The sequence below is a fragment of the Lynx canadensis genome, chromosome D4, assembly GCF_007474595.2.
Source record: "Lynx canadensis isolate LIC74 chromosome D4, mLynCan4.pri.v2, whole genome shotgun sequence".
In the NCBI taxonomy this organism is placed as follows: Eukaryota; Metazoa; Chordata; class Mammalia; order Carnivora; family Felidae; genus Lynx; species Lynx canadensis.
In genome coordinates this window covers 3702292-3773383 of record NC_044315.2, presented here as the reverse complement: position 1 = coordinate 3773383, position 71092 = coordinate 3702292, and the positions used below count along the sequence as shown (strand labels likewise).

The window sequence follows — 71092 nt, the reverse complement described above, 5'->3', positions numbered from 1 at the left end:
ATATTTGTATAATTATACAAATATATATTATATATATGTATATATTATATTTGAATGACTCGCGAAAACTATAGAAGACATCAGACAAAATCACCCATCATTCTAAGTTATTTTTTGGCTGACAAATTTTGCAATACAGAGAACATGAACTCATTTGGCTAATAAACCAGGTAGAACAAAAAGGTGTGTGTATGCATAATACTCAAAGTTGATGAATCTAAGACATACATGCCTATTTCAATCAAACCAGTGACCTTAAATTAGCTTTAATACCAACTATGTCCCAGATCATGTGAACCTGGGATTCATTTGGATTAAATTCCTATTTTATTCTTGAGAATTTTTATTCTCAAGTGCCAAATTTGTAGAAACACTTGATTTTCTTTAAGCCCATGGAACGGAGCTCTTCTACACGTTAATTTTGGCAATAACCATCTGGGGGTAGAAAGTGCCACAGGTTACAATAAACGTACAAAAACGTGTAATCAGACTTACAGTTACTGTTTCAAACATTTCAGCGTTGAGATGGATGTGATAATGCAAAACTCACCAGTTCACAAAAAAACAGTTGAATCCAACCTATTTTCCTCGCAGATGGAGTAAGTTAAGGTTACCTGTGGAGGTGGCTAAATTTTTTCCAGTAATATTTGTGGAGAAGATATCAGATTTTTCGTTTGTCCCCATTTCAAATAAACTTTCCCCCTTCTGTTCAACTTCTGATAAGAATTACCTCCCTGAGATTGGTGCTTTTAATATTTTTATCTCCAAGGCACCGGGAAGGAATGTGAATTCCTCTGAGAAGGACTTTGGTTTCTTAAGGCCAATCATTGACAAGCTTTTTGAGACAAATAGGAGAGGTTTGGGGATGGGTAAAAGGGATACGTCAACTTTGAACGGCCTCTCCAGCGGCATTTCTAGTTTGGTAAAGATTTGTAAGATAAACTGCTTCTATTTCCTCTAAGAATTCGACTCTAGTGCAAACGTTACAGGACTGATATACATCCCCATCTCTGTTGGATTTGTTTTTGTGTCTTAATTTTAGTTTTCCCTTGGCTGCTAAAGGGAATAAATAGTAGTTTACTACTTGGGGCGCCTGGGTGGCTCAGTCGGTTAAGCGTCCGACTTCAGCTCAGGTCACGATCTCACCGTCCATGAGTTCGAGCCCCGCGTCGGGCTCTGGGCTGATGGCTCAGAGCCTGGAGCCTGCTTCCGATTCTGTCTCCCTCTCTCTCTGTGCCTCCCCCATTCATGCTCTGTCTCTCTCTGTCTCAAAAATAAATAAACGTTAAAAAAAAATAGTTTACTAGAGAATTCCTCAGAATCCTGTCAACTCCCGGAGGAGCTCACAGGGGCTTCCTTTAAAGGTAGATGTGGGCGTGTCTGCAAGGGCATTAACTTGGTGGACGATTGCTGGTGGTCCTGTAAAGGTAATTTAGACACAGGGTAAGTACAGCAGGTGTTCAAAGGGAGACGACAGAGGAAGCAGTAAGAGTGACACCTGTCTTACAGTCTCTTCTATCAGGTATCTGTTGTGTCTTTAAATTGTTTTTATTCTTTTCTTTTCTTTTTTAAGTTTTTAGGTTTATTTACTTATTTTGAGAGACAGAGAGAGAGAGAGAGTGTGTGTGGCCAGGGGAGGGGCAGAAAGCGCGAGAGAGAATCCCAAGCAGGCTCTGCACTGTCTGTGCAGAGCCCAACACAGGGCTCGAACTCACAAACTGTGAGATCATGACCTGAAATCTAAGCCTGGGGTCTCGGACAACACGACCCCACAGCAGTGAGCAAGGGTTGTGGGTCTGTGCAGGGACGGCCATTTGCAGTGACAGAAGCTGAGGGACGGTGGGTGGGGTGCGTTGAGTTCTCCCTCCAAACTTGGCATTGGACATGGGTCTCTCTCCCCTTTGGACTGAGTATGTCCAAAACCAACCCAACCTTGGGATTTTGAACTCAAGGGGAAACCACAGGAGGGAGCCCAAAAGGGAGCTACTGAATATCTTGCTACCAGCTACCTACGATGTTACACACGCAATTGTATGAATAAACCAAGAAATCTGTTATCCCGCCAAAGGTAGCTTTAGTCCAGCTCCCAGGAATCAGATTCATTCAGCCACTTACTGGTAACACACTTCGGTTGTTGTTGAGCATTTTCTATGAAAAGCAATTCGTGTCTGGTTTCCATGACTCTTGCCTACCGTGACCTTTCTCCTAACACCGTTATTGCAATGCTAAATGCGGGGGGGGGGGGTGGTGATTCAGAATCCAGACCTCAGGCTATGCTCGATCTCCTCAGAGGGCTCATCTCCCCCATCACCCCATGCATGACTTCAACTGGCACATGCACGATTTTGACTTCCAGATGTGGCCTCAGCCCTGACCTGTCTCCTGAGCATCTCTTCTGTATCACCAGATCCACTCTTGAGAGTTCCATCCGGACACCCCATGACCTTTAGAACACAAGAAGTCTGCAAGACCCAACTCCACAAAGACAAGCTGAACTAGTCGTTGGCAGATCCAGGTTGTGGTCAGAGGTCTAAGGCGAAGCTCCCTGGGGACTTCGAGAAAGGGGTTTATCCCTGGGGAAAGAGAAGACCTCGGTGGATTCATGGCCCTCGACTGCTGTGGGAGCACAGGTGTTCAGTGAGAGCACTGGCCCTGTGGGTGGAGGACACATTGTGCGAAGGACTGAGTTCCAGGCTGCTACACCTACTTCCACCAGAGCAACTGTGGGCTCATCGGCCTTCCTTCCTTCCTTCCTTCCTCGAAAATCCCAAGCAGGCTCTGCAAGACCAGTGCAGAACCAACACCGGTGCAGAACCTGACATGGGGCTCGAGCCCGCGAATCACGAGATCTTGACCTGAGCTGAAGTCCAATGCTTAACCAACAGAGCCACGCAGGCGCCCCCATCAGTCTTTCTTATTGGACTGTGCCCTAAGATTTACGTAAGCGATGCTCATGTTGTTGACATGTACACACACATATAGAGCTCACAACTTTGAAATGCAGATTTTCTTCAAATGTTCTGCCTTTGAAATACACACATGTCCCTCAAGAGCACATATCTTTGAAATCAAGACGTGTATTTGAAATACACCATTACGAACCGTGAGGATTGAAATAGGTTTTGGTTTTTTTCTTTAGATTATACAACAGACATTTGTTTTCCCACAATTCTGGAGGCTGGAAGTTCAAGGTTATGGTGTCGACAAGATTCATTTCTCCTAAGGTGTCAGCTCCTCTGGGCTTGCGGGTGGCCGTCTTCTCTCTGCGTCTTCGTGTGGTCTTCCCTCTGTCTGTGTCCTGACATCAGCCATGTTAGATTAGGGTTCACACACACAAGCTTCTTTTAACTTAATCACCTCTTTAAAAAAGGCCCCATCTCCAGTCACATTCTGAGATACCAGGGGGTTGGGACTTCTGTACAATTCAGCCCATAATATCTCCCCAACTACTTGGCTTGTGGAGTAGACAGGTAGTTGAATCGAATTACATTTAGCAAAGAGTTAGTTAACACATATTCTGTTCCCAAGGAATCCGAGCTGATCTTTTTTTAATTGAAGTACAGTTGGCCTACAATGTTGTGTTATTTTCAGGTGTATAATACAGTGATTTGACATTTGTATACATACTAAATGATTATCGCAATAATCCTACTTATCATCTGTCACCATGCAAAGTTATTACAGTGTGAATGACTGTTTTCCCTATGCTGTATTTTTCATCCCCAGAGCTTACAGACTTTATAATTGGGAATTCATCCTTTTTTTTTAAACAACGTTATTGGGAGTTGGTACTTCTTAATCCCCTTTACTTTTTTCACTCATCATTTCACCCCCCTCCCTTCTGGCAACTGCCAGTTTGTTCTCTGTTTTTATGAGGCTGCTTCTGTTTTGTTTTGTTTGTTCATTTGTTTTATTTTTTAGATTCACATATTGGTGAAATCATATGTTTGTCTTCCTCCATCCGACTTATTTCACTTAGCATCATACCCTCTAGATCCGCCCATGTGATTGCCGATGGCAAGATCTCATTCTTTTTTGTGGTTGAGTAATATTCCATTGCATGTGTTTATATATGTGCCACATTTTCTTTACCCGTTCATCCAATGATGAAACTTAGGTTGTTCCCATATCTTGGCGATTGCAAATAATGCTGCAGCAAACATGGTGAGCATATCTTTTGAGTTAGTATGTTTGTTTTCTTTGGGCAAATACCCCGAAGGAAAATTCCTGGGTTATACAGTAGCTCTATTTTTATGCTTTTGAGGAAACTCCATACTACTTTCCACAGTGGCTGCACCAGTTACCTTCCCACCAACAGGACTGGACGGTCCCCTTTTCTCCACGTCCTCCCCGACCCTCGTTATTTCTTGTCTTTCTGACCGTAGCCATTCTAACAGATGTGAGGTGATATCTCATTATAGTTTTGATTTGTGTTTCCCTGGTGGTTCGTGATGTTGAGTATCTTTTCATGTACCTGTTGGCCATCTCTATGTGTTTTCTGGGAAACAAAAAGTCTATTCAGATCTTCTACCCGTATTTTAATTGGATTTTTTTTTTTTTTTTTTTTTTGGCTATTGAGTTGTATGACTTCTTTATGTATTTTGGATACAAACTCCTTATTCGCTATATGATTGGCAATTATTTTCTCTTCTCATTTTGTCGATGATGGCCTTTGCTGTGAAGGAGGTTTTCAGTGTGATGTAGTTCCCTTATTTATTTTTGCTTTGTTGCCTCTGCTCTTCACATCAAATCAAAACTTCATCACCACGACCGATGTCAAAGAATTCATCAGCAGGGCTGATGTCAAAGAGCTTACCCCCTGCTTTCTTCCAGGAGTTTTCTGGTTTCAGGTCTTACATTCAAGTCTTTAATCCATTTTGTGTATGGTGGAAGACAAAGGTATAGTTTCATTCCTTTGCATATAGCTGCCCATTTTCTCAGCACCACTGATTAAAGAGAATTTCTTTTCCCCGTTGCGTGTTCTTGGCTTCTTTGCCATACATGAACTGATCATATATGTGTGGGTTCATCTGTGGGCAGCTCTCCATTCTGTTCCATTGACCCGTGTGTCTGTTTTTATACCAACACCACATTGGTTTGATTATTATAGCTTTGTAATATAATTTGCAATTAGGGAGCTTCATGCCTTCAGCTTTGTTTTTCTTTTAAGGTATTGTGTTTTAAATCTCTAATTCCAGTCGTTCACTGCTGATATATAAGAAAGCAGTCGACTTTTTATATGAACCTTGTATTCTGTAACCTTGCTGTCATTGCTTATTCGTTCCAGTTTTTAAAAGATCTTCTACAGAGATGATCACGTCACCAGTGAACAAAGACAGTTTTATTTCTACATTTCCAATCAGTATTCCTTTTATTTCCTTTTCTTATCTTATTGCATTAGCTGGAACTATTAGCATAGTTTTGAAAAGGAGTGATGAGAGAGCGTATCCTCGCCTTAGTGGGAAAGCTTCAAGTTTCTCACTGTCACGTATGACATTAGTTGTAAGATTTTGTAGATGTTCTTTATCAAGTTGAGGAAATTCCCTTAACTTTTTAACATTAAGGACTTTTGAAAAACCTCATGAAGCAGACAAGTAAGGATAGAAACAAGTAAGCAGAATCAGAAACATAGAGGAGGCTGGAAGTGAGGGCTATAATTCTGGCAGCTGGGGAGGGAAGGTGCTAGAGGGCCTTCCCTGATAGCACCTGTCCTCCAAGTGGACAGCATTCCCAGGACTGCATGGCACTGGTCTAATGGCAAAACTGAACGTAAGGAGGTACTTACTTAAGGCTACTTGAGATCAAGATCAGTTTTCCCTACGAAGTGGTCTGAATATATTCTTTCTGAACAACATTCTAGAGACTGTGAAGAGGAATCTTAGCTGTTGTGACAACGCTCAAGCATACCCTAGATTAAACTTAGCATCAACTTTAAAAAGAGTTCTAGAAACCAGGTGCTGTCTTCATGACTGTGCTTAGAAAAATGCCAGCATCGGCCATCCACCTTGTGTGACTCCAATGCCTGTATCGGTTGCTGAAATCAAGGTTCAGGGGTTTGCTAAGTGTCTGGAGATGCAGGTTGTATCCATCATGTGACCGACGGGCTGCCAATGTTTATTCCTAAGTTGGTGATGCCCCAGTCCAACTTGTCAATTTGTACCTGAGCGATGGCCCTCGCAGTTTAACGTATTTTACATAACGTGCTAGGGTTACAATCACAATGCTTATCAGGCTATTTCTAAGTGATAATACACCCAGAATTCTAGGATAGATTCCACAGAAAGGGTGCTTTGATAACCATACGTGACTGAATAATTTGAGTTGGTGCTATTGTTAGAATCAGCTTCCCCAGCTTTGGGAAGAAGAAGCCCTGGGAGAAAAACGGAGGATCTCTGTTCCATTTGGTCCTCTGTTACCCTGGGTCTGAGAACCCACTGGGCTGTGCCCGTGCGCACACGGGAGGTGGACAGGGAGGGTCCGTCTCTGCAGGATCAGTCCTTTCTCCACCAGAGAACTTCTCCTTCCAGATTCAGTTTCTCAGCCCATTGGCAGCTGCTCTGCACTGGACGGGGGTGAGAAAGCAGGACGGGACCTGGGCGGCACTGGGGCTGGGGCGACAGGGGGGAAGGGGAGGGGGAGCCGGGGCACAGTGGTGGATGCGATCTGAAGAGCTCGGGGTCCCCCTGTGGGTTACCGTACTCACTTTCTGTTGGTTTTCTTTCTCTTTCCACTGAAAGCACGTGCAGCAGTATAGACAGAAGAGGGCAAGTCTGGAAGACAGGCAAAGGAACGCCACCACGAGTGTAATCTTGTCCTAGAACAACTGAACAGAAAGCAACAACTATTAAAGATGCCGCGAGAACCATCTTCTCCAAAACCAAGAGTCTGAAGCAGCACAGTGTGTCCTGGGAAGGGCAGACACAGAATGGCTAGCCCACACCGTGAACTTTAACATTGACAGCCTTTTCAATACACGGAAAGAGTGTGATGACCGATTAGCACCTGGCTCTCCTCCCTCCTGAGGGATGGCATCACCTGGAGTGAAGCTCGGTCGGCTGCGAACTTTCTCCACAGTGACATCCGATAAGGAGATGGAAGCATTCTTGGCACGTTTTAGGAAAAGAAAAATTTGACCGAGAATATTACCTGTATCGTTACCCTGGTCGTTAACACACACACACACACACACACACACATAACCCAAACCAACTTTTTACACAGATGAAAATTCAAATACTAACAAGCAGGGGTGCCTGGGTGACTCAGCCGGTTAAATGTCCCACTCTTGGTTTCAGCTCTGGTCATGATCTCATGATCTCACGGTTTGTGAGTTTGAGCCCCACATCGGGCTTTGCACTGGCAGTGCAGAGCCTGCTTGAGATTCTCTCTCTCCCTCTCTCTCTGCCCCTCCCCTGCTCACTCTCTCTGTCCCTCTCTCAAAAATAAATAAATAAACTTAAAAAAAAATTTCAGGGGTGCCTGGGTGGTTCAGCCGGCTAAGCATCCAACTTCAGCTCAAGTCACGAACTCACAGTTCATGAGTTCGAGCCCCGCATCGGGCTCTGTGCTGACACCCCAAAGCCTGGAGTCTGCTTCAGATTCTGTGCCCTCCTCTCTCTCTGCCTCATCCCACCTGGCGGTCTGTCTCTGTATCTCTCTCTCTTTCAAAAAAAATAAAGATTAAATAATTTGTTTTTTTTAATTTCAAATACTAGCAAGCGTGAAATGTTGAGGTGGGGGTGGGGGGGGGGGAAGATAAGGGGAGCTCCAGGAAACCAAGGGATAAACAGGAAAGAGGAAAGACTGGCAAAAAGCCTGGGACAATAGACTGAGGCTACATTGTGTGGAAACTATGGTTACGGAATGAAAAGTAAATGTTATAAAAGAGCATCGTGCATAAACTGTCACAGAGTTAATGAAAATGCAGAAGTGAGGGGGAGAGAAAATGGCAGTGTTCTTAGAAACTTCATCTTTTACAGTCAGCAGACATATCTCGAGTGACCCCTCAAGAAACTGAGACATGGGTTTTGTGACCGTAGCCAGGGAACCAAGAGAAAGACGGCCGGCCGACCGATGACTCCAGTTCTCGGAAAGTCAGACCCAGGTAAACATCTTTGAAAAAAAAAATACAGATCAAACAGCAAAAACATAGAAGTGGAAGCTTGAAGACAAAAATCGTAGCACGAAACGGTGGGACTGACGTTAAGCATACTTGTCGCGTGAATAAATAAAAATAGATGCAATGAAATATAAAGATATAAAATATAAAGGGAACCTATTCCCTTTCAAAAATTGTTCAAACCGAGTAAGAAAGACAAAGCAACCGTGTGCCGTCTACGCCCCAGAGGCTAAGAGCACGAGGGTGAGCGGACACGCACAAGCCGGCCATGCTCAAGGTCGCAGGTGGCCAGCAAGGTGGCCGTCGAGGCAGGACGGCAAAGAAGGCAAAGCGGGAGGGCTCATCGCTCAGCGGATATTTGCGCGCAGAATACGGAGCATGGGATGAAAGCCGGACACGCGAAGGGTAAGCTAATGGCTGCTGCGGGGACTTGAAGTCCCCTCCCTGGGCCGGAGCTGCTGGCTCACGATGGAAGGAATCAAGTTGGTGGCTTGATGGAAGGAGTTGGGTTTGGTGGGGAGGGTTCCGGGGAAACTCCCGTATCTACTTCTCAGGGGTAGTGGTCTTTTATCAGGTAAAGCAAGACTTTACTGATGGATGTCTCTCCAGGCACTAAGCAGGCATGGTCCCCGGGCCACAACCTGTTCCAGAGCAGAGGCGTCGTCCAGGGACTGGCCGGGTCAGAAGGCCACGCCTACACCCTTTCCAGGGGAGAAAACTGAGGCCAGCTGCAGGGTGCCCGGCTCTGCCTTAAAACCGCCACCTGTGAGTTTGAGTCATCAGGCGCCCTGTTATCCAGGATCTAGCCTCAGTCACTTTTGCTCGTTACTTCCCCTCCTCGTTGAAACCTCAGTGACGGGATCCTTTGCTAAATTACATGAACACCCATGTCAGTTTGGGTGGGAAGCTTTGGCTGAGAGGAAACGCACTGCGAAGCTACGATTTTGATACAGAAACTGTTTCGGGGAGCCTGGGTGGCTTAGTCAGTAAGCATCCGACTTCGGCTCAGGTCATGATCTCATGTCCGTGGGTTCGAGCCCCGCGTCGGGCTCTGTGCTGACAGCTCGGAGCCTGGAGCCTGCTTCGGATTCTGTGTCTCCCCAGCTCTCTGTGCCCCTCCCCTGCTCACGCTCTGTCTCTCACTCTCAAAAAGGAATAATAAAACCATTAAAAACCCAGAAACCCTTTGGAGTGCAGACAGGCTTAGGATGGGGTGGCTCTCCCCAGTGGCTATGGGGCGTGGGTCTCAGCTTTCGTGCAATGTGTGGGCCTGAAGGAGGTTTTGCAAAGATAGGCTCGGGGGCTCCAGGGGCCTTAGAATCCACCCAATTCTTACTCTGCAAAGAGAAAACTGAGGCCAGGGAGGGGAAGAGACGCGGCTTGCCTGAAGGTGCCGCCCTGTAGGCTGGAGCACGCATCGCCAGCCGGGTGTGCAGAGATCTGTGTAAGAGGCACACGCAGAGTGGACACACACGCACGCACGCACGCACGCACAAGCCCCTGTGTTGCAAGCATGCACATTAGATTGCTTTTCCCTCATTTAGTCCTAATGGCCCACGACACCCATCCCCGTTTCCTTCCCGAGTTTCTGCATGGAGAACACGCGTAGCAGTCACGGAATAAACGGAGGTGAGGCCTCGTTTGTCGCCGGAGAGCCCACCCTGGTGGGTGAGCAGCAGTGACGGTGATCTGTGCTACTGCTTTAAAGACCAAAGGTCTGAGGGGCGCCTGGGTGGCGCAGTCGGTTAAGCGTCCGACTTCAGCCAGGTCACGATCTCGCGGTCCGTGAGTTCGAGCCCCGCGTCGGGCTCTGGGCTGATGGCTCGGAGCCTGGAGCCTGTTCCGATTCTGTGTCTCCCTCTCTCTCTGCCCCTCCCCCGTTCATGCTCTGTCTCTCTCTGTCCCAAAAATAAATAAAAAACGTTGAAAAAAAAAATTAAAAAAAGACCAAAGGTCTGAAACGAAAGAATGTCCACTGGCGGAAGCGGGGGGGACGCTGTCTTGGCCGGGGGCGGCCGACTCTGGGGTGCGACATGTTTGCCGGCTCTGAGTATTGGCGTTCTGGAGCCAGGTTCCCGTTCGCCTGCACACGTCCCAGCCACAGCCTGCTTGGGCTCACAAAGGTCAACACCGCTGCCCTTGACCCCTCGGACGAGAGCCCCACCCTTGGCATTCAGAGTTTCTCGGTTAACATTTTGTCGGCGGTTTTGCACAAGTAAGGAGCGCCTCATGACCGTCCTATTAATAGCCCAGATTTCACACTTTTTTTTCAACTCTGCTTTGAAAAACAAGAATTTTTTTTTTAACCTCATTAGCATGGAAACTCCGCATTCATGGAAACGCCTTGAATTACAGAAGCCAGCCGCCCTCTGACGAGTGGCAGGCAGTCGCCTTGGCAGAAAGCACGCACCAGCCAGCGGTCCCAGGTCCTGGAAAGGTGGGTTTCGTCCCAACGTTGGGTTTCGTCCACGTTTTCCTGCTCACGGGGGTCACTCGTGCGGCATCTGGCCTTTCCCTGTGGTGACCATTTTGTGTTCTGAGGCTTTTCAGGTCCCAAGTCGTCTCTGAATAGGTGGCCTTGCGAGCCTTCTCGGGCCTAAGGGAGCACGCAGTCAGGCCGTGGTGATGCCCTTCAGCAGTGCTCGGGGACGGAGGAGAGACGGCCGCCCCCCCACGGCCTCCCCCTCCTTCCCTGCACCCCAGAGGCATCCGGCCTCACTAGCGACCCTCTTAAGTACGCCGCGCCCCGGTCAGTAGACGAGGAGCCTGGAGAAAGGGCCCCGGGCTAACTGTCGCTGCTTCAGAAAATCCTTCCCGGGCGGCAGCGGGTGGGAGGCTGGTGGGAAGAGAAAAGCCATCTTGCCCACCCCTCCTCTGCAGGCACCTCGAGGTAAGCATTTGTGTCGCCGCATTTCGGGTTCTCCAGGGCCCTGGGAGGACCCTGTCACCCCGCTCCCGGGTGATTGACAAGGAAACCCGGTGCAGAGAAGTTGGGTAATTTGCCCAGAGCCACCAGGCTCTCCAGGGACAGAGCCTACCGCCGTGCGGAGATGTCCCCGAAGCACGTTTGATCTTCCTCCGGCACAAGTGGCCTTCAGAAACATCGGTTTCCCTAAGCTCCTCCGGCACCTGTGAGCTGCAGGGCAGGGGAAGAGACGAGGAAACTGTGGGCAGTTCGAAGGGTCCGGGAGCAGAGGCGAGCCTCTCAGGGAGGCCCGGTTAACAAGGGGGTCAAGACGTGCGCAGAAGACGCCAGAGATACAGGGGTTCATCTCGCAGTTGTTATGACTCTCCTATTAAGTCTATTTCCCCCGGGGCAGGGGTGCAGAGGGAAGGGACACGTAGCATCACAGAGCAGTCACCTGTGGAAAGCGTGAGCTAGTTTTGTTTATTAAGTGGCCTCACTCTTGCCCATCGGGAGGAGTCTCCCAGATATACCATAAACAAACCGAAAATGTCCCTCGCGTTGAAGAGATCGGGCCACGGTTGTCTATTTCTATATCCCCCACTCTGTAGAGCAAATCGGTCAGCGAGAAGATAGGTCGATTTTTATTGCTGAGAATGAGAATGTTACTTGAGAGTTAATGCCACCATGCGCCCTAACCTAAGCCCTGATGCGGACAGCACGCTCTTGTCCGGGCCGCAGCCGCATCTCTGGGCCATCGGCCGGCCCTCAGGACGGGGGCAGACACGAGCCTTTCTACTAACTGGACAGCAGACCAATAAGGAATACAGAACACCCACTGCCTTCCTTAGTGTCTTAACAACTAGGAAAATGCAATATATTTAAAAAATGTTTAATGTTTACTTATTCTTGAGAGAGAGAGAGAGAGAGAGAGAGCGCTAGCGGGGGAGGGGCAGAGAGAGGGAGACACAGAATCTGAAGCAGGCTCCAGGCTCTGAGCTGTCAGCACAGAGCCCGACGTGGGTCTCGAACCCATGAACCGTGAGATCATAACCTGAGCCGAAGTCGGACGCTCAACTGACTGAGCCCCTCAGGCGCCCCGAAGGTGCCATATATTACAAATGTCCACACAGTCCTTGTTTGAAATGGCAAAAAGTAACGATAGTAAACAGAAGCAATCCAAATGCTGGGAGAGGAGCGTTATTCGGAAGTAACCGTGAGCTGTCTGCGTGTGGTTGCAGGGGCGTCGCACAAATACGACAGTCAAAGAATGTACACGACGCAGCGCCCAGCCCGGCCGACGCTGAGGGCTTTCTGAGCTCTGGGCTGCAGCTCGGCCTCGACTGCCGAGGTTAGACTGGTGGGCTGGGCAGGAGACCTCTCCCTGCCTGAGAATCGCGTGGCCCAGGAGGCACAGGGAGCCCCGGGTGGCCCAGGCAGAGAGGGTGTGGAGGCACACCGGTGCCCCGGGGAAGGAGGATGAGGTGGGCCGACGGGATGGGTCAAGTGGAACAAAAAGCCCGAGGGACAGGGGCGGGAGGGACGGCCGTGGCCAAGGCCAGGATACAAAGGGGGGCTGCCCGGAAGCAGGACCAGGAGCCGGGTGGCTGCCCGGACGCTCACACCCCCCCCCTTCCCCCCCCCCCCCCCAGCAGACGGGAAACAAGCGAACTCTCAGGACGTGATGTGACGGCAGCCAGAGTCACCACGAAGCTCCGCCCTTGGGGCGCAGACGCGTGTGGGCGGCCATCTGTGCCTGGGACAGAGTTGGACAGTCACCAGGCGGGGACCCACCTCCCGACAGCGATCCCCCAGTGTCCCGTGCTCCTGGGCTGACGTCTAGACATGTTTCTGGCGGAGCCATCGTTCTGATTAGTGGGAGCCTTGGTCGATCAATGCGGGCACTTCCTGTGGTTTTCCAGGCTGTGTGGGCTTCCCCTGCGGAGCAGAGCTGGGCGCGGCTCCCGCACCCTGGGCCCACTCCAGGAGGAGGCTACCCTGGGGCACCTGCCCCCCGACTCCAGTCCCCTTCCAGGAACAGCGTTGCACCTCTTCAGCGGCTGTTTCTTCCGTTTCCTCCTGTGGTTCCACATTGCCTGAACGCGGGGCAGGTCTCCTCCCTCCGACCAGCGGCAGACAGCATTTCTCACTCTTGTAGTTCATCCTTTGGGTTTGGGGTTCTCTGCGCACCCACTCTCCCTCCATACCCAGGGGTCGGCTCGGGGCTGCAGCCACCCCCTTGGGTACCCCGTCTGCGCCGGGTCACCCAGGCCCGTCTCCCGGCCTGCCCTCTGGTCTCCCCCACTCTCTCTTTGTCCTTTCTTACTGCGGGTAATTTCATGGGCCCAGGCACTTGGTCAAGCATTGTTCTGGGCGTTTCGGTGAGGGTGTGTCTGAATGGGATTCACATCCGACTCAGTACACCGGGTAAAGCGGACCACTGAACCTGATCCGGGGGGCCTCCCATGGTCAATGACCCATCCCCCAGAGAAAGGGGATTTCTCTCACCTGACTGCCTTCCTATCAGGACGTCAGCTTTTTCCTGCCTTGGGACTCAAACAGAAACAATGTGTCCTTTTGGGTCTGGAGGCTGCTGGCCTTCAGGTCATCCTGGGCCTCATACTCGCACAGTGCAGACCTGGGACTTGTCAGCCTCTGTAATTCCGGGAGCCCGTGCCTTACAATAAACACACACACACACACACACACACACACACACACACACATCTTTGGTTCTAGTTCTCTGCAGAACCCTGACTAATAACGTAAGATTTTAGGAGAAAAACATGTTTGGGTAAAAGCTGTTTATTAGGTCAAAGCGTTACCCTGGGGCGCCTGGGCAGCTTAGCCGGTTGAGTGTTCGACTCTTGATTTCGTCTCGGGTCACGATCTCACGATGTGTGGGGTCGAGCCCCGAGTTGGGCTCTGTGCTGAGAGTGCGGAGCCTGCTTGGGATTCTCTCTCTCTCTCCCTCTCTCTCTCTGCCCCTCCTCTGCTCGTGCACATGCTCTTTCTCTCAAGACAAATAAAAATAAAAGGTTTATCTTTCACGTCACCCCAAATAAAAACCTAAATTAAAAAAAAATAAAAGAAGGTTTATCTTTCACATCACCCCAATTCCTACGTTTGGAACTAAAGAGGACGTGGAAATCATCAGGTATGTCCCTTTGCAGAAGGCACACGGCCCACTGGCACCATGGTGGTGGCTGGATGGGTTCAGCATAGGGAAGCGTCCCGCCCGCGTCCCACCCGAGGATCCCTTGCTTTTGCATGTTCTCCTGAGGAAGACGTTGCTGGAAGGGAGGATTCTTGGAATTGAACTTGGCAGTCATTCATCTTTGTCCTTAGGTTTGCTGGGAGCTGAGGGGAGGAAGTCACGTGCATGCGGGGAAGCCCCTCAGGACGGTGAGGACCGTGCCAGACTCCGGGAGAGGACGGGGCCAAGTGGGCCCCCGCGTCCGGGGCTGCGCAGCGGGGTTCTGACTTCAGGAGGTGCTTCGGGGTGCGGCCTGCAGCCTGTTTCTTGTGCAAGCAGCCAAGCGGGGGTGTGGGCTGGGGACATGAAGAGAGGGAGAAATCCTTGCCCTTGAATAATTAATCGCTTCATCTTCTCTCCCAAAAATTGCTTTATTATCTCAAATGGAACTCCTTTATTTTTCATTACCCGCTGCATAAGTGACATTTAAATAAATGTCTGGTGGCATTCTGCCCCACGGCTTTGTTCCTTAGAGACCTCTCCTGCATGCCAGATTCAGGAGTTTGTGGAAACCATCCTTTTCGCAGCGCACAGCCGGGTGGCAACTCATTAATCACCCCCTCGTCATCTTATTCCTGTGTTCGCGGCAGCCTGAACTTGGTTATCACGGCAGGAGCGACGTGGGCTGAAAAGTTCTTGCCCAATATTTTGCTATATCCAGACAAGTTAGAATATTTTCACGGTAGGTGAGAGAGTGAACAGAGAGAGCACTGATCCGTGCCTCTCCTGATATGTTCTTGAAACGAGTATTTAAAAAAAAAAATTATTTATTTGGCCAGGGAAGGGCCAGAGAGAGAGAGAGGGGGAGAGAATCCCAAGCAGGATCTGTGCTGTCGGCACAGAGCCCAACTTGGGGCCCGAACTCATGAACCACGAGATCATGATCTGAGCGAAACCGAGAGTCAGACGCTCCACTGACTGGAGCCCCAAAGCTCAGTATCGTTAATACAGCTATTTTTTGTAAGTCATGTATCACACAGCATTAATTCTCACATGATGTGGCCATCAGTCTATTTTTTCAAGTTACATAGAATGGAACAGTTGGGAGTATTTCTTCCTTAACTGCTAGGTGATGGGGTTAAAAAAACCCTGAGTTATCTTTAAAGAGTAAAAGGAATGCTTCTGAGGAAGGAGACAATGCAGGGAGTATACAAACGGGTCTCTTTTGGGAAAAATAGAGAAGGAACTAACTTTATATTTAATGGAGTCTTTACTTGAGTCAAAGAGGTAGCAGTCGCCAAGGTGTGCAAATATAAACGTACAGCGAATCTCCTATCGCACGTGTTTTCTGGAAGTTCTTTGACAGGCAGTCCCTGTGGACTGGCTTTTAGAGTGTTCTCTTCTGATATGATTTGCATAAGCTTGCAAGAGTGAGATTCAAAACTGTCTGAGTTTAGGGGCGCCTGGGTGTCTCAGTTGAGCATCTGACTCTTGGTTTCAGCTCAGATTGTGATCCCAGGGTCGTGGGTTCTGAGCGAAGTGTGGAGCGTGCTTGAGATCCTCTCCGTCTCTCCCTCCCTCTGTCCCTCCCTAGCTCATGCACGTACTCAAGAAAGAAAGAAAGAAAGAAAGAAAGAAAGTTAAAAAAAAAAGAAAACAACAATTCAAGGGAAATGGGTGAGTGTCTCTAAAATGCAGGGACCAAAACACATCAGCCCAAAACACATCCTTGCAGATGCTGCTGGTTCCTAAGGGTGTGTGTGACTCTCCCTCCTGGGTCCCTGCTGATGTGCAGGGATTTCCAAACGGGGATCCACAGTCCCGCAAGGAACCGAGGCTCCACAAAGACCAGAAAGCAATAAAAGGGGAAATTTTACATCAAAGTGTGTGAAAACTATACTCCAGGGAAAATGCATAATCTTACACACCTCCATTACTAAAAACAAAAGGTTAAACATAAAGGAAATCGGTACTTATCCAAAGAATATAAAAATCTGGACATAAAAAATTAGAGGAAAAATATGACTCAGGGGAGAGATTTCATAACAACAGAAGCTGAAATTAATAAATTTGAAATAAAAAAATGGTACCAGGAGAACTGAAAGTTGGGTGTTTGCCCTTTCCCCTCGTACAACACGCAGGCGATATTCCTTCAAAAAAATTTTTGGTTGTTTTTAATGAAAGATAGTTTCTTTAAAAAAAGAACAACAAATTCATGAAATTCTCATAAGCCTGATAAGTAAAAAGAAGGGGAACAAATATTACACGAGATCGGGAAAGGAGGGAGACGCAAACGCAAGGTGGTCAGTCGAATCAGGAGAGAACGCTGCTCACGATTCCACAGCGATGCACAGACAACTTCCTATCAAAATGCAAATCAGAAGAAGAAAATATAAGAATTTTCATAGAAGGATCAGAGTATGATTGACATTCATCACAGTTTTGAAAAGACAATGTTCAGATGGCTACCTGGTCTTTTTACAATTTTAATTTAATTTAATTTAATTTAATTTAACTTAATTTAATTTAATTTAATTTATTTTTGAGAAAGAGAGGGTTGGGGAAGGGAGAGTGGGAGAGAGAATGAGAATCCCACGCAGCCTCCACACCCAGCACGGAGCCCAACTTGGGGCTCGATCCCATGACCCTGGGATCATGACCTGAGCCAAAATCAAGAGTTGGATGCTCAACAGACTGAGACCTCAGGTGCCCCTCTACCTGATCTTTAAATAATTGGTTATTGGTGTGGTATTTAAAGTATTCTAGGACACAGGATTAAAAAAAAAACTTGTAAAGTCACTCAGTTTATCAGAGAATCTAGCGTTCTCAGTTATTTACATTAATACAATTTCAAAAAGAATCACGTTAATCCCGATCATGAACACAATGCTGCAAAACCGAGCCCAGAAATATCTTTAAAAGCGATTCAAGATAACTTCAGGAACAATCTATTATAGAAGGGTGGTTCAAAAATAGTAAAATTTTGGGGTACCTGAGTGGCTCAGTCAGTTAAGCATCAAACTCTTGACTCCGGCTCAGGTCATGATCTCATGGTTCCTGAGTTCGAGCTCTATGTTGGGCTCTGTGCTGACAGAGTGGAACCTGCTTGGGATTCTCTCTCTCTTTCTCTCTCTCTCTCTGCCTCTCCCCCTCACGCACGTTCTCTCTCTCATTCTCTCTCTCAATAAATAAATAAATAAACTTAAAAAATAGTAAACTTTTGGCATTCAATTAAGACAGAAAAATCATGTGATTATGTCGATGCTAAACGGTAAAATTTAGCAATCGTTCCTCACAAAAGTTACAGGCAACATGGGGATAATGATCCAGGGCTCACGTTAGATTGATCCAGTCTACTCCTGAAAAATAAAAGTAAGACAAAGCCAAACAGAAGAATATTTTACAGAACACCAACAAGTGCTCCTCAGAACTATCAAGTCCTTCAAAAGCAGCACAAGCTGAGAACTGTCATAGTGCGCGGAGGCTAAGCAGCCGCGAGGACAGGATGTCATATGAGCCACGGACAGGATGTGTTAATTAAGAGCAAAGTGGGAGTGGGGTTTATGCGGAACCTCTGAACTGTCACGGCACGTTTTTTTATGCATGTGCAACTGTTCGAAAGTAAAGCTCATTAAAAATTTTAAAAATTACGCGTGTGTTATGTGTATGCGTAGATCTGTATATCCTTGCTTGCAAATAACTATATGAGCAGAGGAAATCATGAAAAAATACTTAGGAGGTTATTAATTTAATGTCAGTTCAGGGAAAGGGTGAGAGGGAGGGGTAGATTGTGATGAGCAAGTAAATCTATGTGTTTCCAAACATTAGAAGTGACATGCTATTTGGGAGCCTTTTTTTTTCATTTATTATTATACCAACACAACTGATATTGTGTGAAGATATATATATATATATATATATATAGAGAGAGAGAGAGAGAGAGAGAGAATATAAAAATAGAGTTTACTATAATACTACATAGTATACTATGTATATATATAGTATAAAAACAGTATAAATATATAGCATAAATATATAGTATATATACTATAAATATACAGTATATATATACTATTTATAAATATATAGAGCAAATATATGTAGCATATATAGTGTAAATATATAAAATATATACACTATGTATAAATATATAGTATAGAGTATAAATACAGAGCATAAATATATAAATATACATAGAATATATGATGTAATGGTATATATATATATATACACACATATACACATATAAACACACACACAAACATCTCTATACATATATGATATAAATTATGTGTCCGGCAATGGTCCTGGGGCGGAGAAATTACAGAAGAGTATAACTTTCTTCCTTATACTTGCCTTGCTCACAATTGTGAGCTGGTTAGTGGTTTCTGATCATATTGTGAAAGAAAGAAAGGAAGAAAGAAAGAAAGAAAGAAAGAAAGAAAGAAAGAAAGAGAAAGAAAGAAGGAAAGAAAGAGAAGACAGACGAAGAAGAAAGAACAAAAGAAAGAACGCAGAAGAAGAGAAAAGAACGCAAGAAAAAAAGGAAACAAGCCAAGAAGCAGAAAGAATACTGAAACAAAAGAAAGAAATCACCACCTCACCCAGCGTAAACCACGCATCCAGCAATACCCAATACTCTCAACACGCGCGCGCTCTAGGTTGCTGTATTCGTCGTAGGTGTAAGTAATGGAAGGAAGAGGAAGGGAAGGACCTGCTTAGGTCGGAAGCAGGAGCCCGCTCACCTGGAAGATTCCATCACAGCAGCGCCTCTGAAGATGTCTCGTTTACGAACCTCCCTCGCGGTCACTGACACGTGTGCACAATCTATCCATGCCCCCGGGAGTGGGCTGGGCCAACATTCCGTTATTCCTTCCACGTCATTCCTGTCGTACACCCCGTTCTGGGCCCCCCATTCGTATGTTGTCTCAGTGAATAAGCAGTATTCACGCGGTAAGAACATGATCGTGAATATTTTACAGCCCCGTTGCACAGGTGGCTCCTTACGGGTGACCCCTGACTCCTGTGACTGCACGTGGCAGGGCGTGATGGTTAGTTTTCTGTCAGTGGGACTGAGCTAAGGGGTGCCCGGCCAGCTTCTACGACATCACCGGGCGTGTCCTTGAGGGTGTTTCAGGAGAGACGACGTTTGGACCAGCTGACTGAGTAAAGGGGGTCACGGCACCAAGGTGAGCGATCATCCATCGTGACCAGAACAAGAAGGCAGACGAAAGGCGAATTTGCTCCCCGCTTGGATAGGAGCCTCCACCTTCTCCTGCCCTTGGCACCCGCAGGAGTCACGGATTTGGGGACCGGGCAAACCGTCCTGAGGCCAGATTTCCGGGAGGGGGAATCAAGAGCTCCGAGGTCTCTGGCCTGAACGGCGGGGTGAGTGGTGGTTTCCTGCAAAGGGCAGGCCTGGGGGGGACGGGGTCCAAGGCGGGGGAGCCTGATACTTCTGACTTGTTCTCACAGCCAGGCTACGTGTGAGACGCATGACAGATGGAACTGGAGATCACACGCGGACAGGGAGTATGTGAGCCCGAGGCCCAGGAAGCGGTCAGCTCTGGGGCACTAATGCCATCAGAGGACAGGGGGCCTCGCACGCGGTGAGGGCAGGTGAGCTCACCCAGGGCTGATACGGGGGAGCCTGGGGCCTGGTGGGAGAGAAACACCCAGAGACTGGGAAGCGGCGTCCTGTGAGGCAGGTGTAGACCAGTGCCGGCAAGTGCACGCTCCCCGAGGAGGGGGTGGGTGTCAGCCTTCCACAGACGCTGGAAAGCAGGAAAGATGCAGGCTGGGAATTCAGCCCTGGCCTTGAGCACACCTGCCTGTCCTTCAGGCCACAAGCAGGCCCAGGAAGGTAAGACACTTAAGAAAACGTCGTGGGGGAACGGCAGGGTGGGACGTGAGCACTGACAGACTCCCCGGGTCCTTCCGTGGCCCTGAGTTTGCGCTCCGCGCTCCCCCCACCCTCGCTCCTCGTGGCGAAACCTCTTCCTGTGATGTCTCCCCTGCCTGCGTTCGGGCCCCGAGACTCCTCTGCCAAGGCTCCCGGGACATCACTCAGTTTCTCTAACTTCTCTCTCTATCTGTAAAATAGTGATCACAGTAACGCGATACCTGACATTCACATCTAACCCAATAAGCAAATGAAATTTTGTAATTATAATGCACTGTAACCGTGCAAGACTTCATGTAACTACTCACAGGCCTTGTATTTTTCCCTTTCTATTTCCTTCTTACCAGAATCTGAGAAACGCTTCTGACAGTAAATCAATATTAATTTGAGAACAGCTAGGGAAGATGTTCTAAGTTAGGAGAAATTTGAATTATTGAAGAATTTTATATAAATAGTGTGGGAATACCAAAAAAAAATGGATGTTAGAAAGATATAAGTTTTGGCTTTAGTTAAAAAAAAAATCCTTTTAACGTTTAGCTATATCCAAAAATAGAATGAACTGCCCCCTGCCCGCATGTTAGGTCAGGAGATCCCGAATTCAAGACAGACTGTCCTAACATTTGCGCCCCGTGGGCAAGACCACAAGCAGGGGCCCACAAGGCATATTTTTGTACTTAAATATTTAAAAGAAATAAATCGAGCTGACGAACTATTAAATAAAACATGTTCTGCGCCCCCACCTTGAAAAATAAACCATTATAAACTTCTAGATTCATATTTAGAGTATGAAATTCTTTTGGGGTTCCACTGAGCCATTTTTTGGCTGAAGGAAGGCCGCCACCCCTTACCCTCACCCGTGTCCCCTTCCTCGTCCCCCAGGGAAGGAGGAGGAGGAAGGAGGAGGGCTCTCACAGCCACCAGTCAGTCACAAGGAGGCTTCAGCCCGCTCATCCAAACTCTGCTCAGACGCCCTCAAAGAGCCACCCTTTGGCCACCGAAGGATCAGAGCCACTTGTGAAATGTCTCATAGACGAGCTGGGCTCAAAAGAAGGGGCTCAACTAATTGACCTTTTGAGGCCTCTTTAGAACTCTGTTACTTGCAAGCATTGCACAAAAGGTGAGCCAAAGTATATGTGGGAACATGAAGACAAAATGAATTATGTTTTCCATTTATAGTTCAGAGTAATCTACGTTATCCAGTAATGTATCAGAAACACAAGATAGGAATTTTAACATCTCCTGTCTGAATAGCCACACCTCCTGAATTCATAGGGTCTGAATCCTATTATATGTTAAGCGCTGTTGCAAAACCTCTAAAATACATAGCAATGTTGATCTTAAAGTAGGAAATAGAAACAAAAAATCATCATAAGTAGATCCAAGTTTACCCAGGACATTTCTGGGTTTTGCCTCCTGTCCAGGAATAGTCACCAACACTGCTCCTTTTCAGCCTCAAAAATGTCCCAGTTTGAGGGTAAATTATGTGACCGCTCACTCATGGACATCGAGTGACGTCTTCTCGATATCTCTTCACTGCAGTGAAGGCACGTGTAAGCCAGAAATAAAGATTCACATATAATCAAAGGATTTATTTGTTTATTTTTAAGTATTTATTTATTTATTTTGAGAGAGAGAGAGAAAGAGCGTGAGTGTGAGCTGGGGAGGGGCAGAGAGAGAGAGGGAGAGAGAGAGAGAGAGAATCCTAAGCAGACTCCATGCTGTCAGCATAGAGCCCGAAGTGGGGTTCCAACCCACCAACTGTGAGATCATGACCTGAGCTGAAACCGAGAGTCAGACGCTGAACCGACTGAGCCCCCCAGGTGCTCCTCGAAGGACTGTTCTAAGTGAGAACGTTTTCAGAGATCATCCTGTTGGAGCCTGTGGTCGACCAGGATGTGAGCACAGATTTCCAGTGAGCCTCCCAGGACCCCATAATTCTGAGGGTTGGATTCTCTTTTTCCCACTGGAGAAACCGTAGGCCAGGGGTCCCTCTCAGTCTGTCACTGTGCCCGCCTGCGTCGGGGGGGGAGGGATGCGGTCTGAGTGTGGCCGCTCCTTAGCCTCACGTTCTGGAATTTTCACAATAATTGCCTGGTTGCCAGGTGGTCTTCTTGGGAGGGCACTGTGATTGGGAATGTCCTATGTCACCATCTTGACGATGTCACTCTTTAGTCTCTGAATTTTACTCACTTCGCTCAGGGCAGAACGTGGCCTCCCGAGGGGGTGGTGTAGCCGTGAGTGGCGGACAGAAGCATGCTTGAACCCCACCTCCTGTTGTCCTGTGTGTCACGCTTGTGCCCCACCACCGCATGCGGTAGAGGAAAACGGCCCTGGGGATGAGGACTCCATGGGCTAAGAGAGCAGAGAGTGGGTGATCAAGCGGGCACTCAATCCACACGGACAGGAAGACCCCTAGACCCAAAGAGTGGCAAGGCGAAGGCCAGAGGCTGGAATCGTCCAAGAGGAGGCAAGATCCTTCAACCAGAGGGGAAGAGAGGGCTCAGGAGACACCGCACTGGGATGAAGGGGACAACGGGGCACGGAAGGAAAACCGGTCTCGGCCTGAGATGCCACCGGAGAGGCGGGGGCTGCTGAACTGTCAGCTTTCCATTTGACCAAAAGGCTGGCTGACTTGTACAGAGCGGTCTAGAATTTAGAGAAGCTTGACGGACAAGGCGTGCGGGTCCGAAAGGATACGGTGGAGGTTGTGGGGAGGAGAGGAAGAGAGGGTTTGTGTTGGCTGGACCCGGGGACAGGCAGTGCGTTGAGCCTGCACGGGTTTTCCAGCTACAATCATCCGTGTGTGTTCCCCAACATTCCAGTCGGCCGAGAGAACTAGGTCAACCTTAGATAAGGCGGGGATGAGAAACTCTCGAGATTACAGAGCACAGATGTCAGCTTTAGCATCTGTGTGGCCCGGGGAAGCCGGAAAGCTTAAGAACAGAGAGCAAGCGTGAGGCGTGGGCCTTGCATCCGCGTCGAGGGTCGGGGGTCGGGGGGGCGGGGGAAGGACAGACGTGGAGCCTCCTTAGGCCTGAAAGCACCGGGTACAGCCGGGTGGAGGCTGAAGGGGTGGTTAAAAATAGAGAATCAAGATGAAAACCGACGGACTAACAAAGAATCTGCCTCCTCTGCGACAAGGCCTGCCTCCGAGAGGCATCATTCCTGGCCAGTTTACGCCCGTGTCTGGACCTTATCTCTGGAAGCAGGGTGTGGCTGTGGCGCATCCCCGAACCCACGGCTCAGGACGGAGGCCTCGGGGTCCCCGTGCCTGGAGTCTTGCTGCTGAAGTCTTGAAGGCTCTCGGCTGACTCCCTCCCCGGGAATTGCCTCGGAGAGGGCGTGGGGAGGGGACAGCCCACGGTGACCAATCCCACGGTTGATCTGATGTGGGACGTCTCTGAAGAGCCAACCCAACTGCAGAGCTCTTACTGGGGGGCCACCGAACTCCTGGACAAAAATCAAAGGCCAACTTCATTTTCTTCTTCCCTTTTGTGGGAAGCCTTTATTTTCTTGGGCCTGGGCTTCCCTTTTGCCAAGTAGATGTGCAAGGCTTTGTACGTTTTGGGGCCGAGGGCTCAGCTCGGCGGGTCCTGCCCATCCGAGGATTAGGCTCCACGGGTGGAGGATGGAAACAAGGGTTTGAACTGAAGGGTCAGCCCGGCAGGTGGACCTCTGGGGCCCGGGCATTGTTGCTGGGAGACAGGGTGCCCTCCGGGCGCTGGGGACCTACACCCCACCCTTATGGGGTAAGCCCCCAGAAAGGACAGCGGCTTGGACAGGCCCTAAGGGCCACAGCGCTGGGGGAATCTGGAGGACCAGAAACATCTAGGGATGGAGGGCACTGTCCCCTTAACACATCCCAACGAGATGGTAGCCTCTCAACCATTTTCAGCAGATACGTTGACATGGCGTTTGGTAAAAATATGATGAAAAAGCACACTTTAGTGCAACGGGTTTCAAATTCTACCCCGTGTCATCAGGATCGCCGGGACTGATCACTAAATGCAAGTTGCTCCGTGGAGCCTTCAGAGTTTCTGAGTCCGGAAGTCTGGGCGGGGCCGAAAAGGGCCTAATAACTTCTCAGGTGCTGCTGGTACAGCTGGTCCCGGGACCGTTGTCTCAGAGGAAACGGGATGGACGTGAGACCATGAGACGCTTAAGGGACACAGGCCAAAGATGTGTCTTTTCACTGTACGTGAGCTCGTTCAGCGGCCAGCCAGGGTGTCCCCGGGCTTATCCCGTTGGCTCCTGCCCTGATGTCACTTTGGCCCCGCCTCTCCCTCGATGGCGTCTGGCACTCTGCGGGCCTGTGAACTCAGGTCCTAAATGGAGCTGCTGGAGCTCAGGTGAACGAGGGATGCTGGCCTGGCGGGGGGGGGGGGGGGGGCGCGGTGCGCAGGTCAGAGGAGTTCAGTTGGGCACTTCATGTAATGTACAAAGGTGCCCAGCAGAGGGCGAGGGTGAGGTTGGGGTTTGGCCGGTGCCCCGGAAGGTGGAGTGGGTAGCACCTGCCCCAGGAGGTTCTTGGCACAAAGGGTCTCGTGCGTCTCAAGTCGTGCATTGCCTTGGGGCAGGGGGAGAGTGTGTCCACCCAGACAGGGGTCCTTTTGCTGGGTTGCATACAGGCTAAATGTCCGTTGGCCAAGTTGTAGGGGGAGAGAGCAAGGCGGGAGCAGAGCTGAAGAAGCTCTTTTTACAGCCCCCTCGAAGGCCCCGGGGCTCCTGTGTGGTTCTGTGGAGAAGACAGGCTTCCTCTAACTGAGGGATGCTGGACTGGCTAAGCTCGCTTCAATTTGCTTCAGAAAACCGAAGCCTGCGCGTTTCTCCTACCTGACCACACTGCCGTTTGTCTCAGTCTCTGCATTACCCGGGGGGGGCTGGCTCCGCGGGTCCCTGCTCCAAGCAGCCTCAGCACGACAGGGAACCTGATAGAACTGCACATTCTGGGAGCCCGCCCCAGCCCTGCTGAGCCCGAAAACCTGGGGCGTGACCCGGCTGGCTCCGTTGAACATGCTAAGAGTTTGGGAGGCACTGGCCTGGAGCTTCTCGCCTCCAACAAGCTTAGAAATCTCATGGGGATCTTATTAGAGTCAGATCTGGGGAGCAATCAGCTCCTTCTGGCCAGCGAAAAGTCAGGGCTCGCCGGGTGACGGGGAGACCAGCAACATCACTCAAAGCGCAACACTGCTGTTTACGCGGGGCCTCTGAGGTCCCCGCATCAGGGTCACATACATAACGATTGTATGTGGCAAAATGCGGATTCCTCTGCAGCGTGGAATCTGCAGAATCCACTGGTTCCGTTGGCCAGCCCCCGGTCCTCCCCTCCCCGAGGGCGGTGCCAGGAAGGTCGGCCTCCAGTATTTTCCGCCCGTCCCATCCCTTCACCATGCCTTGGCATCCTCAACTTCCGCTTTACCGTTTAACCTGATAACCCACATTTGAGGTTGTCATGGAAAACAACATCCCGATTTGCTAGACTGTGCGGTCCTCTCAGATTCCAGAAACGGAGGCAGGCAGTGCCCAGAACCCACCGTCAGTGCACCTGCTCCCTCCCTGGGATGGCTTTCCTCCTCCTGGCCGTGGCTTCGCTTGTAATGCAGAGCGGACCCAGATGGGGAGCAACCACTGTGCTTTCTTGTCTCGCCCCAGGGTCGTGGCGCTTGGGGGCTCAGTTGGGTGAGCGTCTGACTTCGGATCAGGTCATGAACTCACCGTCGGTGAGTTCGAGCCCCACGTCGGGCTCTGTGCCGACAGCTCGGAGCCTGGAGCCTGCCTCGGATTCTGTGTCTCCCTCTCTCTCTGCCCCTCCCCTGCTCACGCTCTGTTTCTCTCTCTCAGAAATAAATAATAAACATTAGGGGCACCTGGGTGGCTCAGTCGGTTGAATGTTTGACTTCTGCTCAGGTCATGATCTCACAGTTCATGGGATCAAGCCCCACATCAATGCTTGGGATTCTCTCTCTCCTTCTCTCTGCCCCCTCCCTGTTCACACTTGGTCGCTATCTCTCTCTCTCTCAATATAAATAACAAACACTAAATAAATAAATAAATAAAATACGGGTAGAGTTGCCCAGGGTAGCCTTCATGGAGTTCGACAGAATGGTGTATTTTTCATATTCCAATGGCCCTGGCTTCTAGGTCAGAATTCAGATGCACCAGTGGGAATCCTAAATTTTCTCGATTATAATTATCATTCTAAGGTAAGATTTTTAAAAACAGGTATTTCCTGTGAATAATAGAGCACAAATTTACTTTGGAAATGACATCAAAGGAGAAGGCAATTTGAAACTATACAGAAATTCAAGACAGTTTCGGAACAGGGAAACGGGATTCTATAAGCTACACCAAACGCGAAAAACAACAAAACACTGCCCACTTCTCTGGGAAAAAATGTCATTAAAAAAGACTGGGTTTCAGTAGGGCGAGGCAATATTCCTCAAACCCGTAGTTTCAATGTAATATTCCATCAGGGTTACAGGCAAGCGTTTAAAAACCGTTGGCACAGAGCTGTTAGCCACAAATCTTGCCTCTTGCTGATTCACCTGTTTCTGGGCAAATGCTTCCTGGACAAAATGGTCTATCAATGTCGGAAAACAAAGCTGGTTGTTTGCTCCAGACGCTAATGCGAAACTATTCGGTGGAAAGTCAGTTCCAGCCCCAGACCGCCCGGGGTGGTTTTGTCCCAGGGGTTTGTTAAATCAGAACGCGTTAATCTGCAGCGTGTGGTTGGCTACCGGCATGGCCCTATTTCACCCGACTTCGAAACGAGGTGGTTTTTCATTCAGCGTCTGGACGCGGAAAGAAAAGCCTGGGTGGTTAGTAGTGGTTGCAGCTGACGGTGTGAACGATCCCAAACAAAAGAATCCGGCGCACTTGCCACGGAAGGGTGTTAATTCACTGAATTCTCAGAAAATTCCAGTCCCGGCCATCGATTCCTGGAGCTTGCAGTAGGTGGCACCTAAAAGCTCTTTGGAGGCGAGCGGACGCCATTTGAGCAAAAGCAGCCGCCGCTGCAGCAGCTGGTCCAGCTCGGAAGTGGTGACTGGAGAGCGAGAGCGAGAGGAGGAAGGCCGGGCTGCGCGGCGCAGGTGCGGGGTGCGCGGGGCGCGGGGCGCAGGTGCGCTGGGGGCGCGGGGAGCAGGTGCGGGGGGCGCGGGGCGCAGGTGCGCGGACTCTGGGGCGCGGGGGCGCGGGGCGCAGGTGCCGGGGCGCGGGGGGCGCACGGCGGGCGAGCAGCTGACGGCATCGTCACGGCGGCGGCGCCCCGCCCGCCTGGGGAGGAGCCCGCAGCAGCGGCACAGCCGGCCCTACCCCGTCCGGTGCCAGGCGAGCTCGGGACAAGCCCGGAGCACAGTTGCGCTGCCCCTCAGGTAAGGATCCCCCTCCTCGGCCGTGGCTGCGCCGCGCCCGCCCTGGGGCCCCGCCGGCCCCGGGCCTCCGCGCCTGGAGCCCCCCGAGGAGGGATTGCCGTCACCGGGAGGGCGAGTCGGCAGCACGGCCCCTGGAGTTGGCGAGCGGGAAGCCGCATTTCTGTATCGTCGGCCGGGAGGGTGTGCGTCTCGGTGCCCTGGTCTGAAACGCGTTCTTGAAAAGAGAGAGAGAGAGATCCGTACCTTGCACATTCTTTGGGATCCCTTCCCAAACAGGAGTTGGTGCTTCAGAAGGTGCTGTGGTGCAGGTGTTTGCAGCGTGGAAGTTGCTTGAGTGGATTTTCGGAAGTGCCAGAGACGTGGCTCCAAGTGGGAAGGATGGACAGCGCGTTATGAAGGCTGTTGGCTTAGCACGGCTTCCCTCAGCGGCCCTTCACGGGCTGGGCTGGGACGTGGCGAAATATTTCAATTCTCCCCTTACATGTGCCTCCCGAGTCTGCGTGCGCCCCTCGCTGTTGCCCTGGCGCAGGGGCCGGGGAGGGGAGGGGCCGCAGCCCCCCAAATGACAATGACTCCTGTGGCCTCCCGCTCCCTGCAAGGCACCGCCGGCGTCCTCTCGCCCTGCGGGAGCCTCTGCCCCAGTCCGCGCTGCGGCCCAGGATGCTGTTTTTCTCCTTTGAAGCTCCAATACCCATCCTTGGGGGTTTGGGAGACTTGGAAAGTGGCAACCCTGTGCGTCCCCGGTCACATCCACTGGACGCTGACATACAGCTGGTGGGGGCGTCCAGTCCTAACCGAGCAGTGACACAGCGTGCCTTCCTTAGGGATCTATTTGCATATTTGCCCTTACTATCTTCTGAACGACCCCCCTTCCACGTGAGAAGCCCGTCTTAGCACGGGAGACCTTTCCTGCTTTGAACTAAAAACCTATAAAATCTTCTTTTTAAAGAAGATTTTCTAGGTAACCAAAAAAGCCCAGAGCATTTTACATCCAGATCAGTCCGAATGCACTTCTTTTCCGGTGGCATTTGGATTTGAAGAGGTGGAGTGGGAGGGAGAGAAAAGGGGAGGGTAAAATTAGAATAAATTTAACAATTTGGGGGAGGGGAATAATACTTTTTGTTGTTGTTGTTGTTGTTGTTGTTGGCCACTGCCTGAAATTGCAAATTGCCAACAGTTCTGTCTCTGGAAATGCAGGAGCCCGGCATTCCTATGGGCCGAGGCACCAGGAGACCCGTAGTTGATCTTACAGAAAGAGAAGAGACCAGGCAGGGACACATTTTCATGCTCTTTAACACATGGCCCTTCGTTTGGTGGTCAGGCAATGGTCCTGGTGAACACAGGCAGGGGAGCGGGGAGAGGGGACGGCCTTCCATCGCCTGGGGTCGCTGCTTCCTCCTCCTGGGTTACCTCTGCAGACGGCAATTCTGTGTGCACGGTTATTGCAGAAACCTCCAGAATCTTTTCTTGTTACGGCTTTAATAGTTGTTCCTGAGGAGAGACTCAGAAGACAGCCAAATCCAATTCCGAGTTGTGGGAGTGCCTTTGCGCTCCTGTCTGTCAATCTGGCATTCTCAGCCGTCAGGGAACACGGTCTCCACTCGGGTGCCTGCACAGCTTTCTGGAACATTAAAACCTTTGAAAAATGCCGAGCGTCCTTTGTCAAACAGAGAATGCGTCCGTGACTGTGAAAACATGTCCGTGCTTACTTTGTTGCCTTAGGTGGTGTGTTGGTGTGTTGCAAGTTACCTACTGATCTGGACGAAAGCATCATTCCTCCCCCTAGATGAACGCAGTGAACTTTTGCACTAAAAAAATGTCTTTGTTATAAAGAGGAGCGTCTGGCTTTCTGCGGGGGGAGGAGGTTGCCTGCAAACTGTTGGAAGTTAAAGAGGGCTCAGTGCTGAGCTGTAACTTTCAATTCAGGTAACCCCTGTGTCCCATTCTCACTTTTAAGGTGGGTTGGATATCTATCTATCTGTCTGTCTATCTATCTGTCTATCTATCTGTCTGTCTGTCTGTCTATCTGTCTATCTATCTATATCTTTATCTATATTTTTTCTGTCCATTTTTCTTTCTTTTTTTTTCTTTTAAATTTTTTTTTTCAACGTTTATTTATTTTTGGGACAGAGAGAGACAGAGCATGAATGGGGGAGGGGCAGAGAGAGAGGGAGACACAGAGTCGGAAACAGGCTCCAGGCTCTGAGCCATCAGCCCAGAGCCCGACGCGGGGCTCGAACTCACGGACCGCGAGATCGTGACCTGGCTGAAGTCGGACGCTTAACCGACTGCACCACCCAGGCGCCCCTGTCCATTTTTCTTTCTATAGATTTGTCTGTCTGTCTGTCTACCTGCCTATCTGGTTGGGGTATTCACAATGGACAGCGGTCTCTTTAAAGACAGCTGATTTCTAGGCCATTGTTTTTGGTTACGATTTTTCTAGGGAAATATCTGCTCTTAATCCGAAAGGCAGGTGGTGGTTGTCATGCCGTCACGATTGTTGATGTTCTTTTACAAGTTGAGTTGGCACACGCATGTGCAGTTAAGGATGAACCTGAAGTTATTTCACGGATTGCAAATGATGCTTCGGTTTTTTCTAGAGGATGTTTCTCTCAAGCCTTTCTCCCTCCACCAGCTGAGTATTCATTACAGTACCCGGAGTGGATGTGCCCTGGTCCTCACATCTTTTGCTCCCGCCACTGGCTTAATCAGGAAAAGAAAGGTCCCCGGTGGGTCTGTCCTTAGTGCAGTGTTGTCCTCAAAATCGGTACTGTCCCGTAGAGATAAACTGTGTGAGGCTCATGCATGCATTAAAATGTCCTACTAGTCACATTAGAAAAGTAAAAATAAACAGGTGTAATCCATTGTAATAATGTATTTTCTTTAATCCAATCTATCAAAAATGACTGTTTAAAGATGTAATTGATACAAAATACGTATAAGATATTTTAGAAGTTTTGTTTTTTTTTTTCCATGCCAAGTCTTACATTTATGGAACATCTCAATTTGGATCAGCCACATTTTAAGAGGTCAATAGCCCATGTAGCTGCTGGCTGTTGTATTGGCCAGCATGGCTACGGAATATTAACTTTTTGACAAAGTAACTTAAAAGCTGAAACATTAGGAGCCGTTAAATTGAGCCACTGAAACACTATTGAAAATAAATAAACAGCTGATCTCAAATTGCTGTAAGAGCTGTGCCCTACCCTTCCCTACCAGTAGCTGGTCGTGCGATCTTAAAACCTATTTTTGCTTCTTTATTAGTAAAATAGGAGGGTTGGATCAAATATCTGGTTGGGTTAAATACTTGCATCAAAAATCCCTGGTTCTCTGAAAAATAACCAGTGGCTAGACTTGTGGATTCCACCTGCATTCAGCCTAGAGGACCTGCTGTAGCAGAAACAGAGGAGCAGAACTGCTGGGTGCCGCCATTTTGCACAACCACTGTGTGCTTCTGTCCAATCCTTGATGGCGGACGTCAGCAACTGAGTCCCCGTGTCCCATCGGAGATCATTCAATTTTCATATTTAAATTTCTTTAGTGGGCAGGTAACAGCAAATCCATTGTAAAATCAATAACCAACTAGTGAGCTAGTATCTACTGCGTGACTGAATATTCTTCACAGATCTTTCCGTATTAACCTTTAGGGTATGTGTATGTATTTTCAATGTTGCCATCCATTTCAACACCATTCAATAGCGTCGTGAAATGTAACGCGTTATAATTGACCCGTGAATACTGACTTCTTGAAGCCCAGAAATGAGGGACCTTAATGAAAGGATGTTGGTTTCTTCACCCAGCCCCTGGATGGCCTCGGTGGTCAATGAGTGATGGAGAGGCGGGTGTCATTTCCATCACACGGCTGCCTGTCTCAGAAGCCAGGATAGCAGGTTTAAAGAGAGCAGCGTCTTGTATGAGAGGAGTTTGTGCAGTGTTTTTCTAAAGCTGATTGATGTCTGGAAAGTGATTGGGTTTCTGAGGAAGTAAGAGAACACGGGAGCTGTCTATGAGGACTTTCTCCTCTCTCCTGCCTCCACTGCTGAAGCTGGAGTCCAGAAGGGTCCATGTGCTTACGACAGTGGAGCTCAGACAGAGGGGCCCTTGGAAGGGGACACTTTCCTTCCTGTGTCATCTTCCCACTCCGATGGTCGTATTGGTGCGTACCTGTGACTTTGGAATGTTGAGTGTACCTTTGGGGGAAAATGGTCAGTATCTGGGTCTCTGAGTCCAGCACAAAGCCAGGAGCTCACTCAGTTCTCCACATCAAAAATCCAGCTCACTGGTATTTTCCTTATTTTATGGACTCGGACACACCTTCCTAACCTTACGACCCCCACCTCCCATTACCCATGGGTGCATAAGATCAGCGGGCTGTCTCATTGCTCCCCTGCTTGGGAAAGACCCCCTAGGATTTAAAGAAAACTGTGGAATAGTCCTGTGACTATTGGGGGTACGATACTCCCATTTATCTTTCTTTCTCAGCCATGAGCTATCAATGGGTACCTATTCCTCTTTGACTAGATACCTACTGTTGTAGTCACACCCAGTTATAATGCTGGTTCTGTACCATTGATCGATCAACATGCACGCTAAACGTTTCAGGACCTACCCTCCTTTATGCAGCAGATCTATTCTCTTGGCAGGGGACTGTTCCTGGCGACTGGGTCAGAAAACATACATGGTTGTCTGTTCCTAGCTGCCTAATGTGGCTATTGTCTTTTTAAAGCAAAGGCAAGACCATTCTGAAAGTCGCTTGGCAATATTAGATGTTACTGTAAAAACAAAACAAAACACTTCCTTCCTGAACATTTTAGCATCCTGAGCTCGTGGTTCGGTTGTTGCTGATTTGGATCGGCTCCGTTGCCTTCCTGGGTTTGCCGATTCTCGGCTGAAGAGGTTCCCCTGCTCCCTAGCTGGGCATCGACCGCTGCTGCTTCAACCGTGGGGTCTCGGGTCCCTCATCTGTTCATCAGGGCTGCTGACACCCACATCAGGGGTGTTTTGTGGTTTTTTTTTTTTCATTTTTTTTTCAACGTTTATTTTTATTTTTGGGACAGAGAGAGACAGAGCATGAACGGGGGAGGGGCAGAGAGAGAGGGAGACACAGAATCGGAAACAGGCTCCAGGCTCCGAGCCATCAGCCCAGAGCCTGACGCGGGGCTCGAACTCACGGACCGCGAGATCGTGACCTGGCTGAAGTCGGACGCTTAACCGACTGCGCCACCCAGGCGCCCCCAGGGGTGTTTTGAAGACACAGCTTGTCGGGGACCTCTCCACCCTTGTGGGAGGTTCCTGGGACGTTCCAGCGGGTGGATGTGATCGGACCGGCATCTTCCTGGTCCCCTCTCTCTCTCTCTCTCTCGCTGTATCAGATTGTTCTTCCCGCGCACAGCCTGGCATGGAGCCCGCTGTCTCACATTGCACCTTGCTTCTGGATGGCCTTCTGGCCTTCAGCATGGGCCCTTTCTAGCTCCCCTGGTGTAGACACTCTCCAGTTAATCTTAAACTACTGATTTCTTTCTTTATGTCTTGCTCTTTGAGCTGGGTCTGCAGGGACGCGCCGGTTTCTGTCTGGTTAAATCCATGTTCCTGCTTTGGCCAACTCTTTCCGTCTGTTCCTTGCCTGAGCTCCTCTCCGCACGGGCAGTCCCGCCTCTGTAACTGCATTCATGCTGTTTTGCCTCTGTCGGCATATCCCCTCCTTGGTATTTTTGTGGCACTAGTCCGTTCATCCCTGGAAGGATTCTGGGGATCCTAGCTTTGACCACAAGCCTGCTGAGGACAGCTGGTGCTAAGGACCGTCCGACGTCACCTGCCGTTGGATTCTAGACGCGTCGGTAGCCACAGCCTTTTGCGGCACGTTTTGCTGACCTGCCTGGTAACTGCAGAGCGGACGCAAATAAATATTGATTAGTGGCTCACGGCTACTGACTCCGCGCCCTTGCTTTGCTCATCCCATCGGCTCCTGACCTCTGATGCTCTTTGCTCACCGAGAGCATCGGCTCACCGGGTCCAGGGGCCGTCCTCACGGTCTGGCCGCATGCCATCCAGGTGACCCCAGTCTTTCTGTCCTCTCTTCTGAAGCTCCACGTGACAGCGACAGTCACAGGGGATCTAGTCAGTCCTGGGAGCTCTCCCCCATCCGGAGGGATGTGGGGCACCCCTCCTGCAGCCACGGCGTCCTGTGCTTATGACACGCCTTCTCAGTGCGCTTGCTCAGCTGCTCTCCCGGGACGTGCATTTCATCCCGCTGGCCTCTTCCATTGTTACCTTCCCATTGATGTTTGCACACGTTCATGTCTGTGTAGCCTTCGATTAATTAAAAAAAGAAAAAAGAAAAAAGCCCCAACTGGGTTCCATTGAGCCACTGATTTGCAACCATCCCCCCATTCCACAGCCAGAGCCCCAGGAAACATTCGTAAGCTGCACCTCACGCTCGCTCCGTCAGAACCACTCTCGCCGGGTGCCCCAGGGACCCTCCGTGCTTCCCGGCCAGGGGCCGCTCTCCAGTTCCTACCCCCATTCTCTCCATCGTTCTTTGAGGACCGTGCTTCCCTGGGGTGCTTCCCCGACACGGCCCTCAGCACGGCAGATCCACACTCCGGGGGCTCCCTGTGATGTTTGCAGACCCGCTGCCCCCACAGCACTCATTCCGGGGTCTGTCCGAGCCCTGTGCTGTTGCCTTGTGGTTCTCCCACACCGCCTCGTCCACACCGGCCTTCAATCCCTCCCTGAACAGCGCGCCCTGATCGATCCCAGTGCTATGGCCGGCGCAGCACGCGTTACCCGCCTGCCCCCTCGACGTGAGCCTCGATGGGCCCAAACGCTCTTGCCGCGTGCCACGCGGGAACCCAAGCTCACCATCTCCCCTTAACGCCCGACCTGGGCCCAGCGCGCTCTCAGGAGAGGCTCTCATCCTGTCTCTCCAGTTCTGCCACTTAGAAACCTTAGGAGTTTTTCTCTTGACGCTTTATCTCCCGTCGCTTGCGTCTTAACTCCTTCCCCAGCCGGCCGCCACCCATCCCTGCTGACGTCACTCTGCCTGTGTTCCGTCCTCCTGCTGCCTTTCTAGGCTCAGCTGCCTGGGTTTTGGCCGGTTGGTTACAGCGGACTTCTGGTCCGCTTTCTCCGTGGGAGCCGGCCCCCTTCGGTGGCCGTGCACCGCCCTCGGAAGCCCGTGCGGTCATGGCCACGGCGCCCCGACCGGCCTCCGCTCACATCGCGACCCTCCTGCAGCCTCTGGCAGTCACGTCCCCCTGCTTCTGGTATTTGGGGGCCTCAGCTGTGGCGCTCGGGGCGCGGAGGGCTCTCCCCACACGGGGCCCGTACGGGGCCGTGGTCCGCCCTGCGGATGCGCTCCCCCAGCACAGGGCCGTGGATGACACATCACGAGCACAGCGCCGCGCTGTCATTGAAGCGGGGTGGCCTCGTTCACGCCGTGTTGCCGCGGCCTGGAAGCCACGTCCGAGATGCCGCTCAACGCGCGTGGCAGCCGCAGGTGCCCGGCCGCCTCGAGCCGACCCCCGAGATCGCCGCCCGCGTGGCTCTTGCCCGAGGCACCTTGCGTGGTCTGCCCTCGTCCATCTGTTCGTCAGAAGCGAAACGCAGATTCGCTGACGCTCTGCGCAGATCTTTACTGAACGCCTCCTACGGGCCGGGCGGTGCGCAAGCCCTGGGGAGACAGCAGTGGACGAAACCGATAAAAAGCCCGCACGGAGCCTATGGTTTAAGAAAGTCAATTACGAGTATGTCAGAAAGGAAAACGTGCTGTGGAGAAAAATAAGGCAGGAAGAGGTTATAGACTTCCAGGGCTGAGGCTGGGATCGTGCAGTGAGATAGGGTCGTCGGCAAAGTCTGGGCCGGAAGGTGATATTCGAACATAGGTCTGCAGAAGGTGGGGTAGGGGAAGAGCGGTCCATGCAGCGGTAACTGCCTGTGCAAAGGCCCCGGGGCAGGAGCATGCCAGCTGCTGTCCAAGTAGCAGCGAGGAGACAGATGTGGCTGGGGTGAGCTGGGGGGAAAATAGCAGGAGGTGACTGTGGGGGTTGAGCCCTTTAGCACTCGTTCTGGGGGAGACAGCGTGGCCAATGGAGGGTCTGGAGTGCAGGGGTGATCTGGGGCTGTTGGGGAGTGGATTGGAGTGGCTGGAGGCCGCTGGTGCACTGGACGTGAGGCGCGGGACACGAAGAGGGGCTCGGGGCGGGGGGGCTCTGGGGGTTTCGGCCCGGACAGCCGGAAGGGAACATCGCCATCGGCCAAGACGAGGAAAGTTGCAAGGGGAGGCGTGGAGGGGGGTGTAGGCGGTTTGGTTGTGCCCACGTTATTTTGGGGTGTGTCCAAGGCATCCCAGCGGAGAGGTCCGGCGGGGAGAGGGCACGTGGCCTGCACCTCCGGGCAGAGGCCGGCCGCAGACATGCCGTTGGACATTGCTCGCATATGGCTGGCATCTGCGGTCTTGGAACCAGAGGGTGATCTTGGCGGGGATGACACTGACCCCCTGCCCTGGGGCCACCGTGGTCCAAGGCAGGACGTCCTGTCTCCCGCTTCCACGCTGCCCTCCTGGGTCCTCAGGGACGTCCCACACAGCACGGGTCACATCACCGTCCCTTCTCTGCTGAAAACCCCCCGTGGCTGCCGTCCTTCTCGTGACAAGAGCTGCCTCCTCCTGCCCCCACCCATTACGTGTTGACTTCACCTGCTTTTCCGATCCCTCCCTCCCTCCCTGCATTCTGGAATGTTCCATGGCCCAAAGCACACCACACTGGCATCAGGTGCTTCCACGGGATGCTATCTCTGCCAGGGAGCTCTTCCCCAGGGGCCCAGACCTCACTCCACTGCCTCTCTCAAATCTTAGCTCGAGTGGCACCTTTCCAGGGAGCTGTCCTCTGGCCCCTCTGATGTCCCCTGTGCACCTCGGTGTGGAACTGAGGGGCGCTGCATCCGTGCGTTTTATCGATGCTCCCACACTCATGGAGACCCTTCATTTGGAAACACCTTTAAAATGATAGAGAAAAAAAAAAAGAGTTTGAGTTTCAGGTTTTAAACTGTGCAGTTAGGAGCTGTACAGAAACACGTCTGCATTGCTTCCGACACGGTCACGTAACAGAAGCCACTTTTCCCCGTCACGCTTGATGAATGATTGCCATACATCCCTGTGTAAGTTTAAGGCATCTGGCATGGTTTGATTTATCTCTCTTGGGTATTGATTACCCTAATAGGTTCATCTAACATCCGTTTTCTCATATAGATAAAATAACAAGAAAGGAAAAAATATTTAAGGAAGGAATTTTCTCCTTGGGATGAGAACAATTAGGATTCACACCCTTTCAGCTTTCCCGCATGTCCTGCCCACCATTGGCTGTTGTCGTCATGATGTACATCACAGCCCGAGTACTCTTGTCTTATAACTTAGAAGTTTGTAAGGCTTGGGGCGCCTGGGTGGCTCAGTCGGTTGAGCGTCCGACTTCGGCTCAGGTCATGATCTCACGGTCTGTGAGTTCGAGCCCCGCGTCGGGCTCTGTGCTGACAGCTCGGAGCCTGGAGCCTGCCTCGGATTCTGTCTCCCTCTCTCTCTCTGACCCTCCCCCATTCATGCTCTGTCTCTCTCTGTCCCTCAAACATAAATAAACATTAAAACAAATTAAAAAAAAAAAAGGAGTTTGTAAGGCTTTTCTTTGTTGTTGTTTTCAGTTTTTTGGTTTTTTTTTGTTTTTTTTTTTGAGAGAGAGAGCACACAGGGGAGGCCAGAGAGAGGGAGAGAGAGAGAATCCCAAGCAGGCTCCATGCCAACAGTGTGGAGCCGACACTGGGATCAATCCCACAAACCATGAGACCACGACCTGAGCTCAGATCAAGAGTCAGATGCTCGACAGGCGGAGCCCCCTTGACTCCCCGGTCTGTTCAGATTTCCCGTTCACAGTCAGATTCCCGGTGGCTAAGCACCCCCCACATCTCCCTGCAGTCCCCATGGTGTGAATTCGACTTGGGGCTCCTGCAGAGTGACCACAGTGCTGGGGCAGGCAGCTGGTCCCTCCTGGGTTCCCTTTTTCCCCGGAGGAGGCAGGGGCTCAGGGGAGACCCCTCCCCGTGGTGCTGTGCTGTCTTGGGGAAGGGGCCACGCGCCCAGTGTGGCTCCATCTCTTGTCCCCTGCAACGCAGTCTGTCTTGGCCTCTGCGGGGAGGGGGTGTTTCCGCCCCCCCCCCCCCCCCCCCCCCCCCCCGGTGTTCTGGGATCCTCTGAAGCGACGTCCGGTTCTCAGAGAGGTGTTAGTTGGTCCTCTCGTCGGGGGGGAGCAGAGCCAGGAACAACCCTGTCACCTTCTTAGTGACATCACCCTCCCAGAAGCATTTTCATGCATCTCTTTCCAAACTGCTGTCTCCATAGGATGGCTTTTCCAAAGGAGGTACGGTGCCCCTCTCTCCCGTCTAAAATGTCTAACATTTCATCTTTATGTTAGAGAGACAGAGGAGATTGCCTATTTTCGCAAAATATCTGCTATGTGGCATACTAGTGAAAGCCATCTCCCATGCAGAAAACGGCGGTGGATTTAGAATAATTGTCTTTTGCGTAAAAGATAAACGCATGACTTGCCTTTTAGTTTGGCAACACTACCGTATTCTTTGCTACAAGATAACTGGTAAGCCATCCTGCGGGAGAAAGGACTTTTGTGGGTGCTTCTAATTTCCTTAAAGAGTATGTGGAAGAATTTTCTGTGTCTTGAAGCTTTTATTTTTATATATTACATATTATTATGTATTATTTACACATATTAAAATACTTGCCATATATATAACATATACAATTGTATAGGTAACATACAATATACGATATATACAATATACGATATATACAATATACAGTATGTAACATATTGTATATGTTTTATATATGTATGTATAATATTATATATATAATAAGGTTTTATTTATTTTTGTTTTTAATTTATTTTGAATTTATTATATATAACAAAGTTTTATTTTTATATGTTACACGTTAATATGTATTATTTATATATATATATTAAAAATACTTGTATATGTAACATACGTTATATATATGTATGTATAATATTATGTATATATATATAATAAGGTTTTATTTATTTATTTTTGTTTTTAATTTATTTTGAATTTATTTTATTGATTGTATATAATAAAGTTTTATTTTTATATGTTACATGTTATTATATATTATTTATATATATATATTAAAAATACTTGTCGCATATGTAACATACGTTATATATATGTATGTATAATATTATGTATATATATAATAAGGTTTTATTTATTTTTGTTTTTCATTTATTTTGAATTTATTTTATTGATTATATATAATAAAGTTTTATTTTTATATGTTACACGTTATTATATATTATTTATATATATTAAAAATACTTGCCGTATATGTAACATACGTTATATGTATGTATGTATAATATTATGTATATATTTTTGCCTATTATAAATTACAAATACCTGTTTTACATTAAAAAACACCAGTTGGGGGCACCTGAGTGGCTCAGTGGGTTAAGCATCTAACTCTTGGTTTCAGTTCAGGTCATGATCCCATGATCTCACAGTTTGTGGGTTCGAGCCCCGTGTCAGGCTCTGAACTGACAGCACACAGCCTGCTTGGGATCCTCTCTGCCCTCCGTTGCTCCTGCTGGTGCTTTCTCTCTTTCTCTCCCCAAATAAATAAACTTAAAAAAAATTAAAACGCCAGCTGGAGACAGCTACATGGAAAAGAATGAAACTGGACCACTTTCTTACATCACATGCAAAAATAAACTCCAAGAGGTAAAAGACCTAAATGTGAGACCTGAAACCATAAACTCCTAAAAGATAATACAGGCAGTAATGTCTTGGACATTGGCCTTAGCAACATATTTATGGGTAGGTCTTCTCAGGCAAGGGAAACAAAAGCAAACATAAACTATTGGGACTACACGAAAATAAAAAGCTTTTTTTTACAGCAAAGGAAACCATCAACAAAATTAGAAGGCGATCTAGTGAATGGGAGAAGATCTTTGCAAATAATATATCTAATAAGGGGTTAATATTTAAAATTGGTAAAGAGCTTATGTAAATCAAGACCAAACTCCCCCCACCCCCAATAATCTGATTGAATATGGGCAGAGGACCAGAATAGATATTTTCCCAAAGAAGACATCCAGATGGCCAACAGACACATGAAAAGATGCCCATCATCACTCTTCATCAGGGAAATACAAATCAAAACCACAGTGAAATGTCACCTCACATCTGTCAGGGTGGCGAAATCAAAAAGACAAAGAACAAATGTTGGCGAGGATGTGGAGAAAAAGGAACTCTCGTGCACTGTTGGTAGGAATGCAAACTGGTGCAGCCACTGTGGAAAACAGTACGGAGGTTCCTGAAATATTAAAAATAGAGCTACCACATGATCCAGTAATTCCACTCCAGGGTATTTACCCAAAGAAAATGAAAACACTTATTCGAAAAGATATATGCACCGCTGTGTTTATTGCAGCCTTATCTACAAGAGTTACAGATGTGGAAGGAGCCCAAGTGTCCATTGACAGATGAATGGATAGAGAAGATGTGGCATACGGACAATGGAGTATTACTCAGCCATAAAAAAGAGCGAGCTTTTTGACACAACAGGGATGGACCTAGAGGGTATTACGCTAAGTGAAATAAGTCAGACAGAGAAAGACAGACACCACACGATTTCACTTATCTGTGGAATCTGAAAAACAAAATAATTAAACAAATAGCCACAGAGTCATAAATACAGAGAACAAACTGCACAGAGCTGGGAGGGTCGGGGAGTAGATGAAATTGGAGAAGGGAGAACATAAAATAAAATAAAATAAAATAAAATAAAATAAAATAAAATAAAATATAAAATAAAATAAAATAAAATAAAATAAAATGTCCAAATGCATGGTATCCGTAGCCCCTGGGGACTTCTGGCTTAAACTTCTTGCTGTAAGCACTTCCCGAGTGATGGAGCAACTTCTGCCCCTCTGGTTCTGTCTCTACAATGTTACCACACATCCTTTTGTAAGGTTGATGTTGCCAACCTATGAGGGGTCGCTCTTATGTAGGCTTTTTTCAAACCTTTATTTTGTTTCCTTGAGGAATTCACTTGTCTTCTCTGGTGGGATTTGCCTTGGTCCGCTCACAAAAATGTATTTCAACAGCAGATAATCATTCGATACGTGCTAAGTGTTTCTCCCACGATGGGTTGGATGCCCTGATGTGCTGGTGAGTGAATCCAACAGGGACCCCACCCCGCCCTTGTGGGTGCGGATTTTGGAGAAGGAGTGGGGGGAGTAACCACAAACAAACAAACAAATAAATAAACTAACACTGAGTGAAGGATGTTTGTGCCAAAGTACCTTATTATTGAAGGAGAATCATTCCAGCAAATTATGGACGCACTAAAGTGTGTTTGGAACATTTGTACTTTTTCTCAACTGTAGCCAATCTCTCTGCTGAGAAACTTGGAATATTGGTTTCTTCCTAACTTAAGTACTACTTTCTATTTATCTTTCTAGGGGATTCGGAGAAGGATTGCATTTTAGTTTGTCACCGTGCACTTTGGTGTGTTATTTCATATACTTTGCCACGGCAGGAAAATAAGTATTTTTTTTCTGGCTTCTGGCTTTTTGGCTTTCACTGTTAATTAGAAGACGATTCTAAGGGTTTTCTAAAAAAATCACGTTTAAGTACATTTGGTAACGCATTGGATTCATTACAACGTGTTGGTAAATTTTGCTAAAAAAAGCATAGGGGTTTGTTCTAGAACACTGCATACCAGTAAATATACAATGTGAGCCATGTACGTAATTTTGCATTTTCCAAAGTAACCACATCTTAAAAACTAAAGACACAGGGGAAGTTATTTTAAGTAATTTACTTTACCTGATGTATCTGAAATAACATCATTTTAACTTACAATCAATATCACAATCACTATCAATTTAAAATTCTTTCTTACACTAAGCGCTCAAAATCCAGTGTGGGACGCCTCCCTTCAGGGCAGCGGGAACTCCCATGGGGAGTGGCCACCATATTGGACCAGGCAGTCCACCGGGCTGGGCTGGGTTTCCAGTGCCCTGGTTAATGGTGACGCTTCATGTCACCTGTAATGCGGTATATACTTAGGGCCAGGAAGTAGGTGCAAATCGTAATTGGTCTCGTCGGGATTTTGTCAGGTCAGACTAGACCCTTATTGCTTCTGCTGTGTGATGTGGACGAGAAAGGGGTGAGGGTGTGTGCCCTGCTGCTTGCTGTCCGTTGCGCTCACGTCAGGAGCGTGGTCTTTTAGTAGTGACTTGCTTGTTGCCAAAAATGTTTTCACTCAAACTCGTATATTTCTATTGTGACGAAATACACCTTACAGGAGATCTACCATTTTTAGGTGTGCAAGTCAGTGACCGTAAGCACGTTCACACCATCGTATCTCCTTCCGTCCATGGACTCTTCACCTCCCCAAACTGAAGCTCTGTCCCCATCAAACACCATCCACTCCTTCCACCCCCCAGCCTGGCGCACGCTATCACCATCTCTGGGAGTGTGACTACTCCGGGGACCTCATTTACGTGGAATCCTATGGTATTTGTCTTTTCCTGCCTGGCTGATTTCATGCAGCACAATGTCCCCAAGGTTCATCCATGCTGTAGCAGGTGACAGAACTCCCTTCCCCTTCCCGGCTGAATGATGTTCCATTGTATGGATGGACCACATGTTTATACGCTCATCTCAGTGGACACTGGTTTGCTTCCCCCTTTTGGCTGTAGTGATGAGTGCTTCTGTGAATGTGTCTTTTGAATTATTTTAATTATAGCTCCACGTATCAATTGTGTATCAGTGATTTGGGAGATACACCCAAGAGTGGATTGCTGAGTCATAGGGTAATTCTCTGTCGAATTTTCCCACAGTGGCCACCCTGTTTTAGATTCCTACCTGTAATGCACAAGGGTTTTAATTTTTCCATATCTCCAACACTTGTTATTTTCTGATTCTTTTTTGTTGCTGTTGTTGTTGTTGTTCTTTTGCTTTGATTTTGGTTAGGAGCCATCCCACTGGGTGTGCAGTGGGGCTCAGTGTGTTTTCCATCTGCCTTTTCCCCGGTGACTAGTGGTGTTGAGCATCATTTCCTGTGTCTCTTGGCCATTGGTAGAACTTCTTTGGAGAAATGTTTACAGAAGCCCTTTGTCCATTTTTTAGTTGGTTTGTTTTCTTTTTTGTTATTCAGTTGTAAGGGTCCTCTATATATTCTTTCTATTCGATCCTCATCAGAATATATATTTTCTCCCATTGTGTGTGTTCTCTTTTAACTTTTGTGATAATGCTCTTTGTTGCACAGAAGTTTCTAATTTTGACAAAGTCTGATTTATTTATTTATTTATTTATTTATTTATTTATTTATTTGTACGCCATTGCCAGAGGCCCCAAAGAGCCAAAACGGTCTTGAAAGAGAACAGCGAACCTGGAGATCTCATACTTAACAGATTTCAAAACTTAACACAAAGCTACGGTAGACAAAACAGTGCGGCACTGGCATAGGAAGAGACATATAGACCAATGGCATAGAATGGAGTCCAGAAGGAAATCTTCACATTCATAGCTAGTTGAGTTAAAAATAAAAATTTTTTAATGTTTATTTATTTATTTTTTTAATTTTTTTTCAACGTTTTTTATTTATTTTTGGGACAGAGAGAGACAGAGCACGAACGGGGGAGGGGCAGAGAGAGAGGGAGACACAGAATCGGAAACAGGCTCCAGGCTCCGAGCCATCAGCCCAGAGCCCGACGCGGGGCTCGAACTCACGGACCGCGAGATCGTGACCTGGCTGAAGTCGGACGCTTAACCGACTGCGCCACCCAGGCGCCCCTAATGTTTATTTATTTTTGACTGAGAGAGAGAGAGAGAGAGAGTGAGTGAGCAGGGGAGGGGCAGAGAGAGAGGGAGACACAGAGCCTGAAGCAGGCTCCAGACTCTGAGCTGTCAGCACAGAGCCCGACGGGGGGCTCGAACCCACAGACTGCAAGATCATGACCTAACCTGAAGTCGGACACTTAAGCAACTGAGCCACCCAGGCGCCCCGAGAGCTAGTTGATTGTTGACAAGGGGGTCAAGATCATTTGGTGGAGGAAGAACTGTCTCTCTAACGAATGGTGCTGGGACAAGGGGACATCCACAGGGAAGTGACCTGACACCCCTCCTCACACCGTATTCAAGAATCAACTCAAGATGGATCAATGGCCTAAATATAAGAACTAAAATCATCAAACTCCAGAAGAAAGCAGGGGTAGATCTTCATGACCTTGGGTTGGGCACTGATCTTAGCTTTGACCCCGAAAGCATGAGTAACAACCTAACCGATGATGGTTTGAGGGACTCTTTCGTAGCCACTTGCCAACCTTGCAGACTTTTATTTGGCCAAACCTAGAAACCAACCTGAGCAAGTACACATCACGTAGAGCCTCGTTTCAACAGGCTCGCGGCGAAGGCAGGCCCCGGGCTGCACACAGCACACTGAGCCTCACGCCCCGCATGGAACACGTTCTTTCTCCGTGTCCACAGGGTCTCCGTGTCCCTGCCGCCTTCGTGCTTTGGTGTTCATTTCCCTGCAGGGCCAGCTGCAGGGTCAACCTCGGTGACCCATCCTTTGACCAAGGAGATGGTGTTGCTGCTTATTCGCATGACTTGCCTCTTCATTTCCCGTGGAAAGAAGAGGAGGAAGGCAGAAAATGCCCCAAATACGGCCAGGCTCTTGGGAGTCTGAGAAGTGTGACGAAATGCATGTTACTTGGGCCTTGGGCGTTCCTGACCATGATGCTTTCTCCAAATGGAATAGTAGCAGACACACACTAGTGAATCTTTTTCCTGTGCCTAAGCTGCGGGGTTATTTGCCTCCCGACAACAAAGGTCTTAAAGAATAATGTATTCTAATGCTTCCAATCCAAGACATGCCTCAATATATTCCCACTTGTTTCGCTTTTGCAGATGTTAGGAGTCTTGCCATGAATATCTGGGTGCCCCCGGGCCCCCCGCCGTGGGACGGTGGCTCCATTATCTGGGTGCAGATGTGTCACCTGCTTCAACACCTGTCCCCATACTGCAGGGCGGGGTGTTTCCAGAACAGCAGGAAACAAGGTTCCTGAAAAACTGAGTCTTCTTCCTTAGGGAAAGACAGACTATAGCTGTTTAAGTCTTTACGATCTGGCAAATGTTTCCCACTAACAAACAGATCTTTCAGTTTTTAGGGTCAGCTGAGAAGGTACATGAAATGAATCTTCCATTAAATCGAAATTCTAGAAGTGTGTAAAAGTACACGCTCCTACCTCGAGAATTTACATTCCGTTGAAAATTAATTTCTTTTAAAAGTGTCCTTATTTGTGTTGTCAAGTCGATAATAGTTCTTATGTTTACTTAAGTGACCCGTTTATCTTTCATTAGTAGTAGATTTAAAGAACTTTTTTTTAAGTTTATTTATTTTGAGAGAGAGAGGGTAAAAATGCGGAGGGACAGAGAAAGGAGAGAGAAGCCAAGCAGACTCGTGCTGTCCGCGCAGAGCCCCACACGGGGCTTGAACCCACCAACTGTGAGATCATGACCTGAGCCAAAATCAGACACTTAAGTGACTGAGCCACCCAGGTGCCCTGAAAAATATATTTTCGTCATCTGAATGATCAAGTGTATATTTCTTATAAATCATAATACTGTACCTCTAACCTGATATTCAGTATTTAAAACGTCTCATTTTGAATTCTTTAGTATAAGACACACATTTTTATATTTTTGTGATCCTTTGGGATGGATTGTTTACTCTCTTTCTTTGATCCGTTCCCTCATTTGTCTGTGTATAAGCTTTTCAGAGGGGTGAGGGGCTGAGTGATCATTTCGTCCAGATAAGTCCCAGAAAAGGAAAGTAGAAAGGGGTCATTGCAGACAGTTGTCCAATTCAGGGCAGAAGAGACTTTGGTGGACAGATCTGTGCATCCAGAGAAACTGCCCTAGCTGCCTCTCCCAGCCAGGTGGCGATTTCTTTCATAAATCCGGGGACAACCAGGGACCAGCAGACATTTGGTGGAAACCCCATGACAGAGGAAGATTGTAGTGAACAGACATAACCAGAGATATCTCAGATACGTGATAAGAACAGAGGCAACAAATCGCAAGTAGCATTCTTGTTGAAAGTCCGCAAGGTATCCCCTTGTCCGAGATAAGAAAGCGCTTCTATGAGAGGGGCAAAATCAGAGTACGAAAAAAGTGATTGAAAATATAAGGAAAGCCCTTCTAGAGCAATTAAGAATAGGTACACTCAGGCCATCACCTAATAAGAGTTCCACAAAGAGAGAGGAGTAGAGGGGTTGGGATGACGCACTTCCTAAAAATAGAAAAAATAAAAATTTCCCCAGGCTGTGGAAATGATCAGGTTTTTAATCCTCCCCCAACCCCCCAAAAAATGTAGTCAAAAAGCAGTTCTAGATATATCCTGGTGGGATGGCATAGCTCTCAGAATAAAGAGAAACCCCCACCTGCCAAAGAGAAGGGAGAATCCCGAGTTCCCTACAGAGGAGAGAGTATCTTACCGCCTTTGGATTTCACACCAATATCCCTGGTGATGACCAAGTTAAAAGACCAATGATCCTTAAAATCTGTGGAGAAAATACTTGCAACTTTGTTTGGCTGCAGGATTGCATCAATCAGGGGAACGTGGCATGGGCTCAGAAGTTTTAATGCCATCTAAAAGAACTTACCAGTAATGTTCATGCCAAAACATAAAATGGATCCAAGCAAGGTAATAATAAATTGAAACAGAGAAATTGGCAACTCGGAGCGCCTGGGTGTCTCAGTCGGTTGAGTATCCGACTTCAGCTCAGGTCATGATCTCATGGTTTGTGGGTTCGAGCCCCACATCGGGCTCTGTGCTGACAGCTCAGAGCCTGGAGCCTGCTTCTGATTCTGTGTCTCCCACTCTCTCTGCCCCTGCCCCACTTGCTCTCTGTCTTTCTAAAATGAATAAAAATTAAAAAAAAGACAAATTGGCAACTAAGAGTGACCTAGGTACAAAAAGCAAAAAAACCCCAAAAAACTAGGGTTAAAAAAACCCAACCCAACCTAAGACCCCAACAATGCAGACACAGAAGATTATGTATCAGTCAGCAAAGTCTGATTGATGATGACCTTTCCCCTCAGTGGGTTCAGTCCTACTATCGACTTCTGCACTGAAAAACCTTTACAAAACCCTTTCAATAAGCTGTTTCTTGATAGAGTTTAGAAACAACCTGCAGGCAAGTACAGAAGACTTAATATAAATTTTGGAACAAATTGTAAATGTTATATCTGGGAAACTGAAATACTGGCAGGTGCTTGAAAATGGAGTGTAACTCACAAAAATCAGGCAATGGAGGAAGGTAGGGTGCTAATTTCACAGAAAGATATGGTCCAAAGTCAGTAAGTCAAGACATTAAGTTCAACGCTTTAAGCAATGAGTGCCTTATTTAAAATTCTCATGGTGCACACCAGGAAGTGATAACTGAATTTCTGTTCTTTTTACCAGTGGTTGTTTCTAGAAAGAAGCTGTCAAAGGAGGGAAGGGGCCTCTGTGTGGATGAAAGAGTGTTTTACGATCTCCATTATCTCTTTAACCAAGTACATGCATTATGTCGCTTCTCATTTGTTCCTTTTAACACGTTGAGCTGAGACATGACAGGCAGTTGGGGTCGAGGGGCCGGTCTGGACGGGGTCCCATGCCTCCACCTGATCTCTCTCTTCTCTCCGTGAAGACCCGTCGCCCTATGTACATTCTGGATCTCAGTGGCTCCTGCCTTCTTCCGGGTTTGCTGTGTTGAATATGCACAGCCGATCCCTACAGTCTCCCCCCATAGTACCTCGGCTGATTGTCCCCTCCTCTTTCCTCAGCCCTCAATTTCCTTAAAGAGAAAGCCCCACTTCTGGTCTTTCTGGCCATCTCCTTGGTTGTCCTTGCTCCCACACGCGATGCAAGATGCTTTGACTCCCTTCGTAGCTCAGGACATCCCAGTCAACCTAAAGTTTGCCAGACTTCCTTCACCTCTTACCGCCCCCAGATCAAAGCTACACACTCCATCTCCAAGGGTACTTTCCTTTAACTCGAGTCTGAGAATCAACGCTATTGGGTTTCTTGGCTTGTGAGTGATATTTCATTTCCATGATAAGTTTGAAAGAATATGGTCATTCTGAACAATCCGCAAGACCGCTGCGTAACTCCTCCGTAACCCCCAGCCGCATGAAGATGGGCGGCATCTCCAGCATCCAGTGGGCTGTGGAACGCATCTCAAGTGGCACGTTCAACCAGCGTGTTGCATGTTCCACTCTTGGTATCGCTTTTTCTTATCATAGGGATGTATTAATCTGATGCGTTGCCTTTTATGGTATGAATATTCCATTTCTTTTTTTTTTTTTTTTAATTTTTTTTTTTAACGTTTATTTATTTTTTTTTTGGGACAGAGAGAGACAGAGCATGAACTGGGGAGGGGCAGAGAGAGAGGGAGACACAGAATCGGAAGCAGGCTCCAGGCTCTGAGCCATCAGCCCAGAGCCTGACGCGGGGCTCGAACTCACGGACCGTGAGATCGTGACCTGAGCTGAAGTCGGACGCTTAACCAACTGAGCCACCCAGGCACCCCTGAATATTCCATTTCTACCGCGAACAAATGGGTTGTTTCCATCGCCTGGCTATCAGGGATAAAGCCAAGCCTGTTACTTTAACACGTTATTTCTCACACTGGGGGCTTGGATCTGTTCCTGTGTATCTGTGAATCCGTTTCAGAATCCGTAGACAATGTCGTCATGTATAGTGTCTTTCTGCTCCTCTCAGTGAGTTTGAAATCAGGAAGTATGTGTTCTCCAACTTCCTTCCTTCTGTCCTTCCTCCCTTCCCTCCCCCATTCTCTCCTTCCCTCCCGTCCTTTCCTTCCCTTCTTCCTTTCTTTCTTTCTTTCTAAATTCGCCATTGCTTCACTATTCTGGGCCTTTTGAATTTTCAGGTGAATTTTGGAATCAGCTTGGAAATTTCCATAGAGTAGCCAATTGGAATTTATGTAGGGATTGCGCTGAATCTGTAGGTGATTTGGGGAATATTGCTATTTTAACAAAATTAAGTCCTCTGATACATAAACATGGGTGGCTTTCCACTCCTTTGGGTCTTCAGTTTCTTTCAGCAATATTTCTTTTTTAATTTTCAGAGTACAATGTTTATGCTTCCTTATTAATTTTATTCCTGAGTATCTCATGCTTTTTCATGATGTTGTAAATGGAATTGGTTTCTTAATTTTGTTTTCAGATTATTCATCGCGGGTGTGGAGATATACGGTTGATTTTTATATGGATATTTGAAAACCTTTTAGAAGTAGTTTATTAGTTTTCTTTTTGGAAGATTCCTTAAAAGTTTCTATTTACAAGGTTATGCCTTCTGCAATAAATAGTTTCATTTCTTCCCTTCCAATCTGGATACCTTTTATTTCACATTCTTGACTTATTCTCCTAGTTAAAACCCTAAGTAAAATGGTAAATAGAAGTTGCAAGAGTGGGGACACTGGTCTTTTTCTTGACTGTAGCGAGAAAACAATCTTTCATCATTAAGTACTGTCTTAGCTGTGGTGTTTCATAATACGTTCTTTTCTGGAAGAAGAAGTTCCCTTTTATTCCTGATTTGCTCCTTTTTTTTTTTTTTTTAATCATGATTGAGTACTGAAGTTTGTCAATTTTTTCTTTTTTGTATCTACTGAGATTATCATGCTTCTGGTCTTTTATTGATATGGTATGTTTATGTTAATTTTTGGATGTTAAGCCGACTTTGCGTGCCCGGCATAAATCCTACTTGGTTATGATGTATAATCCTTTTTATGCATTGGTGGATTCGTTTTGCTAGTCTTGGTTGAGGATTTTGTATTTGTTCAGAAGAGATACTGCTCTGTAGTTTTCTTGTCATGTCTCTGTATCTCAAGCTGGTATCAGGGTAATTTTGGCCTCAGAGAGAGTGACAGGTGTATCCTCCCATTCAACTTTTTGGAAGAGTTTGCAAAGGATTGGTATTAATCCCATATAATTAATCCCGTGAAGCTGTCTGGACCCGGCTTTCCTTGTGGATGGTTTTTTGATTACTGTCTTGCTATGTAGGTCTTTGTGCATTTTCGATTTCTGCTTGATTCAGCTTTGGTAGTTTGGGTCTGCCTCCTCTGAGTTATGGAGCATGTTTCTATGCAGTTGGTCACAGGAACCTCTGATAACTATGTTTCTGCAGGGTCAGTAGTGATGTCTCCTCTGCCACTTCTCATGTTAACATTTTGAGTTTTCTTGTTTGGCCAGTCCAGCAAAAAGCTTGTTAATTTTATTGTTATTAAAAAAACAAACCCACTTCTGAGTTTATTGATTTTTCTCTATTGTTTTTCTATTCTTCATTCTACTGACTTCCACTGTAATCTAGTATTTCCTGCATTTTTCCTCCTTTGGGGTTACTTGACTCTTGTAAGGTGGGAGATCAAGTTACTGATTTGAGATCTTTGTTCTCTTTTAACGTAGGTGTGTATAGCTATACGAGCCCCGTGACTTCTTGACAGTTTTGGGCTTTCTTGGCATTTTGCTACCTTCTCTCCTGTTCTTCCTCCTGTCCCTGCTGCTCCTTTGTGACCCCCTTTTCTGCCTAGTCCTTACTAAACAGCTAGAGAGCTTGGGCCCCCAACTGTGCTGAGTGGCAGTCCTTGTCTCACAAACACCCCAGAGCAGCTCTGAGCAGAAGGTGGTGTTACTATCTCCATTTTCTGGTGCAGGCAACTCAGGTGCAGAAAGCTGAAGTAGATGACTTGCCAAGTTCTCTGGATTTGGAATTTGATCTTCTCTCTCACTATACGTCTTCACCCTGGCTGACTTTTACTTATTAGCGTGCTCTTTATATATGGATGAAACCCACATCCTTATCACTAGCCTGGACTTCTTCCCTACCGAGTTTTCAGACCACAGCCCGGCCGCCTACCAGATACCTGTCTCCACCTGCGTGTCCTACAAACCTGACCCGGGCCCAGCTGCTTCCTGCTCAGCTTCTCCAAACCTACTTGTCTCTTTGGCCTTTTATCTCGACTGATGAGGCCACCGCTCCCTGCTTGCCAGCTCTGCCCCAGACGTCCATGCACGCCAGCTGTCTGCCCTGGCACCGTGTTGGCTCCCTTCGCACCCTTGGGCATCTGCAAGGGACCCCGTCTTCTGGGTGACCCGCCCCTCATCCCTTCACCCCTTCACACCTTCACCCGGCCCTCTGTGACATCTCCCCTCAGGGCCCCACACAGAACTGGATGCCCCAGCAGCCTCTCTTTCGGCCTTTGTTTATGACTTTACCATGGCAGCTACCACGCAGGGTGTAACAGACGCCTTTCTGTGCCTGTCCGTCCTCTAATGCTGGGAGCTTCTGCTGGGTAAGCACCGACTGCGTATTATCTAGAGGGTTTCTTGTAATGCTTATAAAACAGTGACCTTGATGCCATCTTTTAAAAATTTATTTATTTGGGGAGAGAGAGAGAGCAGGGGAGGGGCAGAGAGAAAGAGAGAGAAAGAGAGAGAACCCCAAGCAGGCTCTGCAACGTCAGCACAGAGCCTGACTCGGAGCTCGAACTCACCAACTGTGAGATCACGACCTGAGCCGGAGTCCAGAGTCAGATACTTAACCGACTGAGCCACCGGGCGCCCCTAAAATCTCTAAATGAAATTCAAGTTCTCTTACGTTGGGAGCTCGAAAACAAAATGTATCCCTCCGGTTCTTTTTTAGCTATGGAAAGAGGGTAAGGCAATCCTCGTCAAGATTTTCCTTCCTTTTTATTTATTTATTTATTTATTTATTTATTTATTTATTTATTTATTTTTAAACCGATCCTCTCGCACGTCCGGTTCCTTTGCCAGGTGCCTCCTGGGTGCGAGCCGCGGCTGCGAAGCAACATGCCGGAACAGAGCAACGACTACCGGGTGGCCGTGTTCGGGGCAGGTGGCGTAGGCAAGAGCTCGCTGGTCTTGAGGTTTGTGAAAGGCACGTTCCGCGAGAGCTACATCCCCACGGTGGAGGACACCTACCGGCAGGTGATCAGCTGCGACAAGAGCATCTGCACGCTGCAGATCACGGACACCACGGGCAGCCACCAGTTCCCGGCCATGCAGCGCCTGTCCATCTCCAAGGGCCACGCCTTCATCCTGGTCTACTCCATCACCAGCCGGCAGTCGCTGGAAGAGCTCAAGCCCATCTACGAGCAAATCTGCGAGATCAAAGGGGACGTGGACAGCATCCCCATCATGCTGGTGGGCAACAAGTGTGACGAGAGCCCCAGCCGCGAGGTGGAGAGCGGCGAGGCCGAGGCCCTGGCCCGCAGGTGGAAGTGCGCCTTCATGGAGACCTCGGCCAAGCTCAACCACAACGTGAAGGAGCTCTTCCAGGAGCTGCTCAACCTGGAGAAGCGCAGGACCGTGAGCCTCCAGATCGACGGCAAGAAGAGCAAGCAGCAGAAGAGGAAGGAAAAGCTCAAGGGCAAATGCGTGCTCATGTGAGGCCCTGCGGAGCGGGGGGCGGGGCCTGGCCCCGCCCCGCCCCCGTCCCCTCCCACGTGACCCCCCCGTCGTCAGGGCAGCATGTACGATGCCCACGTGTTCACTAGCGCATCTTGACCGAGACGTGCCCCGTTGTCCCCGAGAGGGCACTTCACGCCACCGCCCGTAAGCACCCCCTCTCCGGAATCAGGGACCCCGCCCAGCGGTTAAAATGGGAACCCATGCACCCTGCACCCCGGGGCACCTGGTGGGGGGCCGGGCGTTTCTGAAGGTGGGTTGGCCCTTAGCGGGGGCTCTGGGCTCGCGCCCACGAGCGATCTGAGTACAGGACTAGGTCCCATCTGCATGCGTGTGACGGCATGTGACCCTGGAGCTATGCCCACCCAGCTCGAGAGCTGGGCACCCTTAGGGGCGGGAGGGGCGGGGGGGGGGGAAGGGAACGCCTGGCCCACGTTGTTCCATTTCACAGTTCTGTAGCTGAATTGGACATAAACTGACACAGCGTCCCCTAGAGCGCGCTCACTGTCGATTCCCAGCTGACTGGCGGGCCCCGGGCTCTGAGGGGTGCTCTCACCTCACTAGACCTGGTCAGCAGGCGCCCCTTTAATTATTTCACGGCCGGTGACAGATGAGTTCACTTAAGGGCATCCTGCTTGGTCCTTCAGTGTGCGAGTGAGGATACCGTGACACTTCCTAGAGCATCTCAGCAATGTCACACGTCGAGGGTTTTAGAAGTGTGCTTTCCTCCCCTTGACCCACGAGGAGCACACTCCTTCCAGCCCTCAGATTTTAAATAAATGCAATGAAAGAAGCTCTTTTCAGGCCATTATTTCCCCCTCCACGATGGTTTTCCCCCTTTTCCATCACTCGGTCTATATCCAGCTGGGCAACAGCCAACAAAGGCCGTCCCAAGACAGAAGCACATCCATTTTTCCAAGCGACACAGAGATCTGTATACGCCATTCTTCAGCACCTCAATGAAATACTTTGAAACAGAAGTCGTTCACTGTGTTTTTGATGATCTGTCTATAGCTGAAGCATACTCCTGGAGAATGTGTTCAAGTAATAGTAGATTATCCTGCATGCTCCATTATAAATGTCTCCTAAGAGCTGTTCGATGCGGAGTCTGCTCTGGAATCAATCCTCTCTTCCTCTTAATGACCTTGTGTGCTTCCTTATCCTTCAAACTAAATCACGGCCCCTGCCGGTCTCTGCACGCTGGCCTGGAGACTGGACGGTGGCTGGAGGCAGGCAGGCTGCTCTGTCCTGGGCACGGCCGGTCTGGCTCCACTTCCAGAAGGCTCCGACTGACAGAGCCCGGAACAGAAGCCTCCTCTTGTTTGTTCTGGCCAGCACAGCTCACGCTGGCCCCCACTCCGGAAAGGTCCTTCAAGAGCTGCTTGCTACGCGGCAGGCAGAGGAAGCCAGAAGCCGGGCCGGGCTGGGGCGGGGGAGCCCCCCCGCCGCCGGGCAGAGTTGGCCAGTTGGGGACGTCCGCATGCACCCCGTTGGGTTCTGCGTCTCTCTTCTGCACCTGCTGTGTCCTCATGGCCCCGCTGGGCAGGGCGGCCGTAGCCGGCACCTCTGTGCACTCAACATCTCCATCGGCCCTTTCTGGTTAAAGGTCCTGGTCTTGGCAATCCTCTGGGCTCTGCGCGTGACTCCCCTGGTGGCACGTGCCGTGTGTGGAGGCGCCCTTGGGAACCAGCCACCCCACCCCTCTTCTTGGCCTCCTGGAGCAACCTTGAGCAAGGAAGGTGTGGAAGCAGCCCGGGGGCCCGCAGGGTCGGGGAGCCGGGCCCGAGGCCCCCTCGAGTCCCGACGGACGCTCCCCCCCCACCCCCGGCGGCTGCTCTGGGAGCTTCCCATTCACACCTAGTTGGTGAGTTTTCTAGAACATTTATTTTTCAACCTATCCCTTTTTTTTTTTTTTTTTCTATTTGTATTCTCAGAGAGTTTGTAATTTGGAGACTGGGTAAGTGGAAGAAGAAACAGGCCTTCGTGGCCAAAATGGGGGGGCTGGGGTCTGCCCCGGGCCGCCAGGTCCCTGAGACTCCTAGGGTGAGGCTCCCACCGACCGTCCCGTTCCTACTGATATGGGTCAGAATCCCGCCCGCCCTCTCTCGTCACTGTCTGCCTTTAAAGTGTGTAAAGCTTCATCCGTGGGAGAAACTCTTCATGATCGAAAACTAGAGTGCATTCAGGATGTGTTTCGTTCCTTCATAGTTTGCCCGTGGGTTTATAGGAAGGCTGTGGACGCCACAGGCACGGGTCTTCGTCCTGATGTCATTTTGGGTGAACTGCACTGAGGGTTTGAGGAGCATCTCAAAATAGTCTTTGAGGAGATCCCCGATCGTCTCCGGGCTCGGGGGTCGGTCCCACCGAATCAGGTGCGTGTGGCGTGTACGTGGCCCCATCCTGAGTACGCAGTGCTGTTCCGGAGGACCCGTCCTACAACCGCACGTGGGCACAGAAGTTTCCGACCTCGCCACGGCACGTTACGGAACTCCAAATATTGCTTTGACGATGGCGTTCCGGGGACAAGCATGGGGGTTCCCGTGAGTCCCCTTCTGTCCCTACCAGTACGTCCTCTATCTGGTGATAAGCCATGGGCATGCCCCGGGCATGCGTGCAATACGGCAAGACCAACACAAGAGCAATATTGAATTGTTCATCCGATCTACGGTTATATACATATATTTTATGTGTATATATATAATTGATCTTCCTGCATTTTTGAAGTATAAAGTAATACATTGTACATACCTGTAAGCTGGTACATTTGTTTCGCCATTTCTAACGTTTGAGAAATGCTCATTCTTTGTAGAACAAACGACTCTTCAATATTTTCAGAACTGCTCTGTGATACTTAATTTCCTTGTCGAGATTGGTAATAGGTCGCTCCTGCGGAAGCTCTCTGGAAACATCCATAAGTGACGGGACACGTGTCAACCCTCAAAGCTCCATCCTGGAACTCGGTCCCCCACAAAGACAGTACGTGGACAGAGTATTTACAGAGCATGACTTTTATACGTGTGGGGTATCAATGTGTATATTTATATTTCAGGTGTATTTATGGTTACAATCCCATTATCTATTTTATGGACTCTTCAGTTATAAAAACCACACTTGCATACCTGTTTCTAGTTGCCGGTGGTGTTCTGAAAATAAAGAAACCGATTGAAATAAAGCTTCAGTTCTGACCCCCTGGCTGGAAGGTGGTGATGTTTCTGGTTCTTTGGGGGGGGTGGGTGGAGGGGGTCCGGTGAGGGTCTTAACCTAGTTCTCTTGAAGCTGCTTTGATGTGCTTATCTCTGGACAGGAGGCTGTCAGGCAGGCCTGGGGTTGGGGACAGTGTCTCCAGGAGGTTTTTTTTTGTTTTTTGTTTTTTTTCCCCAGATGGTCCCTGTCAGTCCTGGAGGGTGAGGTGGGAGTGGGTAGGGGCTCCATAGGAGTGAAGAAAAGCTCCCTTTTAATCCCTCGTCTCCTGCTCGGCCCCCAGCTCCCTGGCCTCCTCACCAGTCCAGGCTGTTAAGTGGGTTTGGTATTGAGAAACCCCAGTGCTGCTTCTGGACCCAGTTCCTGCTTCTGGACCCTTGATCCTTACTCCTCCTCCTCATTATAATATAATCCTCACTAATCATAGTATAAGCCTTACTCTTGGTAACACGGGAAAAACAGATCAACAACTATGAGCAGGACGAAACCCTTCCTCTGCCCGTGACCCGCTTGGTGACCCCTGGGCAGGTTTTTAGCCTCTCTGAGCTTCTGTAGGGTGGGAATTCGCATCCGCAGCGTGGGTGGCCCTCACGATTAAATTGAGAAGCGCCATGGGGCGCCTGGGTGGCGCAGTCGGTTAAGCGTCCGACTTCAGCCAGGTCACGATCTCGCGGTCCGTGAGTTCAAGCCCCGCGTCGGGCTCTGGGCTGATGGCTCAGAGCCTGGAGCCTGTTTCCGATTCTGTATCTCCCTCTCTCTCTGCCCCTCCCCCATTCATGCTCTGTCTCTCTCTGTCCCAAAAATAAATAAACGTTGAAAAAAAAAAATTAAAAAAAAAAAAATAAATTGAGAAGCGCCAGGCACTTAGAGCCCTGTCGTCACGTACTGAGCTTTCCGGGGAAACAAACAAACACCCTCAACCGTGTCGGGCTCTGCCCGGAAGGTTTGTGACAGTGTGAAAAACTCACCCGTGCAAGCGCCACAGTCAAGGGCAACGTTCAGTTTCTTTAAGCCTCTTTAATGGCTTTCCGGGTGGTGCTCTTGGCATGCCCCCTCCCCCACCCCCAAGGTCATTATCGCTACATTATTCCGGGTTTCTCTGCTTATGCAGATAATTGCAATCAGCAGGCCCCATTAGGCCCCATTAGAGGGCATCCCATCCGGTACTTATCAAGCTTTAATGTGCAGCTAAAGCTCTTGGAAGGCCTTGTGACTCCCCAGAGCTGGAGTCAGCAGGGCTGGGCGGGGGCCTGGGAACCTGCATTCCTGTTAGGCTCTCGGGTGCTGCCGATGCTGCTGGTCACGGACCGCACTTTGAGGGCAAGGTGGCCCTCCGGTTTTTTTTCCTGCGCCTTGGAGTCGCCTGGAGAAGCTCGGAAGCCCACGGGTCCTCCCTTTGCCTCAAGCAACACGGAGGACGTGAGCCCAGTGAGGAGGGCAAAGGAGACCGCCAGCTGCCGGCTGAACCTCCGTAAGGAGGGAGGGCCAGGGGTCGGAGAAAAAGGGAGTGGAGACAGGGCCGCTTGTAGTGAATACGCAGTGACATCTACGCAGGTTCTTTCCCGGGGCAACAAAGGGCATCGTGTGGATGTGACATGTTCACTGCGCTCTTGTCAGAAGTCAGGCCAGCAATCTACGGATGAGGGCGTGCTAGCCTCAAGAGGTACCACTCGATGGGGCGCCTGGGTGGCGCAGTCGGTTAAGCGTCCGACTTCAGCCAGGTCACGATCTCGCGGTCCGTGAGTTCGAGCCCCGCGTCGGGCTCTGGGCGGATGGCTCAGAGCCTGGAGCCTGTTTCCCATTCTGTGTCTCTCTCTCTCTCTGCCCCTCCCCCGTTCATGCTGTGTCTCTCTCTGTCCCAAAAATAAATAAACGTTGAAAAAAAAAATTTAAAAAAAAAAAAAAAAAAAAAAAAAAAAAAAAGAGGTACCACTCGAAAGGCCCGAGTGCTCATCAGCACCGAGTGCACACACACACACACACACACACACTCGCTGAACCGTAGTAATAAATCAGCCCTCAGAGTTAGGTACTCCAAAGTGCCCCCAATACCCCTGTGACAGCCACAGGGTAAGTATCGGCAACTCAGAGGGCGACGAGGAGACAGGCTTTGTCTAGGACGTCACTATTGCTGTAAAACCGTCAACAATTACAAAGCGGTGTGCCAAAACGCGTCACCGTGGCCCGATGTGACTGCTTCCTCTGCTCAGAAGTCCGTCTTTTCCGTCTCCCTGTCCCGTCCGTGCACGGAGAGCTGATTCCCACATCCAGCCTGCCATCCCGTGAACTCTCCAGAGCCCTCCCCAATTCCCTAAAATCAAACCAATTCTCTCCTCCTTGAGAATCCCCCTTGGCTCCCGTTTTCTGTCCTTTATGGCTCTTACACCGGGCTTCCTTGTGCTGAGATGGTTTCTGCCCACGTCCTGATTTGTTCCATACTGTTTAACCTGAAGTCATCGTCGAACCGTCTTGGCAACAGGAACTGTGCTTTGCCCCAGGAAGTGCCCCGTGAGCCCTTCTTGGGGTGGGCAGCAAACCCCACCTAACCCTTCTCCAAAGGTTGCCACTTTGCTCCTCGGGGCACAGAGTAGGAGCGCGCTCCCCGACCCCGTGGCGTCAGGGGGGATCTGACCCCTTCTGGCGGAGGAGTTTGGAGTGGGAGAGACACCTGCCGTCTCCGGGCTGGAGGCGCGCATCTCCTAGGAGCTGCCGTCCTGTGTCCCCCAGGAGCCAGCGTGGAGCCCACTGCCCTGCACAACACGGCCAGGACAAGTGACATGGGACGAGGTTCCCTGCTGACCTGTGGTGGATGGAGACCCCGCGGGAGGAAGAAGCCCTTGACCTTCTGGGAAGCATCGCCCACCCCACCTTGACTACCACACCATCCCTGGTTTGTAACCTCAAACGTTAGCATTTCCTCCTGCTAGCTCTTTTCTGTTCAGATAACAAATGAATAGGTAATACAATACACGTAAATATATGAATAAATGAATTACAATGAGTAAATATATACGATATAAAAAGTATAGTGCTAAGAAGGAAGAAATTCTGGGGAATGTGCCTGAGTCAGAATGGTAAGCTGGTATTTTACCTTCTTTGAGAAATTATTTAAAAAGAAAAAAAAAAAAGCATTCTCGAAGTTAGGCTGAGTAGTGTTCACTAAAAATGAGTCAGATTACAGAGGGGCATCCGGGTGGCTTAGTCGGTTAAGCGTCCAACTTTGGCTCAGGTCATGATCTCGCGGCCCGTGAGTTCAAGCCCCATGTCGGGCTCTGTGCCAACAGCTCGGAGCCTGGAGCCTGCTTCGGATTCTGGGTCTCCTTCTCTATGTCTGCACCTCCCCTGATCACACTCCGTCTCTGTCTCTCAAAAATAAACATTAAAAAAATAATAAAAAATGACTCAGGCTACTACAGACTACTACAGAAATTATGCAGCAGCATTGGTCAACTGGGTATTTTGAAATATCCTGCCTTTGCCCACGTCAGTGGTTCAAGATGTGGCCACCTGAGCAACCTGTAAGTGGTTCTGTAGTTTTCTTTGTTTTTTTTTTTTTTTAACGTTCACTTATTTATTAATTTTTTTTTCAATTTTTATTTATTTTTGAGACAGAGAGAGACAGAGCATGAACGGGGGGAGGGTCAGAGAGAGAGGGAGACACAGAATCAGAACCAGGCTCCAGGCTCTGAGCGGTCAGCACAGAGCCCGACGTGGGGCTTGAACTCACAGACCGCAAGATTGTGACCTGAGCCGAAGTCGGCCGCTCAACCGACCGAGCCACCCAGGTGCCCCATGTAGTTTTCAAGTAAGGGACAGTGAAACAGTCTTTGACTCCTATAAATTTTACAGATGGGGACTATGAAGCCAATGGGCTTCTGGGAAATCCCACTGAGTTCCTACCAACTGTGTCTCAGCAACAGTCCCAGAAGCACGGGGACGCGTCAGCGAGGCTGGCGCCCCCTTGACCCTGGGCATCTCACTGAGGCTCCACATCCCCGTGTGCATGGTGGACGCTATCTCACCTTTGTTCAATTGCATCTATTTTTATTATTTTTTTTTTATTTTTATGCCTAAGTCATGATTCAAGGAAGCACAAAAGTGGAGATAAGATAGCAGCGAAGTACTAGACCCGTGATGTCAGGAAGCACGAGTCCGTCTATCTCGGAGTATGATAATTTTTCTAAGACAGGGATGTCCTCTCCCCTCAAAAAACAAAAACGCAAACAAAACAAAACAAGACAAAAACAAACCAGAAAACTCAAAGGCGTTTAGGAAATAAGACACAACCGTCTGACAATGTGATGTTATGCGTCTGGAGTCCCCATGCCCATAAGTTATTTGTTTTTTGGAAAGTGTTATCAATCTATCAAAACTTCTTCATCCGTTCCGGCCTCATTTTTAAAAAAAAGAAACAAATGCAAAATAATACTTTTGAGTGTGAAGTTAATGAGTTGTGTTTAAAAAAAAAAAATGAATAAACCCCAAATCGTATTTTTTAATGTTTTTTTTTAAATTATTTTTGAGAGAGAGAGAGAGACAGAGTATGAAGGGGGGGGGGCAGAGAGAGAGAGGGAAACAGAGTCTGAAACGGGCTCCAAGCTCTGAGCTGTCAGCACGGAGCCTGACACGGGGCTCGAACCCACACACCGTGAGATCATGACCTGAGCTGAAGTCGGACGCTTAACCGACTGAGCCACCCGGGTGCCCCCCCAAATTGTGCTTTTAATAGCAGAAAGAGACACAAGTCTTAGCACCACAGAAAGACCGAGAAGACCAGATTTCAAAGTTTATTGAAGGCGTTCTCAGGGAGGAAGCACAACTGGTTTTTGGTTAAAATTCCTTTCTTTTTTGTTGGATATCACATAATATTAGTGGCCTGGCGTGTACAAGAGCAGACACCGATGCCCCCGTGTGTTTGCCGATTCTGTTCCATGTTCAGTCAGTTCCCAACGTACAGGTGGGACCTATGAGGGGGCAGCAGGGGACCCACACTGTAGATGACGCTTTGTCGTCATTTGTGTAATTTGTAATTCTTTTGTAGGACTCGATATGCTCTGCAGAGAGTACACTGGGCTCAGTGGGGGACCCACAATGACCGGCAAGGACAGGGTGGTTTTACTCTAATGCCGAGTCGTAACCTGCTTTATTTTCCAGACAAGTTGCTGGTTAACGATGGGCCTCCTGCTCTCGATTTATGGTTCCAGGAAACGGGGAAACTTGTAAATACAGTCAAATGATGGTGACCAGCATCTTGTTGGTCTGTGTTTAGACAAAGTGGAAAAGCAGAGCACGTACTGTGGATGTTGACGGCTGAAAGGGAACACATCTACCAAGCGTTTGGCACGTAAGATGAGTTAAACTTCTTCCTGATACTGATAATGTCAGTGGCATGATCAGTAGACATCTTTTGGGGACGCACTGAGTACCTTCACAGGCCTCGGCCCATCACTTCAGGCCAAGATATTATGTTTTTTTTTTTAAGTTTATTTATTTATTTTGAGAGAGAGAGAGAGAGAGAGAGAGAGAGATGGAGAGAGGTGGGGGAGGGGCGGGGAGGGGGAGAGAATCCTAAGCAGGCTCTGCATTAACAGCACAGAGCCCCATATGGGGCTCGAACTCATGAACCGTGAGATCATGACCTGAGCCCAAACCAAGCTTAACCAACTGAAGCACCCAGGTGCCCCATGGTTTTTGGTTTTGCTTTGCATCAAGGAGAGTGCATTATATGAGGTTATTTCACTGAAGAGAACAGCAAAACCTCAAAGAATAGGTACTTAAAAATGTAGATTTGTATTCTTTGTCACGTGGAAGGAGTCCAGTGGCTTCCTAAAATTAGGAGAGATCCAGACTCCTTAGATGATTCAGCTCCCTCTTTTCTAGGATGCAGGATGCTTCCTCATGGCCCATGAAGGCTGCTTGAGCTCCAGCCATCAAATCCTCTACATTCTCTATAGCGTTTCTGGGACCCCTCCCTCAGCAGAACTTACTCACCTATCTGCTGCTTCCAGGGACACTCAGAATAGACCATCTTCTTATTTGGGAGGCAATGTGGCCTCCGTGTTGGTTGGTTTATGTATTAAAGACATGCTCACAGGCAAGTCACTTACTATCTCTGGAAATTGGCTGACCCGGGAGGGACAGTGATTCCAGGGCACCAGACGCCCCAGAGGTCAAAGCATCAGAAATCTAGAAAGTACAAGAAACGGTTAATTCCCTGGCAATCTCTGTTACGGACAGGATATCACAATTCCTCAGAAGATGACATTCTTTAACCATCAACCCTTTCCCAACATTTTATGTTTTTCTGAATTTGTGAGAGGAATCAGGCAATGTCATCGTATGAATAATTTAAAACCAGATCCAAATGCTGAAAAGAAGCATGAAGAAACACTCTCTAAAGCCAAATGAAGTAAGTGATTAAGAGATCCGGCTGTGATCTCTCCGTCGAGACGTTTAACCTCCGGCTTTTGAGGATCATGCCCTCCTTAGCCCAGATCAGATAAATCCCTGATGGTAGGGCCCACTGAGAAACACCTCCTCATCGCTGGGTCCGTTCCCAACCTTCAGCCTTTGTACTTAGAACTTTCCGCCGGAATAATCAGCCACTTCTTGTCACTGGTAATGAGCCTTTATTATTTGGCGTTGGGGTTTTCCGCTTTGGTAGAAACGGAAGGCCAGTAAGAGGTAGGGCACTTGCAATAAAATCCGAGGCAGGGCTCAAGGCATCCTTTGACCAGATCGAACAAGACCCCGTAAAAAGATCGGGGGTCATGGGGGCACTGCCTCCCCAGTGCCTAGGGAATTTCCATACGGGGTGTGCCATGGTCAAGGGGCATGTGTTCTCTTGGTTACACAGGGGATCCAGGTCTCCCGTCCTCCAGTGGAGGCTGGTGGCGGCACATCCACACCGAGGACCTTCATCCTCACCGTCCCTCGCAATTGTCCCCTGATCTCTTGCAGCCAGGGTGCTGGGGCGAGCTCCCACCGGGTCACGAGAGCCCTGGGGTCTCATTTTTCCTGGTGCTGAGTTAAGGGAGTTGGAATCAGCCACCGCCAGGGCACGGGCACTTTGGCAAGCGCCCCAAGCAAGGGCGTTTCTTCTCTTTCCTGGTGAGCTGCTGGCCAAGCAGTCACCAGCGCCCACGGCGGGCAGTGGATGAAGGGCTTTCTCTCTTTTCCCCTGAGACCGTTCTCCGAGCGCTTCCTTCTCTCCCCGTGTATCGTTCTCCTTTTCCAGCCTCCTTTTCACCCAGAACCTTCCTCACCGTCGAGTTCTGGCAACGGGATGATGCAGCATTTTGGAAACACTTTTTGGAAACATTGAAAAAAAAAAAACAACTATAGGGGCTCCCGGGTGGCTCACTCCGTTAAGTATCCAACGCTTGGTTTCAGCTCAGGTCATGATCTCACGGTTCGTGAGTTCGAGCCCTGAGTCGGGCCCCACGCTCGCTCAGGGTAGGATTCTCTCTCCCTCTCTCTCTCTCTCTCTCTGCCTCTCACCCACCTCTCAAAATAAATAAATAACCATTAAGAAAAAGAAAAAAAATCTATAAATATTTTATAACCCAATTGACCCCAAAATTCCACTTCAAGTATATCTGAAACTCATTTGAGTATAAAAGGAATATCTTATGCCCAAGGATGTCCTTTGCAGCCTCAATTAATAGCAGGCTAGGAAAAAAAAAAACAAAAAAAACCAAAAGCAGACAAATCTGATCCAACCCTGAGCACCGCGTGTGTTGCTGGTTGGTGAGAAGCAGCTTCCGAACTGTGGGCCCGAGGCACTGTTAGTGACTTCATTACCAAAGAAAATTTAAATCGGGTTCACTAAGTTAGGAAATTGTGTCTCATACACTTTGGGGGGGAGAAAAAAACCCTGCTCTGATGGAAAAGTTTTCCTGGTTAGTGCTCAATTAAGCCAGGAAATTAAATTACCCGGAACAGTCGATTAATTGAAGATCGTCTTAATTGAGATTTTTACAATCACATTTGGAATCAGGCGCTCCGCTGAGTGTCTGGAGAGGGGCTCTTTCCGCCGTGGTTCCTGTAGCTGGAGAGACGACGGGTCTACGGGGGCTGGGCCCCAGCTCTGCGCTGTGACCCGGGCAGGGGCCACGCTGTCCTCAGCAGTGACTGGAGGTACATCTGTTAGGACCGAATACAGGCACACACGTGGAAGGCTCGGGGCCCCGTGGGCACGGGGAAAACACTGGAATTGTCGCAGCTGTCTCTCTCCGTCAGAGAGGGCGGTCCCCAGGCAGGGGACAGCGTGGGACAGCCGGTCACTCCTCACCGGATTCAGGTCCCGCGCGTTTCTTCTCCTTCCGCGACACTGTTTCCTTTCTGTGACCGTGAGGCCGCGCTCCCCGCTAGTCACCTAGCACGGCACCCCGTCGTGGAGCCAGCCACGGAGCCACAGCGCTGGCCTCCAGGTCCCACTTCCTCTGCTTTCTTACACACTCTCTCCTCTTCCAAGTTCAGCTGTTGCCTTCCTTTACACCCAGCTCAGAATAGCTACTTTCGGGAAGTGCTAAATATAGGTAATCTGAAAAAGCCAGTTGTTTTCCGTCCCTTCAAGGGTTCCTTCCCCCCCACCTCGAGCAGTGAAAGGGGCTGGCGGGGGGCTCCCGCTCCCCTGTCCTGACGCGGGCCCCACTGGCCCCTGCTGGCGTCTCAGGGCGCCCGCTGCCGGGCGGGGGTCTCCGGGACGGCCTCCCGCCCCGTGCACACAGCATGAGCAGGGGACAGGGCCCGGCCAGTGTCCTTCTCCCGAAGGCCTGTGCTCGACCGCATGAGGCGTGAACCCGCAGTGACAATGGCTCAAGCAGGGTCTTCTCCCGGGTAATCGGGGAGTCTGGAGGGGAGCGTCTCAGGGGTCCTTGGATGTCTCTGGGCGTCTCCGTCTTCGTTTCTCACGGGGAGGCCACTGCAGTGCTGGTCGCCAGGCCATGTTCCCGGCCGTGGGCGGGAGACACGCCGGGGAGAGAGCCGCCCACCCAGCCCGCACAAGCTGTGCTTACAGCGAGCCCTCCTCCGGGGCCGAGGGGGCGATCCCGGCGGAGCAGGGCGCACGGCCACCCGCACGACTAGTGGGATTCGGGGAGGCAGGAGGGGGGACGCGCCTGCTTGTCCCCGTGCCGTCTACGTTGTCACCCAGCACAGCTAGCTGCCCGTCACGCTTCCCGGCAGTTGGGTCGATGGAAGGGGATTGCATCGCGGACCAAGTCCCCGCTTCCTGGCCTGGCCCCGATACCTCCTCAGTCCCGACCTCCGCCAACGGCTCCCGGAACTTCACCCCATCACACTCTTACCCCGACTCCCGATCATCTCCAAAACCGCACTTCCTCCAGCTTGGGCCATGAAAGGACAACTCCGAGAGAAAGCCGTGCGAGCCTCTGGGTGGTGACCCACACCACTGGTGCATGAATGTTACTAACTGACGCGAGACTACAGAACTTGGTTGAGCCTCTCACGCTTACGGTGTTTACGCATCTTTAAAACCACAGCAGAATTTCGCGGCGATTTCAAGCAACACGGTGCAATCAATTAAGTTGAGTTCGCATAATTCATTGGATGGGAGACAGGGTTTTTCCTCGGCGGAGGCCTGCTCTCAGGAGGACGCAGCACCGTAGCTGACGTAGCTGACGGTGCAGCCGCCCTCGAGTCACTGCCAAGCTCACGCTTTCCCAGTGCACCACACAGACGGAGGCCCCCCTGCTCCCTTGTCACTGACGGTAAAGGAAGTTAATTCCCCTTGGTATGGAGGGTATCACAGGTGCCGGTGGGATATCAAGGCAGGATGTCCTGGCAGGTGACCTTCCAGCGGCTTCTGGCCGTGGCAACAATCCCTCCTGATTCCCTCTCCGCTTTCCCATTAAATTTCGCCCTCCGGGAGAACCTGAGACAAGAAATTTTCTGAAAGCGTGGACACTTGGAAAAGCAAACCTTTTGCGTGTAAGGGTTTGATTGGAATCTCCGGCCAGTTCTATCATCTACCAGGGACGGGGATGTGGTGGGGGAGGGGGCCACGGGCTGTGTCAGGAGCATAGAGATGTCTTTTGGATTTTCCACAGACGGACATCTCTGTCGGGTGTCCCAGGGCTTGTGACCTGGGTGATGGCCCGTCACCATTACTGAGTGCAGCAGAGGCAAGGCGTCGCAGGGATGAGACGGGGAGGAGGGAAGAGGCTCGCTCTCTCGTCCAGAGCAAAGTCTAAGGTGAGTTTGGCCCATTAGAAAATCTAGCCTGTGGGAGGCAGAACAGAGTTGGCCAGTCTCTTGGTGGCTAGTGATTTTCCTCTCTAATTTATAATTGTTATGATCCTGACATCAGAGTTTCCTGACTCAGTTTGGCCCACATGCCATCCGGGCACTCTCTCTGGGTCGAGGTCTCCACGAAAGAGCAGTGGGGCAGGGACACGGGAGATGTTGGAGGTAACACTTCAGCATCACTGGTATTTTTTTGGGGGGGGGTAGTGTCTAATTGCATAGCTCCCTCTCTCATCCCAATAAGACATTCCCTTTCATCGCGCTGGAAAAAAATGGGCCCTTAGCTGTGGTCACCAGACCCAGGAGCGTCCCCCAGGCCACAAGGCGCTATGGTTCTGGGCCTTGACTAGCCCACCCCATTACCTACGATTTAAAGTTGTTCTCCCTCCTGGATGTGACTTGAATTTCTTCTCTGATTCCTCCCGCCCTTGGAACTAAACCAAGTCTTTGGCATCCGCAAATAGTTCTAGAAGAAAGTGTGTGAGAAGGGCCATGAAGAGCTCTGGGACAAAAGGACACACGATGTCTTCCCACAGCCCGTCATCCGGAATTAGTCACCTGCTTCCACCGGGCGTTCAGGGGACCAGTGACACAGTTCTTCTGTGTTCCTACGGTGGGGGGGGGGGGGGTGGCTGGTGCGGAGGGAGCGGCCCGCAGAGAGCACTGCCGACCGCCGGGGTGGGAAACGAGAGCGTGAACCACCTGGAAAAGGGGGTGTCTGCCTCGCCAATCCCACTCACCATTTTGGTAGACGCTGACCACGGCTCAGGCATCGCTCATCGCCTCTGTCACGTTCGGTTCCGTGCAACATCCGCCTGTGTGTGAATTCAGACAAAGGCACAGAGTCACGGCCTTAGTCACGGTCCCGTCGAGCAAGGTGTTGGAGGCGGGACCGTCCCTGTGAGGTAGGCTGAGGAGAGGTGTGTTAGTTCCCTGGTGATGGTTGGTTCCTTCCTCAGCACCATCTGAGGTGGGAAAGGTGAGGTGGGTGGTTTTCATGAGGGCCCGGCCGGGGGTTGGGGGGGGGGGGGCGCCAATGCTGCAGGAGGCATCCAAGGGTCTTAGCCCTAGCTGAGAGAGAATTCTGGGTACCGGAAGTGGTTGCCATAGCAATTAGTAGGAGGACGGTGGGGCCATTTTTAAGAAGAGGGATTCCAGATCATCTGAAGGGAAAAAGACGTACTTAGCCTCTCCGTTGTCTCCGTCTGCAGGGAAACGTAATTGTAGGTGGCATCTGAAATTATTTACATGATATCTGTTTTATTTTACACTATGAGGGAAAAAAAACCCATGCGTGTCACTGGTAACACTAGAAAAATCTGACACGGTAACACTAAAAAAAGCCATGGTAACACTAGAAAAATCTGACAATCACTTGCATTTCTGCCTCTTTCTCCCCCCACGACAAAAGGGGGGAGGGAGAGAGAAAGGAAACTGATCAGATACAAACCACCGAGAAGGACAAATACTTGATTAAAAGAAATTGTGCTGGTGACATATTACGTTTGGAAGGTCTTTCTCTGCAAGCCCCCAAAGCACCATGAACCATGGAAATAGGGCCCCTGACCTTCGTACAAGTAAGTTCCACCTGCACTGAAGGGACAGGTGAATAGACGCACCAAAATACCCAAATGATCTTGCCCACGTTGGAAGGTCAGAGAATAGATGGCTGATCTCACCGTGAGCTTCTGCCTGCAAATTCTGGACTCGTTACAGCTCATACGGAACGTGGTTGACACTGTACGTGACAGGGATTGGCCAATTCCTTGAGAGATAAGTGTATTCAGTAAAGATGGGCAGGCATAGATCCGGACTGAAATCCATAGTACATGCCCGCGAGGGTGGAGAGCAAACTTAAGTAATAGTTAGCCTTTCAACGGCAAGTGAAAAATAACCTTTCAGTTTTAGAAGACATGGACGTTTCTTTTATGTCACTCACAGTGAATATCGATGCTTTCTACTTTTAAAAAGCTAGTAGTAAATTTTAAAAAAAAAGCAGCAGCATGGAGGAAAAAGAGGAATCTTAAGAAAATGGAGAAGGTTGTTTGTAAGCTTTGAATCTTCACCAGATTCTGTGGATGTAGCAAAGAAACAGGAGGCCAGTGGCTTCTGTCCCGTTCTGTACTGGGTTTGGACGGAGGAACTCAAGGGTTAGAGCAGATGATGTAAGTGCCCCAAAGCAAGGGAAGAGGTGTGAGTCCAGGCTCCTGGGATCAGAGAGGACAGGAGGGGCGTGCGAGGTCAGGGGCGGGACCGTGGCCTTGAGGCCCAACCAGAGACGGGAGACTGAGGGTGTCCAGCCGGTTCCGGACAACAGCACCTATGAACACAGACGCCACCTTAAAAGGATAGGTACGCTTGACCTTTTCTTTCTTTTCTTTTTTTTTTTTTAACAGGTGCAAATGGTGATTCTCTTGCATCTTCCAAGAACAACCCTTTCTTGGAAAGAAAGACTTGGTCCTGTTCTTGGAGCCACGATCCACGGGGTAGGGGCCCTTCCACGGGAGGCCACCTGTGGGAGGGACGGCCGGTCGGAGATTTTATTTATGCCACGTTGTCCGGGTGTGATGAGCTTCTCAGCCTCGTTCCTGCAGGGCCGTCCTCCACGGTCCCGATTGCAGGGGGACCAGTGCTTTTTCTCTCTTTGCTTTCTCCCTCATCCTGCATCTCTGCTCCCCACAGAAGGGAGGTGAGGACCCTTTGGGGGAGTCTGTGCTTCGTGCACCGTGTCAGCGTGCATGCTGAGCAAAGGCATCTCTCCGGGTTGACAGGGCTCTGCAGACATTGCTCGCTGAAAACTTGGTGCCGGCAGTTTATTAGGAGCAGGTTTTCAACATGCGCAGAGTACGAAATGGACTCGCCCAGGGAGCCAGCAAGTGCGCCCTTGGACAGAAAGTTATTTTTAGGCAGAAACTTGTACGCGAATGCTCCCGGCCGCTTTACCTGTAATAGCTCAAAACAGGAAGTCGCCCAAATGTCTTTGGTGTGTGAGTGGTTCCACAAACTTGCACGTGTGTGCCAGAACCTACCACGCAGCGACACAAGTAAACAGACTGTCGATCCATGCCACAGTTTGGATGCACGTCAAGTGTGGACGTGGAGTGACGAAAGCCAATCTCAAGAAGTATATACTGGGTGGTCCCTTTTTTACAGCATTCGTTGTCGTAATTACAGAGATGGAGAATAGATTGGTAGCTGCAGGTGTGGGAATAGGGGAGGAGGGGGGAAAGGGTAGCGTGAGGTAGTCCCTGTGCTGACGTTCAGGTGCGTATCTTAACCGAGGGCAGCCACACGGGTCCGTCCAGGCGGTAGCTTTGCACCTGCACCACAGGAGTGTACCTGGCACAAATCCTATGAACAAACTCGATGGACCGTACCAATCTCAACATCCTGGTTTTGATTTGATAGCTGTGGAAGACGGGAGAGGGTGGCTAAGGGGTGTGCCGGACGTTCCGAGGATTTCTTCGCAGCTTCCCGTGAGTCTACAGTTATTTCAAAACCCCAAAATTTAAAGCAAAAGTAATAGGTAGCCAAATAATTACTGTCACTTATTTGGTGCTGTTTTTCAACACTTGACCATTACAATGTCTGAGGAGCATCAAACTGGTGTCATTTTAAAGTATACAAGGAATAATATTTCAGAACACACTCTTGGGAGGCACAGGTCATCTGTGTATCACAATAAAAATTATAATAGAAAACCTAACAGGTACGTAGCGTCAACCAATCTCTGTTAGCAAAACTACTGGGGATCTACTCACGCTCGTCCAGTAGACTCAGGCTCAAAGCGGAATAAGAACAGCCCCTGCTCGTCCCAAGTGTGCATTACAATAAGAACAAAGATGATCCAAACCATTACACATAGTTCGGGATGTGATGCGATGGGTGATAGACCTGTTTCTTTTCTCATCTGAGCATTGAATTCTATGCATTTCCCCCTAAGAGCTGTTCTTGTTGTGTCCCACAAATTTCGATCTGTTGCACTGTGATATTGATTCTATCAGGGGCGCCTGGGTGGCTCAGTTGATCTGACTTCAGCTCAGGTCGTGATCTCACGGTTCATGGTTTCGAGCCCCGCGTCAGGCTCTGTGCTGACAGCTCAGAGCCTGGAACCTGCCTCGGATTCCGTGTCTCCCTCTCTCTCTGCCCCTCCCCTACTCGCTCGCTCGCTCGCTCCCTCTCTCAAAAATAAATAAACATTTAAAAAAATTGGAGGAGTTTACAGCCTTGTTGTTTTCCCTCTCATGAGGCTGATTATTTTGCAGAATCTGGACAAGTTTTATCGACCGTCTCTCAGTTTGGCACGGTGGATCTTTTCCTCATGGCCAGGTTCAGGGTAAACATTTTGGAAGGAGTATTATGTGGTGATGCTATGAATTCTTCAGAGCCTCTCACCATCGTTGATGCATCCTTTGTGGGGTGTGTGTGTGTGTGTGAGTGTGTGTGGCTTTGAACATTATTTTTAAAAAGCATCATACAGTAACCGTGACTCACATTTTGGTGCACGGTGCCATGAATTTGAAGACATGTACGGATTTATGTAATCCCCGTGACGATCTAGATGCAGACTAGTTCCATCCCCTCAAAAACTCCTGGACTCCATCCCAGTCTTACTGAATCTGAATCTGCATCTTAACACGTACCTCGGGGACGTTCAAATTGAGAAGCCCTGGTGTAGAGAACGTGACACAATATTGACAAATTTCTGAGCCCACGGGAGACCGCCGTGGATACCCTAAATCTGGCTTTCCTTGATAGAGGGTTTTCCAAGCGCGTACAGCTCTGTTGCATTGTATGAGAAAGATCACCAAGTCTGCAACTGGTAAAGCAGATTCTACCCCTGGTCAAAGGAAGACGGGGTCTTGCTTTAATTACCGCTACTGTGTCGTTTCAGGGGTCACAGATACACAAACCCACACGCACGTACAAGCGCTCACACCTTAACTAAGGTTACTGGAAATACCTTTTTTCCTTATGGAGGATGTTGCTATAAAAGCGAATTCCCTGAGCTTTCTACTGAGGAAAGCATTCTGCTAAAACGGAGGAGGCTGAGTGGAGTTTTCTGGGTCTCACGCCCATCACCACTCGTCTGGGGGCTGATACAAGAAGGCAGTGCAAAACGGCCAGCACAGGGCAAAACAGGGCTGGGATAGAGAGTGGTTCACGTCGCTAGTCTTTGATACTCATGCAGAGCCCAATAAAATGGACTCGACCTTTTCTAAATCTTTGTCAGTTAAGACCTCCATGTCTTGGGAGGGCCTTGAAAAACCTAGGGCGTAAAAGACATGCAGTCACGCTAATGTGATGTAATTGGGCAACTTCAAGGCTATTTTAATATGTGAATCCATTAAATCAAAGTGAGTACTCACATGTTTGTGCGATGTTGGATTATGGGTAGGGATTGCTTATAGGTTCGGTCCTGAAATGTCGGCTGCCGGTTCCTCAGAAAAGATGACTCCCAAAAGTCCTGTTGATCAAGCAAAGCTAACTTTATTAGATTTATTGCAGTATGGGAGAACACCACCTTAATCGTCACAGTGTC

At 49.2% G+C, this 71092-nt stretch overlaps 1 protein-coding gene and 1 long non-coding RNA gene across 4 annotated transcripts; one reads left to right on the top strand and one right to left on the bottom strand.

Annotated features, from left to right (window-relative positions):
• Window positions 1–26347: 26347 nt before the first annotated feature.
• Window positions 26348–28253, bottom strand: LOC115499426. Its single transcript, XR_003964156.1, has 2 exons — window positions 27739–28253; window positions 26348–26913 (listed from the first exon to the last, which is right to left on the bottom strand). It is a non-coding gene; the product is annotated as an uncharacterized LOC115499426 (long non-coding RNA).
• DIRAS2 (DIRAS family GTPase 2) lies at window positions 27135–55272 on the top strand. 3 transcript variants are annotated; one of them, XM_030293331.1, is made up of 3 exons: window positions 27438–27495; window positions 50808–50945; window positions 51427–55272. In XM_030293331.1, the coding sequence occupies exon 3, from the start codon at window positions 51463–51465 to the stop codon at window positions 52060–52062; it is 600 nt and encodes a 199-aa protein (XP_030149191.1). In that variant the 5' UTR covers window positions 27438–27495; window positions 50808–50945; window positions 51427–51462; the 3' UTR covers window positions 52063–55272. The 3 variants fall into 3 exon arrangements, with proteins under 3 accessions (XP_030149192.1, XP_030149190.1, XP_030149191.1); XM_030293332.1 differs by lacking the exons at window positions 27438–27495; window positions 50808–50945 and adding an exon at window positions 27135–27213; XM_030293330.1 differs by lacking the exon at window positions 50808–50945 and having other exon boundaries at window positions 27428–27495.
• Window positions 55273–71092: the final 15820 nt, after the last annotated feature.

Bases quoted from the DNA above. Each gene is read 5' to 3' on its own strand.
- DIRAS2 (XM_030293332.1), top strand. From the start codon at position 51,463: ATGCCGGAACAGAGCAACGACTACCGGGTGGCCGTGTTCGGGGCAGGT.